Below are 72,089 nucleotides of genomic sequence, written 5' to 3'. Positions count from 1 at the left end.
ATTTATAACCATAAACAATATTAAACAATTAAATTCAAATGGATACTTATTGCATCATTCACTTATACAAACAATATTTAAACATTTATTGTCGCATCATTTATCATATTTTAAAATTGGACCATCATTTTTATCGTATCATTCACTTATACAAATAATATTTAAACATTAATTATCGCATCAATTATCATCTCATTGTAAATATACAAACTTGAATGATGGAGTGGATCCAAACTTGGATGATATACAAAAATATCAATGTTACAAGTATTCATGATCGGTCACTCATATTACAAATTGTCCAAGGAAGACTCAGTCATTTGCTAGTATAAGTCGTTGGTTTGGATTGAGTTGTATGCCACATCTAGGAGCAATGTCAAAACCCCCACAAAAGTCAGCAGTGCTTGGACGTCTATTCAATTGTGCTGACTTTCCTTGAACCGCAAATCATCATAAACGCTCGATTAAACCTTCTGCGAATCCAATACTTGGTGCACAAATGTATAAGATCTTCAAGATGTGATTAGACATAGCGTACACATCTTGTGCAACGTCGAAAGGTGGGGGATTAGTGCAGAGGCACTTTGGAGCAAGTGGTGAATCCTAGCAATGGAACTCCACACAATGTTGGGGCTGTCACTGGGTAATGCTGGATAGTGCTTCCTAGTGCTGCATGGAGTCATCATTCCCCAATCACAAATGCCCAGACACACTTCCTCGGATGACTCCGAGAAGTGCAAATCATTATGCAGGACATTGTGTTGGTGCATGTAATGAATAGTACGAACTAGTGCACTTAAAATATCAAATATATGCTGACAGACCTGTGGAGCTCTAGCAGGCATTTCTACATCATCTTTGTGAAACACTGGAGATGGTCGCTTTCCGACATGTCCAAGGTAGGTTAGCAATCTTTCCATATGATTTCCATTCTAGAACGAAAATAGTATCATTGGATTATCATCATGGCCTAGACCTATAGCTCGGATGATGCCCGAATGTACGACATCGCCCAAGCATGTGGCTTCTTCCAAGGCTCTGGCCTTCAATGCATCAGTGGGCGCAGAAAGCCTTAGCACCTTACATGCATAAATCTTGTGCAGATCAAATGGAATGACAAGAAGATTGCACATGTTGACTATTCCGCGTGTGCTTGTGCCCACAGTCGTACTAGGCGTGAATCAAATGTCTCATCACTGAGGCAGTATGGGCCACATGGGTCTTGCCATTGGTGCACGATCATGCAAGCCATGTGATGCGAGTAGTGCTTGTGCAGGAGAGAATGAAGGAGATGGGAATCTATCTGCTTGTGTAGGTAGATTGTGCATTCTTGGTGCAGGTGAGTAAGCGGGAGATGGAAACTGGTTTGCATGTGCAGTAGGAGACACAAATGAAGAAGCAAAAGATGTGGCGAAATGTGGCCGTGCATGTGGTGGGAGATGTGGACTGGGAGGAGGAACTGCTTCTGGGTATGGAAGAACTTGGGGAAAAGGGATACGGAGAAAGACATGCTGTGGTCGATGCACTGGTGCATATATGTGGCATGGTTGCAGTGGTGCTTATGGCTGCAATGGGTGCAATGCAGCATGTGACTGGGGGCATGGGTGCATTGGTGCTTGTGGTTGTGGTTGTGCTTGGGGACGTTGGTGCATTGATGGAAGGGAGGTCGAGGCAACTCCTTTGCCTTTGAAACCTCACCACGCATTCTTGATGTACGTGACCCTGGCACCTATAGCAAGACCCTCCCACTTTGTGTCATAGGAGTTTATGTCTCGATCTATTTGACCGAGGCATCGTCAACCCTCCAATGCGAAGTGGTGCAAATACTGATCTATAGACTCTACTATAAATACATCTAGAAATCGGTCACGCAAGGTCCTCCCTCCATGCTCTGCCATTGTCCTCACCAAATTCTGTACATCGCTTTCACCATTTTGGAAAGCTGTCTCAATGATGTCCTAATCGACATTCATTAAGAAGTGTACATTCTTGTTTTTTAGCACCTTCCTCTGAATCTTAGTGAGATCAAGTTGCTGAAACTTCCTCTTCTCACCTTCATGAGCCATCTCATATGCAGTAAGCTGAAGCATAGAATTCAAAAAAGAATTCAGTGCCAGGTGCAATAAGAAACTCATTAAGCCATAACAATTAACAATGCAAGCAGTCTAAAAAATTATCTACGTATAACCTCTCAACTCAAGCTCACATCATGTAACAGACTACAGAAAATCAAAACACAAAAAATAAGCGTGTAACCTGCACAAAAAATGACCTAGGTATAACCTTAACCATGGACTTCACCATCTAACACTAGGCTTCAACTGCAACACACAGCTATCAAGGGATAGTTGAGTGCCAGACTAAGTGTCTAAGAGCACACCACATGATATCTAACTTAGACTACAACACACAACTATCAGGGACAGTTGAGTGCCAGACTAAGTGTCTAAGAGCACATCGCATGATATCTAACTTAGACTACAACACACAACTATCAAAGGATACTTGAGTTCTAGACTAAGTGTCTAAGAGCACATTGCATGATATCTAACTTAGATTGCAACTCACAACTATCAAGGGACAATTGAGTGCCAGACTAAGTGTGCTTGAAAACATCTCTAAACTTAGACTACAACACACAACTCTCAAGGGAGAGATGAGTGCCAGAATAAGCATCTATGAAAACATCGCTAAGCTTGCACTACAACACACAACTCTCTTAGGAGAGATGAGTGCTAGCCCAAGATTTCCTACAAACAAACGTTTTTATACAAACTGAGACTGCGACACACAACTTTCTTAAGAGAGATAAGTGCCAGCCTCATGTAAAAAACAATCATTTATATTAAAATTGAAACTACAACACATGACAAAAACAGACTACAGCACACAACTCTCGCAAGAGAAATGAGTGCGTGTGAGCCTGTCTACACACTAAACTACAATACAAAACAAATATTAAATAATTTAAAAAGAATGCAGCACACAACTCTCCTAAGAGAGATGAGTGCAAGTCCTAAACAAAACAAAACAAAACAAAATAAACATTAATTACAAACGAAATACTACAACACAAACAAGGGTGCAATAAGGTACTTATGAAGAGAGCTGGTAGGTATCGCAAGCAAGCAAGAGGTAGCAGGTAAGCAAGCAGGAGGTAGTAGGGCTGGCAAGCAAGTGGTTGAGGTGGCACAGAAGACACGTGGATGTATTCATACGAATACCAAAAATGGTAGTGGCTGCATGTTTATACTACGTTTATTCGTACGAATAGCACGTTCTTCATACGAATAAGTTATCTGTACGAATAAAATAGCAAAAAATGTTTGAAACGTTTTAAATCATAAAAAATGCATATTTGAGCGTTTTTTTGAATTTAAAAAAAAAGCCCAAATTAATGCAACTTAGCTCATAACGAGTGTGTTTCTGCTCTAGGGACATTGAATTCCACCCAAACAATGTAAGATTTCTCGATGAAGCTTTTCCCTCTGAACACGCCATCGGCCCTGTTCATGATACCATCCTCGATATCTAGGTTTCCTAAACAAACTTCAACAATCATTCCCAATTTGAGTTGTAGTTGTTGATGAAGCCCACAAGTTTCTTTGTGATCTTTGGGGAGTGGCTGCAATTTTCGTGTCTAGCATTGATTACATTGAGTACCTGTGGTTCACCTTCAAGTGTATTGAACACATACTTGTTATGAATGTCTTTCTTGCTATTTGGGAAAACAAATGAGGTATGTTTTCTTTATTTGTAGAGTTTCTTAGGTGATATCATTGAGTATTTAAATGTCATCGTCCGATTGTGAGCTTGTGTGGATCTTGTTTAGGATTTGTAGAAACTGGGCGTTTTCTTGGTGCATGGGTTTTGTTAGTTTGTAGTATTGAACATGTGTTTGCCAAAAGGAACCTAACATTGATGTTGTGTTTGAGTAGTTTGCAAAAACCCAAGAATCTTTTCCAATTACAACTGGTTCCACCAGTACATCTGAGAAACCAAAATAGAAAAAGGGAGAGCAAATGAAGATCATACATCAGTTATAGATTGAGGGTCTATTGGTTTTTCTTTGAAGTCTTTGATCAATGCCTTGCCATCTCGGTAGACAACCCATTTGCCTTCCTTTCTAGCCCTCTTATTAGTCTCTTGAGACATAATATAAGAAACAACTACTTTTTTTTGCCCCAAAAAAAAAAAAACCAATAGTCTTTCACTGGGCTTGCTTGGCACAAGTCTCCACATATCAAAATATCTACCCCACCAAAAGGTTCGGTGTGGTTGTGTTTAATCTCACGCATATGCATATCTACTGGCGAGTATTGTATTTAGCCCAACAAGCGAGATTTCGTCAATGAGTAGTAGTTCTATGTTTTTGTATTGTGCCGAGAGGGTTTGTAGCTTTTTGGTGGCTGAGAGGCTTGTGTACGTGGACAACACCAATGGTAAGTGTAGAGCTACATGCAGAGTGTTCCTATCGATTGCTCGTGTAGCCTTCCCAGTGTATGCTAGTAGTAACAACCTTGAGAGCTCGATGGCTAATGTGTTGTGCGAGTAAGAGCACTGCAGGGCCTCTACAATGATAGACACGGCAAAAGTTTTCCCTAGTCCTGCGATTTCGAATATGAATAGGTGGATTGAGTGCTTGGGCTACATCCATTTTTAAAGCAAAATGTCGTCCAATATATGTCGTCAGTCGTTGTTCATTTTTTTAAATCATAGCGTAGTATGTTTCATTGGTTAAATTCTATTGCTGGAGTTGCTACGGGTGATTAGAGGGCCTTTTTGTTCACTGTATGATGGGCTCATTTGCGAGGTCAAATTCTTCAGACGATGCTCTTGGCCGCCCAAGTGTCGAAGATGTTTTTTACTATTGTTATTGGTGTCGGATATTATGGTCTGGGCCAACATTTGTTGGAACATGTGTTTGTTGTTTTCGATTGTGTACTAGCTTTTGTCGTAGATGTCTTTCCAAGTTTTGAAATGCTCACTTGTCGTGTGCTCAAACTGATTGAATGGGAGGTATAGCAAGCATTGTTCTCTGTAGTGGTTTTCTGGATCTTTTGATTCATTATAGTTGTTAAATTTTATTATTTTTTCATGCTTTCTTTTTTTTGCTATTCCTTTGTTTATTGTGTATTGGCTCGCAAATGTAGCAAGGCAGAGTCTCTTCAAGTTCTTCTTCTCGCAGTTTGTACTGGTGACCTAGCAACAATCCATCGTAGGTGAAGAGAGTAAAACACCATGCAGTTTCCTCGTGCAATTTGATGAGGCACCCGTGCAGTTCTAAGTAGTAAGAGGCAAAGCTTGTTTTTGTACCTTCGGTCTCAAAATTGAACTGGGAGCCACAATGACCTATGATCCCCCCACAAGTTTTCCTAAAAAAACTTTCTTGCACTACTCTAGCAATTAACACGTAATAACTAGTAGGATAGAAGCTATGTAGGCAGCCAAATGTGTCAGTGCTTTATGGGTTCTATGCTAGGAACTCTAGGTTCCAATCAATGTTCATAGGCCCAAGATCAATGTTTAAATCCATTAGTAACTATTAATTTCTTGCATGCAACGAGTCGACTATGCCTTTTTTTGCTTCCTGTATAAGATTTTCTTTTTTTTATTAAAGGAGGTAGAGGTTTGTACATAGAGCAGTCATTGCTGGCCTCTAGAAGAGGTTATGAACAAGGGCAAGCAAAAATCAAAGGCGAAGGAAACATGGAAACAAACAAAACTTGTGTATGTACAAGGAAAACCAAACCATGTAGTGCAACCTAACTATGTATCCTTTACAAAGTTTGTAACGAATCCGAAGTTGTTAACTATAAACTCTTTTTGTCAAGTAACATTGACCTTGTTGCAACAACGCTCCGATGATGAAATTCTAGAAATGGACAGCGGAGGTTGAGGACCTCGTCCACATGGGTGCCTTGAAGTTGTAGCGTGACTTGGTTCCCATTGCACAAGTTGACTCAACCTTTCAAATTAGGCACCTGCACAACTGTTTGGACACTGTCACAGCTGTAGCAGTATGGCCTTGCAAGGTCCCAGCTTACACGAGGTCCCCCGCAAGTGTTGAAATGGTATTCGATCAATGGATTATTCAAGTTGACAAAATGCAAGACACCAGCAACCTATGCAAAAGACCAACAAGCTAATTACTACCAGTTTGAGCGAAATAGCTTTGCAGTAAGGTTATATGCAAATTTTATACCTTCTTACTGTATCCTAATTGTGAGACTTGCTGGTCAAATGCATCTTCCAAACTCGTACGTAGGCTGCCTTATGGAACTGCTCCGAGAATCGTGAAGTTTAAAACTCCCAATGCGTGACGTGCCTGCATGTACGAAATGTTTTTGGCCACATACATCACAATCCCCTCATCCACAAACTCCTCCACAAGCTAGGCAAGTGTTTGCCTCCTGTCTGCTACAAATGATAATTGCAACGTGCATAGAACGAGTCATGCAATGGGCACAAACCCCAATTCACAAAGGGGTAGGCTATGGTGTAGTGAGTGTGTACCGTTGCACGGTCCTCAGGATTTGGTCCATCTGCCACGATAATTTGGTTTGTCGGTAGCCCATCCAAATCCACTTTCACAATGACGAACACAATTGTGTCAAATAATGAAGAGCCATTGCATAGACCGACATAGCTTAACAAAAGAATGGTAAGTCGATGAAAGAAAAATGCACATGAAATCTAAAATTCACTAAAACCATACAGCGTCAATGTGTAAATTTGATATAGAGTCACTAGTAGTATACAATGTTAAACATATTAGACAAAGTATTGATGGATATCCAAAAGAGATGGCCGTGTTGAAACCTAATATGACCAAGGATGTCCCGTGTTCAAACCTAATATGACCAAGGATGTCCTTCACCATCTTTGAAGCACAAACTGGGCAAACCTGCACGCGCCTTAAAATAAAGTTATGTATGCTCAACGTGGCAAAAGAAAAAGAGATCTTCCTGATGCAGTATGCCCTTAAGAGTTTCGCATTTGGGGATTTCCAAAACGATAACATTGATATGTATACATGCAATATCTTAGGTACACATGTCTTGATACAAACCATGAACGACAGGCTAAACGCAAAAACTACACATTTAAGACCCCAATTCTAATGAATTCAAGAAGACAACCATTAAACATGATCTTTTAGATTATACTCACCATGCCCTTGGATTTGAAGGGGTGTTCTTCCTCAACATGAGAGCAAAGGGTTGAAATGTCGAATTCCTCAAAACACTAGGGGCAACGAAACTCGCGGCACAAATCTTCATCAACGTCATACATTTACATGCTCAAGCTTCTTTGCAGCCAATGATAGAGAAGGTCGATGGAATGCGGTGCTCATCCGTTCAGTTTAGAACAGAAATGAATAGGTCAACTTGCCCTAAGAGTTGTATGGAGATGCAGGGTGTGGACAGTGCGAGGATATCGATACTTAGAATACCAACAAGAACAAAGATGTGCATGAGAAGGCATCAAAATTTGTGGAATGATGCGTGTAGCGATGCAAGAACCGCCCAATAGCATGGCCGATGGCCAAGAATGAACAAAGCATTACCACGCATCAACGTGAGTGAGCCATAAGCCAATTGAAAAATGACCTAATAAAGAACAAAAGATAATTTAGAAAAAGCCCAATTTCGCTTCTACGCAACACGTTCCTTCACTTAATCCTTCTAAGGCAGGCCAAAAAGTGGGTGTATGCTTTTTCACCCAAAAAAGTGCGCGCACTTCCAGTGATAAGCATATGTGAATGGTTATTGCACCTCTAGATCCCTCACCTGCCACTTTATGGATCTTTTGTGTGCTGTGCTAGACACCCCCCCCCCCGGCGACCACCGACAAGCCTCACATGCTTGTGCCCATTAGCATCCTGGTACCTTCTCCACTTTCTCTGAGTTTTATTTGGTTCAAGGGTCCCCCAGTTGAGGTGGCACCAAATAAATATGGCGAGGGGAAAGAGTTCTCCATGAGGTGTCTAGTGGTTATAAGTGCCTACATAGCAAAGCTGGATTCAAAACAAAACATAAGGGTCCCTTCCCACCCTTAGTAGTACTTAAAGCCTCTGTGTGCACGTACGCACACACACGCAGGTTGAAAGCCCCACTCACACCCTATCTAAAGCTCAAGCCTAGGGGTCGAATGCAAGTCCCGCATCAACGTCTTGGTATCGTCTCCACTCTCTGAGTTTCAATTGATACAGTGAGTCCACACTTGAGGTAGCACTGAATACATAAGGTGGGGGGAAAGAGTTCTCCATGATTTGGCTAGTGGGTGTTAGTGCCTCACACAAAAACAAGTTGAACGATGTTCAAGTGAACTAGTTGCTCCATATTTCGTGCTTGCATAAAATGTTGGAGCTTAGACATCGAAGGCCCTTTCTTTTAAAAGCAAATGTTGAAGTTGCCAATGATGTAAGAAGGGATGCAAGGTTTGATCTGCTGGTGTACTACATCAAGCACTACTAGTAGTGTGCTTGTGTTAGTTCTTGGGGACTTGTAGACATTGACAATGGCCACTGTACTGATGTGCGCGAACGTAAAGATAGTTAGTAAACACTCCATGCCATCTTTGTAATGAGCCCCACATATTCCCAACAATTGAGGCTTGGCACTAGGGTGTGGGTTTAAGACAAGCATATATAGATGGTGGTGCTTAGATTTGTGTAATCACATAGCCACATATGGAGAAGTTGAGATGAAGCTGAGATTGAAGATTTCAGCTCGATCTAAGTACAAAATCAAATTGGCCAATCATGGTAATGTTAAAAGTTTGGGTATTATAATGGATTTGGATGTGGAAGTTTTTAATGTACATTGCAAAGTTGATTGCCATGTTATGCTAGTAGGCCTAGGGGCTTATCCATTGATTCTAGGGAGGCCTTGACTACAAAAAGTGGGTGCTATTAAGAATTGGGAAAAGGGAGTGATAACAGTTTACACCAATACACGAAAGAAGATGAGTTTTGACATGGCCAACCAACCATGTGGAGCTGGATAAGGATGAAGAATTGGGATGATGAAGAGGAAGAGATATAAGTGAGCAAAATCACTTTTTACATTTGACCAAAAATGGAAAAGACATTATATCATGAATTTAATGAAAGACATCATGGCACCAAGCTACATGATACATAAGTTAATATATGAAGAATTATTTTAATAATACCATGATACTCTAATGATAGACATCATCATTAGCTTTTACTTTTTTTAAAGTCAACTTAAAAAAGGCATGATTTCTCGACCTAGAAGAGAGACATCAAAAGAACAATTTGGAAATCATGCTCATGCTACCATTTTGAAAGTAACGTAATCAAACATGATACATTGAGCAATGAAAGCAACAAATCAAAAGAGTGAAAATATGTAGAGATGATGTGATTAACATTCATAAATCAAACACTACAAATGAACTTAACAAATAGATCCCAAGGATTAACCCATACTAATCAAACTACCACACAAGAATGAGAATATATTAAAAACCATCACACATCATACCCAAGGAACCCTTTGAAATTATTTGAAATAACATTGACAAATAATATGACTTACAAAATTAAATATTATTGAATAAGAAACAAGTCAAATTAGCTTACTTTTGTGCATAATAAACTATCCATGCATGTCAAGTGATTGTTGTTTGATAGTATTATTTTTTTGTGAATCGTTTGTTGATTTTTTTAAATTTAGTGTCCATATCCTTATTTATTTCTTTAAAATTTTTAAAAATACTCAAATTTTATGTGTTTTTATAAAACTAATCCTCAGTATGTCACATAGTTTATGTGTTGAAAGTGCCAAGAGTTAATACCATATAAATTATTTATGAAAACACAAAGGGTTTTGTTATAAAATAGATTCTTATGAACTTAAGACTTAAATAATTATCATCTTGTAGATTGAATTATTGAATAAAGGCCTTGATGAGCACTTAATATATCCAACAAAAATATATATCTATTAGTTTCTCTTAAATAATATAAATTCCATTACTCTCCATTAAATTACAAAATATCAAATTTTAGTAATAACTATGAATATGTGAAACTAACAAAACAATACTAGTAACAAATGAAGCTAACATACAAATAGAAATTAATGTTTCCATTTTTGGATGTGCCTGTAATTTTGGTGCTTTTATGAACCTTTTAATGGATGTTGTCACAGTTAAATTTTTTATGCAACATTTTGGTTTGTTTGGAAAAAGACTTTAGGATGGTTTAGGGCATACACAATCCCTTATCCACCCTTTTTTTTGTTTGTATATATATATATATTTATTTATTTATTTATATATTTATATTTATATTTATATAAGGACCCAAAAGGGCCTTTGAAAGTAGCCAGAGGGATTACATAAAAAGTGAATCTATAAGTGCAAGGAGAGAGAGACTATAGAGGAGTCTACGATCATATTGCATCAAGAAGTGTACGTATGAGAGTGAAGAGGAAGAGTATAAAGAGGAGCCTACCATTGTAGTTATGCACTAGTCGTCCCTAAAAAATGGCTCTCATGTGAGGAGGACCTCCATACCTACTCACTACTAAATACATCTCTCTCTCACAAACCCTTGTCCTCTCCTTCACCTTCCTTATCCTCACCGCTGGTTGCTCATCTCATTTCAAGAATCCTCCCTCAACATCATATCAAATTCTCATTCCTGCTCAACATAAAAATGCAAGGTAAGTGCTCTCTATTATGAAATATGCATATCTCAAGCTAGTGCAAAGAGCTTTCATGAAAGGTTCACAAGTAGAAACATTGAATAAATTCAAAGTTTCACATCAAAAAATGATTTCCAATGCATCTACATCCTACATTACCAAGGTCCACATCTTAGCCAAATCCATTGCAGTAGCCATTGCCCTGATAGTGTTCTTGATGTCCTTCTCTCTCAATTCTGTTCCAATGGGGATGTGCCATAAATATTGAATAACTAAATCACTCAATACCTTCATCTTTGATAAAGGATAGTTGGACACATTAAGCTCATAAAGGTGGAGATGGGCATCCGGCTAACCATCTTAAGTCAAATTGTTGTTAGGGACATGTGGCACACACTAAGCTTTCTTAAACCAAGAAGAATCCCTTTCTTCAACATCAACATAGGCTAGATAATATTTCCGCAACAAAGCTTTGATACCATGTTAGATTTTGACACTCAACCTACCCTAAATGCACAACAAAAACTAAAACTTCTAGGGGCCTTGATCTTCAAAAAACTTCTCTCCAATTTCACATTAGATTAGTACCATGACCAAACTTTAAAGCACAATGCACACACTGAGACATAACAAATGTGAGCTTGAAAACACTATAAACTAATACTAGTGTGAGCTTCAAAATCCAAGTACACCAAATTGCGCCTTTTGAGTACACGTGGCTATCAAAGTGATTCACTTATTTTCAACTCGACTAGAAATGACAACAAACATGCGCTTGAAAACACTAGTACACTAATACTAGTGTGAGTTTCAAAACACAAGTACATCAAATCACACCTTTTGATTACACGTAGCTATAAAGTGATTCACTCATTTTCAACTTGGTTAGAATGCACATCAACTTTCGACCTGCAAGTGAGAAGAGATGATAGGGATGTTGGCCTCATAGGTCTTTGGTAGAATCTTATGTGTGCTCATTCAAGCTCCCTTATATAATCTCAACACCTTGGTTCAATGACTTTGGGAGATGGAATTGCAAATGCTCCATGCTACTATAAGTCTCATCATCCAAACATAGAGTTTAGTGATAGAGAGGCTGACAGCAACAACTAAGGGTCTTCCCTTAATTGCTATGAGTCTCCATCTTACTATAAGTCTCAATATCTAAACATAGAATCGAGTGACAGAGAGGTCGATAGGAGTACCCAGAGGTCTTCCCTTAATCTCTCTCTCTCTCTCTCTCTCTCTCTCTCTCTCTCTCCATCACAACTAAGCCATGAAACTACCTCTCTTGCCTATCAAAAACACCATAGAAGGTATGTTCAACCTTAATTGACTCTAGAATCAATATGTGATAGCTACGCCTAGAATCTACCCTAATGGTCATGGAGATTATCTTCTAATATTGAGCTAATTTGATCAACCCTTGAATTATTGCTTTGACTCATCTCAAGTTTTCAACAAGCTTCAAATCATCTAGGTTCTACCTAAGGTCCTATTGTCTTGGGCCCATTTTGAGAGACCTATAGACTTACATGTCAGTCCATGATTGTTGTCAAGAATTCACCATGATTGTTACAAAGAGTTGTGGAGTAGTTGGAGATTTTGGGAAAAGAGAGGAGTAATGCAAAAAGGGAAAGCACTCTTTGTTTCCTCTCTACAATATGTGGAAGGAACAAAAGAGGCTTAATTTAGGGACTTTTAAGGATTAATAGAAAAGGTTAGTGAGATAGGGGCAATGTAAGATCAAGAACAAGTGAAAGGGTTGGAGAAAGCATGGGCAAGTGAGCTCAACATAAGGAAGTGTGCATGAGGAAGGAGGAACGCTTGAGAGATGAACTTAAGGAGGAGGAAGAAAATTTTGTGAGGGAAACTAAGTTTGGGCTCTTATAGTGATGGGTCTATCCTCGGTTTAGGTGTAAGGTCCATGGGACACTTAACCTATTTAAGCCATGGAGTGTTGGTGGAAACTCACAAGAAAGCTTGCAAGTTTTTGGGATGGAATGAATTGCAAGTTCTCAAATAAACCTATTGATTTCTTGTGAGTGTATTCCTTTTGCACTTGTCAAAAAACTTGCAAAAAATATGTAAGAAACTCTTTGCTAAGAAATTTCCAAGAGTTTCTTAAGGTACTCCTAAAAACACTTGATAAGAAACTCACACAAACATTTGCTAATAAACTTGCAATAAAGTTTGTGAGTTTCCTTCCTTATGCAGATTACTTTTTTTTGAAGTTTCAACAGTCTTTCCATAGTTGTGTTCTTGGGCCTCCTATGTGTAGGATATGCCGGTCATGCCTCAACAATAACTCGCAAGGTTTTGTGTGAGATTTATTGAATGTTTCCACTGACATATTTTTGGGAGTTTTGAATTTTGGGTTGTGTAGTGCTAGCATGCAAGGCTATTATTGTGTGATGATGCAATGCATGAGTTTGAATTTGATCCATTGGATCAAATGCACCATTTTAAGTGTCATGTCTATTGATTACATTTTTGGGCATTCCATTAAATTGAAGAATGGATGTGGCAAGAGGTTAGATGGCCATATAGAAATATGAAGCAACGGAGTGATCATTTGACAACAGCAATAGTAGAAGAACCAAAGAATATACACAATAGAGAAGAATAAAAATTATGTATCACCAGATGGTGCTATCCACCCGTGTGCTCTCCCAGTAGAGCTTCAATGGCGATCTAGATAGACTCTGGATGGAGAAGGACTTGAGGTAGGGCTATTGGCATTCGATGTTGAGGCTTGAGAAGTGGCCTCCTTATTATAGATCGATTTCACCACACTGGTGGGATGGCGGTGGCACATGCATATTGACTTAGCACATTGCGTGACTAAGTGTGAGGGCAATGGAGGGCATACTATCATGAGCCGAGGCCTACTGACAAACCTCGGGCCTCACTGCTGGGGGAGTTACCCCTAGACCCCCATCGGGGGCACTGCCCCAAACCCCCGAGGAGTACGTTCTTCCTTCTACCCTCTCCTACCCATCAAACAGTCACCATGAGACCTCATCTAGTGTCAAAACTAGGATCCTACCAATGTCTACTGCTCACACCATGGCTTCTCCTCATAATGGGGGCCTTACAAAAGGGCACTATCAAATATTGGTGGTGGTTACATATGAGAGGTGGGCATTGCACATATAACAACACCCCCTCTCAATGTCCACTCGAAGCTCAACTAGGTTCTTGGCCCAGCTCATGAAGATGTTGAATAAGATGTTCCTTCCCCAGAGCTTTGGTGAAGATGCTAGCAAAGTTCTTCTCAATGGAGTAGTACTTCGGATCAATGATCTCATCCTAGATCAGCTTCCATACATAGTGGTACTGAAACTCGATGTGGTTTGTCTGAGCATGAAACATAGGGTTCCTAGAGATGGCCATGCAACTTTGGCTATCGCACCTTAGTGATGTAGGCTCTCTCACTGAAACTCCTGTGTCTGCCAAGATCTTTTGAAGTCAAACTGCCTCGCATGCAACAAAACAAGCTGCCTTATACTCCACTTCTGTAGAAGAGAGGGCAACTGTGGATTGCTTCTTGATTACCTAAGAATAAATCCCAGATCCAGTAAGAAGAAATATCCAAAAACTAAATTTTTAGAGTCAACGTCACCTGCCCAATTGAAATCATAGTAGCCAATCAAAAAATCTCTCAATTTATAAGTGATGCCATAGTCAAGAGTTCCTTCGAGGTATTTAAGAACTCGCATGCCTACATTTGAATGGTTCTCTCAGGGATGATTTGATAACCTGCTTAAGACACCAACTGCAAAACTAATGTCAGGCCTAGTATTGCAAAGAAAAATCATACTTCCCACCATCATTCTGTACTTCTTAATGTCAACCAATGGTGAGGCATCCTCTATAGAAAGCCTCACATTCACCTCCATGGGTATGACCACATGCTTGCACTCAATCATGCCAAATGCCTTCATAATATCTCGAGCATACGAGATGAAGATTTTACCCGGCTCTTACTAGATCTCAATCCCCAAAAAATAGTGCAGAAGCCCCAAATCTGTCATTTGATGAAGTGGTTGGAACTGTATCCACCCACTGACTGTGGTCGCTCAACAAACACCATATCTCAACTTACCATGATTTTCTTTGCCTCTACATCATAGAGTCGATAGGCCTTTGACTCCAAGCTATATCCCAAGAAGTTACATTTCCTGGTCTTGGCATCTAGTTTGGTTCTCACTGCATCCGGAATGTGTGCATAATAGTCACATCCAAATGTACGAAAATGAGAAATTGAAGGTTTCTTACCTAAGTAGGCCTCTTGTGGAGTCATCCCTTTGAGAACCTTTGTATAGCACCGATTGAGAATATAGACTACTGTATTTATTGCCTCAGCCCAAAATGTGTTGGGCAGCCCCTTTGACTTCACCATGCAGCGTCCCATGATTGTTCGATTCAAACGTTCTGCAATAGTATTTTGTTGAGGTATATGGGGAGCAGTAAGTTGCCACTTAATGCCATGCTCATTGTAATACTTGTCAAATTCCTTTGACATGAATTCTCCTTCTTAATCAGTGCGACACTTTTTGACCCTCTTTCCTGTTTCATTTTCCACAACCTTGTGCCACAATTTAAACTTTTCAAGAGCTTGAGCCTTATCCTAAAGGAAATACACCCACATCTTTCTAATATAATTGGCAACTATCAGCATAAAGTAGAGAGATCACCAAAAGTAGTAGTAGACATCTTACTGTAGAGATCAGCATGTACCAGCACTAGAGGTGCCTTTGCTTGATTTCTGGTCTCATGTGGAAATGGCTTCCTGGCTTGCTTGCCCATCAAACAAGCTTCACATGGCTCCCACTTATTTGTGAGTGTAGGAAAATGTGGGCCCATCCCTTTCTTTTGCATTTCCTTTAGCACAGCATAGCCTATGTGGCCAAACTGCTAGTGTCAAAGCCTTCCTGTCTCCAACTCTGAAGTGACTAAAAGTGTAGTGAGCTCATACAAGCTATTTTTCCTAGAACCTGTGCCCACAACATTGCCCTTTGCATCTAATATCTGGGCTTTAGATTTTCTTGAAGCAAACTTCATGATCTCAGTTATTGTAGCAACAAAACATAGATTTCTTTTGATTTGTGGAACCAAAAGTACATTAGACAGATTCTTAGACTCACCATTGGCTGCCGCAAGTGAGATGGTACCGATCCTTGAACTGTGTCATTCCCAACCATGACATCTGTGGGTTCTTGTAGAGGCTGAAGAGAGCTATACCATTCTTTCATGCATTCATGGGTCGTGTTGCAATGCTATCCAATACCCATGAAGTGTTGCTTGGTGAAGATTGAGCCGTAGAGCACATCTTCTCAATAGCCACAAATAGCTCGAGCTCAACTTCAGCATTGTTGACAGTGCCCTTGCCCTTCCATGAAGCTTTCAAGGTCCCGTTCTTCTCATTGTATTGCTTCTTTCTACAATCTTTTGCAGCATGACCTTTCTTGCAATAGTAAAGAAAGCTGCAATAGTAACACGACCTTGAAACTGCTTCTTTGGCTTCTTCTTTTCTGAAGAATTGACACTTCTCCCTTTGGTAATAGTAGTAAAAGTAGAATCGCTCTCACCATCACGACTCTTCAGCTGCATCTCCTCCTCAAGTAGTAATGCACAAAATTCTTCAAAATTAAGTGCAGGAGTTTGAACTTGAGTGTTTGCAGTCACCAGACCGTCAAACTTCCGTGGAAGAATTTGAATGCACCTCTGAGCTAGCTCTTCACTAGTCTTTGCAATGCCCACAGCAACCATTTGAGCATGCAGATTCTTGATCCTTGTGATGAATGTATCAACAGTCTCCCCTTCTGCAAAGCTTTTTGGCAACAAGTTGATTTTCCAGATTTTTAATCTGAGTTTGATTGCGGGTCTCATACTAACTCTTCAAGATGTTCCAAGCCTCAAATGCGTTGGATGTGTGTTGAATCAACGTGAGCACCGAATTAGATACACTGTGACGATGGCGCAAAGTGCATCAGCATTGCGCCACTTCCATGCTCAAAGAAGAGTAGCATCATGAGAGATTATGTTGCTAGGATTTGCAGGATTGACACTGACACGGATCACTCTCGAGAATGGTTTCCAGTAGCTCATATGAGTCTAGAATTGCACTTATCTTAAACTTCCAAAGAGTGTATTTTGTACCACCAAGTTTGCCTTCCGTGAAGGCGGGTGGTCGAATGTGAATCGTTGGAGTAGGAGCAGCCAGCAATAGCAGCAAATACTCCAGGAGTAGCCATCACACCAAGTGCTAAAGCTTTATTGTTGCAACTGAGTTTCTTGCACTATTGCTCCTCAAAGCACCTAGTGCTCTTATACCATATAGAAATGCGATGTAGCAGAGTGATCGTTTGACAACAATGATAGTACAATAACCAAAGAATAGACACAATAGAGCAGGAAAAAAAATAGTATCACCAAATGAGATACAACTGATGGTGTTGTCCCCCGTGCGCTCTCCAATAGAGCTTCGATGGTGATCTAGACAGGCTCTGGATGGAGAAGGACTTAAGGTAGGGGTATTGGCATTCGATGTTGAGGCTTGAGAAGTTGCCTCCTTATATAGCCCTTCGTAGTAGACCAATTCCACCACACTAGTGGGCTGGCGATGGTGCATGCATATTTACTTAGCACATTGCGTAACTAAGTGTGAGGACGGTGGGACATAGTATGAGGACAATGGCACATGTTTGCTTGAATTTCACCGCCGGCCAAAGAACATTGACCACCAACCATCGACCATGCGTGCGTAAGAAAATTCACATGCGCATGCTCGCGTGCATGCAAATTCACATGCAAATGCTCAACAGAGGGCATATCATCGCAAGTCAAGGCCTATCGGTAGACCTTGGACCCGATCGCTAGGAGCGCTGCCCTTGAAGCCCCGAGGAGTACATTCTTCCTTCTACCATCTCCTAGCCATCAAACGGTCACCATGAGACCTCCTCTAGCATCAAAACTAGGATCCTACCAATGTCTAGTGCTCACACCATGGCTTCTCCTCATAATGGGGGCCTTACAAAAGGGCACTATGGAACATTGGTGGCTACATATGAGAGGTGGGCATTGCACATATACTAATAGGCCAAACTTGAGTCACGTAGACTACATGATGCACTTAATATGGAGATAGTTCCTAACCTCCTTTGATAGAGGTAGCATTTATGATGGTGCACTTTTTCCATAGATTGCTTAGACCGTGTCAGAGGCATCATCACAATGGACACGTAGTACTAAGTGGCCCCATCCAAATTTTCTCCAATGTTAATTGCCTATTGATTTGTTAATGGCCTATTGATTTTCTTCAACGTTAATAGCCTACTATTTCATGGTGGGGGAAGATGCCTCCAGAGCTAGAAATCCATGGTCCTCGGGTCTTCTAGGGCTTTGTTTGGGTGATTGCCATTTATGAACTCATGGAATTCAATTCCATGTAGTGCTTCTAGTTTGATTGCTCCCTAGTGGGTGTTTTGCTTAATGTAAAGTGGTCCTAACCCCTGTATTTCAATATTACCTTATGCTTCCTAACACCATATAGTAGAACTAATTGCCATTTCTTGAATTAGATTTTGATCAACTACACCTTCCTTCACTTTCATGTAGTTAGTCATGTCATGGATGGCTAACAAATGGGTTTCAACCAAACCTTTTTAGCTACGAAATAACTATTGTTCCATGGCTTTATATTCCAATCTCTGTAAGACTACTATTGTTGAGGATGGTATAAATTGCACCATACCTTAAGGGCATTAGAGGCAAACCCTAACCCTATATTCATGATCGTGTTTAATACAACATTATGTACAAGTAGCTATATCGTGTGCAATCCTTTTGGCTAAGTCTCAACCCATGGCTCTGAGACCTTCCATCTCCTCCTTTCATTTTATTAACCTTCCATCTCCTCCTTCCTCCCGAAGGTGACCTTCCATCTCCTCCATTTCATTGACCTTCTATCTCCTCCTTGCCCCTAAAGCTGCCTCTTGTCTTTCCACCTCCTCCCCTTCCAAGCCTCCATCCAAGAGCTCCTTCTTTGTGGTACGTGGAAGGCTCTTCTCTCCAAGCTACACATGTCTCTTTTTTTTTGGGAGCGTTTTCCACTAAATGGAGCAAAACGCTTTGCTTGACATTAACAAGAATAAGGTCTTCTTCAAGGTGGAGAAGGCGAAGGCAACCCACACGCCCTACTACTCCAAATGCACGAACCTGAAGAAATCATACCCCAGCTTTACTAGTAGCAACCTTGCCCCACTAGATTCACGACACCCTCCCCTACACACCGCTTGTTGCTTGGCATTGATTCCTTCATCACTGGCAATTGGACCACGGTAGGCTCTACAACAGTGCCTTTGCTTTCTCTCCCGTGAACCTCCTCTCTCCCAAGACAAAACCACCCTTGGATCCGTCATCACCACCCTTGTATACCCCATAGATCTTCCTTCCTCACCTTGTATGCTACATCATGCGACTCCACGATCATGTCTTCCTTGGCTCACCCATCTACGACACCGTTGGATCGATCATACCTCGTACTTTGTTGTATGAACTCTCTTGCAATAGAAAGGTTTATTACGTAAAAAACACACTTTGCCAATTGGCACATGCTTAACTTCATCACCATCGTAAGAGATTCAGGAACTTCTTGAATAGAATACTCTTCGTGGTTCTGGTTGTAGTTTTGGGTTTGCTTATTGAGTTGCAACTTGCATTGAGGCAAACAGACATATATCAGGCCTTCAAAGTAAAAACCTTTCTTCTCAAATTGAGATTCTCACTGGGTTTTTGTTGCTCACAATCGCTATGCTCCCCATTAATCGGGTTTCTACTTCACAATCGACATGCTCCCTATTGATCAGAGCTAGTGGCTCCTTCTGAAAACTCATATCAACTATGCTCTCCATTGATCGCTATTGTGTGCCCTAGCACTTGTTAGAGCTAGTGCATCCTGAAAACCCATATAATTGTGCTGACGAGCTTGACCCACTGCAAACAAGATCATTTCTGCACAATCCCATTCCAAGCGCCTTAGGTTGTCTAATTAGCATTATCATGACGTGCTCCTTTTCTCTTATACCTCAAATGTGCTCGTCGATCATGGGGAATAGTGACTAGGATACTCGGTTCAACCTGTCAAGTCCACTATTGTCTTAATGCAAGATTCTGTATCTAAGTGATATGGTCAAACTTATCCATGGAATCATCAAGTGGGAAAGGATGTGAAAAAAGAAAGAGACAATGGAAGATAAAAAGAATCTCTGTGCTTTTAATCTTTTAGGTAAAGTGGCTCGCATTGCTTACTCTTTGCTCCCCTTAGCATCATGTTCTATTGGAAACCTCCAAGATTACTTCAAGTCAAAAGAGGCCGTGCTTTCATCCCGCACTTTTGAATCAAGGCAAGCCCTCCTATCTACTTCCCCAGGTGAAGTCTCTTTCCTAAAATAGACTTATTTGTAGATTCTGCAAGGTTTACAAACACCAAAAATATCAATGAAAGACTTGGAGAACCTACAACACAAGTACTACTTAGTATTCAAGGTAATGCAATATCACTATTAGTCAATATTCACAAAACTACGGTCATAGTTTTATTCACAATACTGCAGAGTGTACAAGTTTATGGAATGCCCTTTTCACAAAACAAGGTATAAAACCAGATCAGCCCACAACATTATCTCCTTAGACTTGGAGTGATACAATAACATTTCATCATTTCCCCAACAGTGCACTTGCTATGCTCTGCAAGCAAGGTCCGACAAGGGTACTTGGATCCTGTTGATTTGGTGGAGTGGATGCTATTCTTTGTCAACCATGGCGTGACTACCAATACAGCCAACACACGACTACTGCAAGAAGACTAGTACAAATCATTGCCACAACAAGAATAATATTTTACAGCCTAGAGTTTCAAAAAGTCGCACCTATGAGGTATTTAAGAATTCTCTCATGAGAGGAGAGCTGTTACAAGGGATTTCGTCGGTGTCTTTTCCAAGATTTGCCAAAGATCTTTCCACCACAAGGCTTGAAGATCTAACAATAGACCTTATTCCCAATAATACTCTAATAGAACTCCATACTATATAAATCCCAACAAGAAGAGATCCAAAAGCAAGTGCAAATATTATTTCAGAATGGATTGAGTTAGCCAAGTAGTTCACCCTAATGTTTGCAAGTTTTGGCCTTCTTTCAAGCATGGATGTTGCAGAGTTATAAGATGTCGAAAAAGATGTCTATCAAGAATAAATTCCCTATTCCACACAAAGATAGGATTTTTTAAAGCTCAAGAGAGAATAATTTTAGTTGTATTGAAGCAACACAGGGAAAGAATGGCATGCATCCTAAAAGCCTGCAAATCTAAACACTCAATTCAAATACACTGGATCAAGAAAAATTCCAATCATTATTGCTGAGAACATTAATATATTTCTAAACTCTTGTTTGATCAAGATTTTTCTTTGCATTATATGAAGTTTCTCCACCATAAGAATCAGAGACATCTATTGTGACTAGAATACACATATATGAGGTTGGACATTAACTTTGCATAAGACTGGAAGTTGCCAAGTTCCATATTTGAATGTCCTAGATCCATTCACAGTTAAAAGTTATAGCCCCATGACAATTTAAATAAGCACATGAAACTGTTGTCGTCCAATACAAGCAGAAAAGTGCTGTTTATTGCGTGTAAAAATTCCAAACAATATGGTCTGGACTTCAGACTATATGGTATAGCCTATTTCACAATAGAATTGGTACACAATGTAAGGTTCTAGATTCCTATGCTATCATCCTTTTAAATCTTGATTTGTGGAATTTAAAGCAGACCATGGGTTAAGGGACCTTCTGTGCTTCCTAAGAACAGCCGAAGAGATGGTCCCAAATTACATTCAGAGGTTTTTGGCTGACCATCTCTATTTGCACCTTAAGATAATTATCTTCAGCTCCATGTACGTGTATGTGCACTTCAGGCTTATAATGAGATGTAAAAGGGCAACCTATTTTATATACAAGAGAGAAACGAATACAGAAAGCTTTTAAAGAGCACCTTTTGCTTAAAAAAAGTATAGGCCTCTTGCTAAAAAGGACGTACTGTTGTACTTCCCTTATAATTTGCCTATCAATCATCATTTCTGCTCAGTTTCGAAAGAGCTGAGAATATAGAATTATAGACGTGAAGGTGAGTTTAGTGATATCACTCCAGAAAGCACTGCCCGAGATCTTTCCTTCACGCTGCACAGAAAATAGATCCTGAAAAGTGGGAAGAAAGGCAAGAAAATCTCTTAGTAATTCCAGGATGTTACAGATAATTGCTACCTCTCATCATACAAAGAAGATTTGCACCAACTTACAAAAATTTACAGGTGACAACACTCAAATTAGATTGCACAACTGTATTGCCTTGTATAATTTTTTGAACGCGTCAAATGTTACCTCATGGAAAGAATTGCTACTAACGTCCTAAAATATGACAATTTGTTATCTGATCTTTCTCAATTAGGCACAATCTGGAGAACCTCCATTCACAAGTGTGTGGGCAACCACATTACTGTGCCCTCAAATAAAAGTCATCCAGTAAACAGCGTACCTTTTTATTTAAAAAGGCTGATAAGAAAACCCACACTTCATATTTAAACAACAGCCTCAAAGATGTGTCTGACCTTGTAGATGTGTCACCTCTCCACATCTCTGTTCTCAATGTCTCCCCGGGGAAGACATGAAGCAAGAAGCGTCCCTGAACAGCTTGAACTGATGATGGTTCCCCTCCACAAAAGCATCGGATGACTGCCCGTACAGCAAAACCAAGGGTGCAAAGTCCATGCAGTATGGGGCGCGAGAAACTGAGCAGCCATAGATAATGGTGAGACATTATGTTCAGGGGGTATCTTTACCATTTTGTTGTGAAAGAAATGTCCAAACACAGTTCAAAATGAGCTGCTATGTTCTATTTACAAGATATTAATGCCATACTCGCAGCACATTACCCATGTCAATTCAAAAAGCCACGGGAAAACAGAATAAATACAAGTTTTAAATGTAAGGGATGGTAAACATTATACAAGACAGAAATCAGAGAGTGAGACACAATACTCTTTTCATAATAACAACATTTGCAATCCACTGAGAGACTACAGACCCTGCAATTGTAGCTACTTCTGGATCTGAATGCAATGGGTTGTAGTCTCCTGATAAGCGGTATAATAAAGCCTGGAAAAAGACCATAAGACTCAACTGAGCCGAAAATGAAATGCTAGTAATCACTATTGCACAATGAACCAAATATAGAAGGCAATAAGGTGTTGATTTTAGTATTTCCTAAAAAAGAGGACACCTGGTTTGCCTGAACGCAATCTTCATAAACACTAATAGCAGCAGACTTGGGAGGCAGTACTGGTAATTTGACTAGTGGAGTGATTGGTGGTGAGCGACTGTCATATGAATACAGCTGTGAAGCTGACTTCGAAAATCCTCCAGCTCCTCGCAAAAAGATAGTACTCCTGACAAAGAACCATGAAACACAGATGAATTAACTTTCCTTTACCCAAGGAGAATTAGCGGTTCAAAACATGACCCATCAGATGACAGGCAAAAACAGATCAGGGAGGTACAGCACATAGATTGAATAAGTAATGAACCATGAATACAACAGCAAAAATTTGCACTAGCACCAGACCCAATTTATTGGCCAAAATGAGGTGGGTGATAGTCCCATAGATGTTTGCGCTGTGTGAAGACAGGGTCATGTTCCCACATCCACACAAGCTGCAGTTGTGTGGTCAATTGCAATGCGAAAACCTTGTTTTCCCTCTCTACAGACAGGGATATGACCAAAATCTTGCTGAAATTATCATTTTCATGGGTAGGAAGGTGCAAGGTGCCAGCACATGTTACTGTTAAGGTCTCCAAACAAGCTAAGTGATACCTTTTTCTTTAAGAATTTCCAAGTGTTGTGACAACAATTAAATCCCTTGTAAAAACTTTACCATGACGGTAGCTACAAATTCACAGGCTAATGGACTGGCCAACCAGCAGAAGATGATGGTAATATTAGGACTAATGTGAATCTGTAAGATGTGCTCGTTATTGCCAGGGCAGATAGGAAGGCCTTCTACTAAAGGATGTTATGAAGTAAAATTCAGTTTCCCCCCCTCCCCCTCAATACTCACTGGAGTCTCTCGAAGTGTCCCAACTAGATTTAATTGCATATGAGTCCGCAAAATCAACTCATACAACTGTATCTGTATTAAGTTTGTGTTGTTTTAAAATAGTTTCACTTTGTGACTATTAGTGTATTCAAGTGTCTAATTAAGTATTTACTGGAAATCATGCTTCCACAAAGCATGCTTCTACCAAAAGTACTTGCCATCTGCCTATTTCCATAACCTATTGACCACTCTCCTTTTGTTTGGAATAATTGGGCTCTAAACTACGCAGGATGCAGAATTGATACAAGTGTAGCATGGATGAGGGCATAATCAAAATGAGATGAAGTGCCGGCATGTCCCCAGATTCAAAATGACTAAATGCTACAATTGTGCCCATTGCCCTACATATATAGGGCAAGGTAGCATAGTGGCCAGGGGCAACATCTCAGGGTAGTCCAACCACAAAAAGCACAGCCAACACATACTAGCATCCAGTTACACTGCTTTTATCCATTTTGATATTCTCATTTTGCCATACTCCAGGTGCTACTGGTATCCTTTATTTGTGTGCATATATTGCTTAATTGGGTGCAGACTTTGCACCGACCATGGTCATAAATTTGGAACTCCAATATTCAGTGCAGGCATCTATGCTTATCTTGATGTACATTACTGACACTAGGCTAATGCATGGGGTGAAGACTCCACTGAAGGGTTAGACGCATAAAGAGGCTCGAGAGTCGTATAGAGACTGGGGAGTCATACAAAATCTCATTCTCAGAGACCACACCAGGATCACCCTCCACCTAATCCATTTGTATCAACATGCACACTAGATTGAAAGCACCTACTCATGCCTTTTATTTTCCATCACTAAGCCTTGGCAATGATGGGGGAAATACAAAGCAATCGAAGCAAACTAGTAACGTTAATTGTGTTTTAAGGTTATAGAAGATGGTCTCTGGATCTTGATAAACCCTAGGGGAATTTGCCCACCATCACACTTTAGGAACCCACGGTAAGCCTAAAGCACCAGGATGTGTTTGGGAACATTTGGTTAAAGTCTATGTTTTCCCGATTTCCTACCTTGAGTTACAGCCTTAGGAGTCATTAAAATAGTACTAGACCCTTGGTGCCACTTTGGACTAAAGAGTGTGCATGGGTAGAGTGGTATGGAGCATAGTTGTTTTTAAATGGTTTTTGCTTTATTTAACCTGTGTGTTAACCCTCGTATCTGCAAGATATTAAATGCTTCTAAGCATAATATTTGTGGGACATATAGATGAACATTCATGCTCCACCTACACTCACCCTGCTTTTTCTTCACCCATACCACACAACACTTCCACACAATATTTTTGCAATATTTCACAGGAACTTCGTGATAGAAACTGGAGAACACAAACTGAAATCTGAAAATCAGAATTGCAGCACTTATCTCAAAGATTATTCGCGATATAATAGAGGGAGAGAAGAAGGAGACGCAGCACATGCAACACCAAGGCCCATAAATAAGGGCTGGACCCCCGCGAAGGTCTTTATTGCAATAGAAAATACTTTGTACAACTGGCTCTGAGAAGAGCATGAAGCTGAGTACAACTCTTCCATCCATCTAGGAGCCTTGAGGCCCTTCTTTTATAGAATTGGCCTAGCTTGTGCTTTTACAAAAGCTAAAGCTGCATTTTAGGCTACTTTTTACATAAAGCTAGCTTTAACTACTTTTCTCCATCATTGAAGTGTTTTTTTCCCATGTGGGGTGCCTTTAATGGACTTTCTAGCACTATTGGGGCCCCCACACAAGTAACGGCACCTTTTTTTTATTTTTGCCTTCTGGGACCTGCTTTTTTGACACTTGCCCCTTGAATTTAGGGCCTTTTTGCACCAACACTTTAACCCATTAGAGGTTACCTAAATGCATGCATTCTAATCTTGGACTAATCCAATGTTTTGAATGTTAGATTCTTGAAGAAAGGCTTCTTTGTCTTTCTTTTTGAGAAACCTGAGATGACTTCAGAGCTATGCAACATGGCCTATGGACAATTAGGAATCAGCCCCATTATTTGGAATGGTGCTCCAAATATTTTTTTCCTAATGCCCCTAGATCTACCAAAATCCATGTTTGGGTGGAACTCCCTGATTTACCTCTTTATCTGTGTAACCAACTTCCCTTTTTATGTTGTGGGCTGGGATAAGTATTGGGTGTAGAGTAAGAGAACTTCATTAATCCCAGAGGCAATCCTCAGATTTGCATTAAGATGGATATAGCTGAGGAGATGCCCAAGACTCTCACCTTTAATAGAAATGGTAGTGTCTATAGAGAACAGCCTCTGACTTATAAAAATCTTCCCCACTCTTGCTTTTTGTGTGGGCTGTCCACCCATGTGGTAAAAAACTGCCCTTTGAAGAGAGGCAAAGTTAAGGAAGCTGAACCCTTTGTTGCTAAACAAGCTACTCCTGCTGAAAGGTGGGTTCCCAAAGCTCAAAGCCCTCCGGTGAGCAACCATATTAATGTCCAAAATGTCACAAGAGTTAGTGATAAGGACAAGGATCACAGTCTACCAAAAACTGTAGACCAAAACTCCTTTGAACCTCTCAGGGATCAAGAGGAGAGCTTAGAGAATAGTCACAGGATCAGTCAAGAAGATAACATGGTGATAGAGACTAGATGGTTCAAAGAGTTTGAAGAGGATGCCATGGAAGAGGTAGAAGAGAGTGAGGAAGAATCAGGGTAAGATCAAGGGAAGGGTACTCCAGTCACCTCAACAAATCAAGAGAACACTAGTCAAGGTAAGGCCTTCACTATAGTTCAACACAAAAGGAGGCAATCTAAGGCTGCTACAGCCCAAGTGAATAGCCCCAACCCCAGGGCTAAAAAGGGACAGAAAAAGAGTGTTAGATAAAGTATTTACTTTGTTGACTATAAATATTAGAGGGTTGATGGACCCTAGCAAGAGTAAGGAGCTAGCTTTATGGTTGAGAGCTAACTCTTTATCACCTCTCTTTCTAGCATTGCAAGAGATCAAGGCTTGTAGGGATACTCTAGAAAATAGACTAAAAGTGATAAATAGAAGAAGAAGTTGTTACTACACTTCACATAAGGAGGGTAAAGGGGAAACAACCATTGAAATATTATCTCATTACAACGATGGTATCTCACAAGTCATAGTAGATGACCACAATTGATGGATAATGCTGAAATGTTGTATGACGGATATTAATTCTCAGTTATCTCTCTCTATGCCCCTAACTTAGCTTTGGAAAGGAAGGGATTATGGGAATCTTTACAATGTGCAAAAGGTAATTGCATTGCAATGGGGGATTTTAACATGGTGGAAAGCAAGGCAAACAGATGGATGGGAAAGGGAACATGCATCAGAGGCACTGAATTACTGTCTTGGGAAGAGTGCAAGGATCACTGGCAATTGGTGGATGTGGGATCATGTAGGGATTTCACTTGGTGCAACAGTCAAGTTAGGGACAATAGAAGGGAGGCTAGATTGGACACGTTCTATGTCTCTCAAGGTTTACTGAACAGTCAACCTTTCTTTGAAAATAGAAACTTTCTCTTCTTTAAGTTTATCAGATCATAAACTTGTCTCACTTAGATGTGATTTTGGTTCTGGTAAGAGAAGCTCTTCTTGGTTCAAAGCTGACCCTAAACTCTTCCTGTTAAAGAGTGTGCAAACTCTAATTGGCAAGGCTTGGCATAATGCTTTCTCTAAGCACACCTTAGCTTCAGAAGCTTGGACATATGCTATCAATGATACTCAAATCATTTTAAGAATAGCTAGAAAGAAAAGAGCTAGGATTAGAGCTCAAAGAATGGATAGAATTCAAAATAACATCAGTACCTTAGAACAAAAAGCCAAAACTAGAGATGTAGAGGCCCAAGCAAAATTGATGTGGAGGCCCAAGCAGAATTGCAAAGTGCTAAAAAAGATCTCAGGAAACAAGAACAAATTAGATTAAATGATTCTAAAATATACTTCAGAGACTGGTGGGCAGGCAAGATTGATAGACCCACCAAAGAAACATTTAGAATAATAAGAAGAAAGAGATTGCAGGAGGAGATTCCCCTTCTTAAAAGAACAAATGGCTCCCACTCTACAAATACAGAGGAAAACATTGAATTCATCTAGCAATATTTTCAGAAATTACTGTCGAGTACAATTTCTCTTAATGAGGATACTCAGAGAGCTAGACAATTATGTCAAATCATAAGAGAGAAGGCTGTCAAACAATTTGATCTACTCTACTTGGAGAGACCTTTCACTTTGGAAGAGTTGAAGGAAGCTATGTCAGTCATGGCAGATGGTAAGACACCCGGTGAAGATGGGTTACCTATTGAGTTCTATAAGTCTTTCTCGGAACTAGTTGGCCCTTATCTATTATTGCTATGGCAAGAAAGCTTAATGAAAGATGCTCTCCCCCTTCACATGAATGGGGGCATTATCAAACTGATTCCTAAAGAGGACCCCAAAGATGAGCTTAAGAACTGGAGACCCTATTATAGTTATAAGATTTTTGCAAAAGCTTTAGCACTTAGGATACAAGGCAAAATAAAAGAGTAGATTCTCTCAGAGCAAAAGGGATTTATCAAAGGACGTCACCTTCTTGAAGCCATTATTAATATCTGGGAAGGATGTGAGTATGCTAAAGAAACTCAACAAGATATATGCTTTCTTAAAGTTGACTTTGACAAGGCTTACGACAAGCTAATTCAATCTTTACAAGATACGGGTCTGGGTCCTTCTTTTGTGTCAAGTGTCAAACTTCTTCTCACTAATGCTACAGCCAAGGTTAATGTCAATGGGAAGATGAGTGACTCCTTTTTTCTGAAGAGATCAATCACATAAGGATGTCCCTTAGCTCCTCTTTTGTTTGCTATAGCAGCAGATTTCCTTGGGTGGCTCCTTCGAAGTCAAATCCAAGAGGGAAGCCTTAAAGGTATTGAATTGATGAATGGTAAACAATTGGTCTGTTAGCAGTTTGCTGATGATACCACCTTGACCCCTAGAAATACTGATCAAGATATTAGGTGTGTGATGGATTGCCTTGAGGTTTTTTGTCAAGCATCAAGATCCTCTATCAACCACTCCAAACAGGGTATGACACTCTCAATGGCAAGGATCAAGGGATCGGGCTCAGCTACTAATGAGAAACATGAGACACATTAGACCCTGTAGGGCTCCAAATTGAAAGAATTATCATTTTATCTATGCTTTCTTTAACCCTGAACCCTATAAGACCAAGGGGAGTCCTCTTTGGAAGTCTATCTGGAATGCATTTGAAGAAACAAAAGCTTTCCTACAATTCTCTGGCAAGGGATTTATGGCCATTGACTCAGTTTGGGTGTCTTCAATATTCAGAAGATGTACATTGACAGATGAACAGTTTACAGTGGCAGCCATCTTATTCAAGAAGGGTATCCAATCTTGGGGTCAGCTGTGGAATAAAGAACTTTTCAGATGGAAGACGTGGCATGAAATCAAAAGGGAATCTTCCCTAACTAACCAACATCAGGGACTGGTCATGGAGAGATTGGATCTATGAAAGGGAGAGATAAGTTGAAAGGGAGGTTCGGTCCTTTGCCTACACAAAGAATTCAGCTGCGTAGGGTGCTCCTCTTTACTGCCTATACCAACACCTACTGCAGACATGGAGGATCTATTAAGATTCCTCAATGCTAGATGCAAACTGAAAGATGATAGATCAAAATGGTATGCCAGGTTCCACAAAATTCGGGCTAGGAATGTACCTAAGAAAACGTATTGCCTTGCTTGGCTTATTCTTCACAAAGCAGTGTGGTCTAATTCTAGAGGACTCAGAATTGGTAAGGGAGATGGCAAATTTATGAGATGCCTAGACTCTTTGGAGGATGTTTTTCACTTATTTGTTGCTTGCCCTCGTGCCAAAAGAGTATGGAAGTTTATTCAGATTGAGTGTGGAGAACCTGTAAATTGGAAAGCTATCTTACTAGGTGATGCATGCAAAGTAAGGTATGAGCCTTGGTTCCAAATAAGGGCCCATGCTCTATGGTTCATATGGGTCTCTAGAAATAATTTTCAATTTAATCATAAAGATTTATGTACTACTGCTCTGTTTGCTTCATCGTGGGACAGGAAAAGAGAAGACTTGACTTCTTCATTAGTGCCTACAACCTTGAACATCAGAGGTTAAATGCAGACATTTCCAGATATAAACGTCATTGTTTTATCTCATATGAACATTCCAAGCTGCCCAATTTCTTGCAAAGGAAAGCCAAAAACTTACCGTGCTGGTTAGACATAAACTTGGAGGATCCTCAAACTTTCCAAAAGGACATATAACTGACAAATGAACTGAAAAACTATGTTGCTTTGGCCATTATAATCCATGAGAAACCATAAGAGTTCTGATGGAAACTATTGAATGATAGAATCCTAAAGAAAATACTGGGCCAATAGTGACCAAATAAAATCCTGTCATCATTTAAAAAAACTGGTTCTTTAATGTATCATACGCCCTTATAAGAACTTCTGTTTATTCAATACACAATTCCCAATAAGGGAACTATGGAATGATAAAAATCCTGACTTGGTCAATGATGACCATATTCAATACTGTTATATAGAGAGTTGGTACTTGAGCATGTCATGCTCCACAAGAAAACAACAAAACTGAATTTCATAACTGAAACTCCTCTGGAATTGAGATAATATAACTTGAAACTGAAATACTTGGTCAATATGACCACAAGTTCCACCATAAAGGATCTGATACTTGATCATCTCATCCTCCATTAGAACATAACTGATTATCATGATTACTCATCATAACTCAATTCCCTAATTGAAGATCGTAAAATCAGGTGCATGACTATCAGCTTGCCAACTTTGAACATACTACCCTCAAATAGGGTCTGATCTTGAATCTGTCATTGATGTAACTCTTCAATTCATAAAAGATATATACAAGTAGTCTCTGATACTTCTCCTCTTTGGCATAAGCTGCTCAAACCCACAAACTGGATATAATAACTTCAAGATTTTTTTGTCTTGGTACTATGTATACAAAAGTTTGATGAGACCAAACAAATAGTCCATAGCCTTGACCACATAGGTCACAGAAAAAAGGTTCCATAATAGAGACTATATCAATCGTGTACAATAACTTGGAATCCTCAAAAACTGAAAAATAACTTGGAATAGCTAGCTTGTCCCATCAAGGAATACTTTAGGACCACATATGTGCTTCTTTTGCAATATTTCACAAGAACTTCATGATAGAAACTGGAGAACACAGACTGAAATCTGAAAATCAGAATTGAAGCACTTATCTCAAAGATCTTCGCGATATAATAGAGGGAGAGAAGAAGGAGACGCAGCACGTGCAACACTAGGGCCCAGAAATAAGAGTTGGACCCCCGCGAAGGTCTTTATTGCAATAGAAAATACTTTGTACAACTGGCTCTGAGAAGAGCATGAAGCTTCTTCCATCCATCTACGAACCTTCAGGCCCTTCTTTTATAGACTTGACCTAGCTTGTGCTTTTACAAAAGCCAAACCTGCTTTTGTTATGCTCTAGCCGAGATAGCATGACCTTGGATAGATCGGTGGGCATTTTCTCTTAGATGACCAACTTTTGTAATAGTTAATGTGCGTAATTGAAATGGTCAAGAGAAGTAACTGCCAAGGTCCTAGGTGAGGGTGGAATGGCATTGACTAGGTAGTTCTGAGTGCTAAGGCCTAGGTGCACCTAAATGTGCAATAATGCCAAGGGGCAAGTGGTTTTTAATGTGCCCCAAGAGAGGGGTAAAAAGGTGCACCAAGTGGAGAGGCTATAATGATGACATTTGGCAAGGAGAACTATCTAGGGAAATGAGGGTCTCATGGATAAGTATGAAAGGAATAACGAATAGATGTGACGATCTGCTATCCATGAGAATTTGGCTGGGTGGAACAACCGAATGCCATCGCCCGTGATTGATCTAACGAGATAGCGGGGAAAGAGATTCATGCTATAGATAAAGTTGTTAACAGCTTTTTAGGCTACTTTTTAAATAAAGCTAGCTTTAACTGCTTTTCTCCATCATTAAAGTGCTCTTCCCCCATGTGGGGTGCCTTTAAAGGACATTAAAGGTCCCCCCATACAAGTAGGGGCACCTTTTAAAAATTTTTGCCTTGTAGGACCTGCTTTTTGGCACTTGTCCCTTGAATTTAGGGCCTTTTTGTACCAAAAATTTAACCCATTAGAGGTTAGCCAAATGTATGCATTCTAATCTTGGACTAATCCTAGTCCCTTGTGGGCATTCCCACAGTTCTCTTTTACCAATGCAAAGCAAAAGTAAAACAAAGCTTATTCTAGTTAACCAAAGTCAACTTTCTTGACCATTGTCAATGCAATAAAGATTCCTCTTTATGCCTTGGGAGAAGTACCAATTTGGTGACATAATGTGAAAGGTCATCACTCCAAGCAACAAGCAGATTGTGCAGATTTTAGTATGAATAACCGATGATCTATCCTGTGTACTGCATATAGGCCACTGAGGGAGTAAATTGACATATCTGCGTCTTTCTCACACTCCATCTTCATAACTCCACACCCTCTTTTTGTGTGGGGGGAGTATAATTGTTTGGAGGACCACCCCTTGGTATTTACATGACTTTGTAAAGCTGCTATTTCAGTTTTCCTAGAGTTACCTACATCAGTTTTATTGGCTCCAATTTTGCACTTGCACTCTTGCAGTGGTTTTTGTCACTACATCCAAGGTTTTTCCATCATCAATTCCACCCAAAGAACTGGAGGATCGTCCAACATTGAATCTATGCCTCTCTCAAAGTCAAGATTTCTAAGGAGCACTTTATCTCTTGGGGGGCGAACATTATCATTCCTCCACAATCAGGAGTTTTGTTCTCACTTAAAAGTCATGCTCTGCTATGATGGCTTCTCTTTAATTCCTTGACAACGGCATAGCTCTTTGACTGCTAAAGAAAAAAGCTAGACTATTCATGTAGATTCTCATGAATTCCCAGAAAACAGCCTTTCCCTAGACATGATCTCGTATCCTAAAGAATTCTACTCTCTACAAGGATGTCCTTCAGGAATTAGCAAGGACTAGGCTACACAAAAGCATACAAAATGTGAGATATTTAAGTACACAGGAAGCTGTATATACCAATGCGGGTGTCCACATTTCAGACAATGTTTATGGTTTCACCCGCAATGCAGAAACAAGCAAGGGTAGGCATGCTAAATCAAGAACGACATTCCTCAATAGTGTTACTCACAAATAACAGAACCTCAATTCACAAATGATATACACAGTTTGCATCAAAACCAAAATTCATAAGCAAATACTTTATCTGAAGTGTTTCAGCTTTCTATTTCATCTCCACAGAATTTTTGGTAACAAAATGCAAATACTTGCGCGTACCAACAAAGTTATCCATGCAACAAGGAAATGGGGATCGATGGCACAATCCTACAAAACAGCCCTTACTGAAGAATTTTCCCTTTCTTTGAATTGTGAATACCTGCTCATGCAAATAGCTTCGCCGCTCTCAGTGTCCCTGCAAATACTTTCTGTCTCAAGAATAGCTGCTTTTTCTGCCAGCAAGCAAAACCCACGTTATGTTACCTGTACTACCTGTTCTAGTTTCTCTGTATATATATGTTGCATACCCACGAAGTTCCCCCTCCCTTATCCTGACTAAACAAAGATACGAACTAAATTTCCAGCAAATAATACCTTTATCAAGAAGCTGTGAAATTCGACTATTGTACGTCACCTAACAAGTCACAATCCTTTTTGGTGAGAATAAACTTATGAATTTGGCAAAAGCATGACCATAAACATAGATTCCAATCCAAGTCCAGCATGCCTTTTGCTTCTTTTTTGTACGAACTCTAAGATAGCATGCAAGTGACTACAATATACCTTTGTAAGACTAGAATAAGTCCAATCATACAAATTTAGATTTTTTGTTGTTCTAAAGATAAAAAATCTACAAAGAATATAAAAGAGAAAATGAAAGAGAAGAAAAAAGAGGTAAACAAAAACTTTTATGAAAAACAAAAGGAAGACATACTTAGCAAGCAAAGCAACACTTATGTCGTCGTTAGTGCCCAAGCATAAGCAGCTATACTGGGTTTCTAAAGACCCGTGGAGTCTCTTGCAAGTGACTACAACATCAAATCAATCACCAAACACATGCTGATGAAAGATACCATGTAACCAATCAAGGCAGGTGTCAACTGATAGGTACACCATATCATATCCTGCTATGGATGTTGGCAAGACTCTACAAAGGGTGCCCCCTTTTCTCGATTCCAAGTTACACATGGCCAGTCAAATGATACACAAAACACTATACAATTTCTATAATCCCGTTCCTCTTTCAAACTTCTATACTCTCTTAATCACTTCTAGCCTTATGAATTATGCTCTATTGGTGATATGAAAAATAGTTCCTCACATGGTAGATGATGTGGCTAATGTAGACAATAATGTGGGAACCCACTTATTGATTGCGACTTGGCCACAGCAGTATCAAAATATTCTTCGACTCCCTTCATTCCTTTGGTAACATTTTGCTCTCTCTTATTACCGAATGGTCTCTAAAAACTACATATTTACAATAGAAAAGGTCATAAATTTTATGTTCAATGCTTCACCTTCTAAACATCTATCTAGATTTAAGATGATCATGTGTAAGGCCCCATATGAGGAGAGGCCAACGAGCAATCACTAGGGCAATGCCATGGGGGCCCATGATTGTCCCAATATCTACATGGTCAAAGTACACCTACTTCGCAGCCACATGCCATCCACGTGTCTACTGCTAGGTCAGTATATTCAAGTTGACTGCTGGCATGGAGCCAATGTGGCACATCAGCTAATCAGTCGGCTTATCTGGGGCTGTTGCTGGTGGGCCCACTCCTAGACAGGGAAATTTGGAGTTGGTTGCCACAACCTGACTCTTGAAAGTAGGAGGGGACTTCCATATGGTAGAGCAACCTACTGATGAGGGGGAGGAAAAGGAAGGCGGCCTCCTCTCTTCTACAAAGCTACATGGGAAGAATTCGTATCAAGGATCAAAGGCAAAGACAGCCGGTTTAAAGATCAGTGATGTCAGTCTTTCATACTCCTGGTCTAGCACGAGACTAAGGGGATTACCCATGCCAAGAATGATTATTTCTGTATTAGGAAGGGGGATTGAAGAGTAGAACAGAGTGAGACAAAGGGGGGCAAGAGAGAGAGAGAGAGAGAGAGAGAGAGAGAGAGAGAGAGTTGAAGGAGGTGAAGGAAGCAGGAGGGATAAGAGAGTTCCACATCAAAAACCTACCCACCAAGAGGGAGATAGGGCCTACAAGACATGACCAATGAACTGCTAGGCAGCCTGAGATGCTGATTACCGTGTCTTGATAGGGATAAAGTGGGCTTGCTTCATGAGCATGCTAAGCACCACATAGATGTTGTCCCATCCTCTGTCTGCAGAATGAAACCTAGTGATGAAGTCCATAGCTAGAGCTGTTATAGCCCCTTCTTTCATGCAACTCAAGCATTCTACTTTTGTTTTCAGACTCTAACGCATTCCCATAAGCGCTGCCCACAGTCTGCTTGTCTGCTTGTGTTCATTAGCATACTGTGGCTCAAAAAAAAGCTTGTTAGCTTGCTCGATGTTTTGGGCTCATAGGCCCTTACATCAGATGCCAAGAAGGATGCAGACCCTGCATAAATTGCAGCAACTTTCTCCTCTCTGGTGCTACCAATAGACTGGGTCTACTATGTCAAATACATTTACTAGATTCCTTTGGCTATCATGCTAAAAGTTCTGTGGCCTACATCACTCTTTTGGGGGGGGGGGGGGGGTGAGTGGGGTTGAGGAGGGGGTTGTGTTTGTTTTACTAATGGGAAGTTAGGCTAGGGTGTCTTTAGTTCGCCTGTAATGTACACTCAGCATGATTAAGCTGGGAATGCTACAAGGTTAAAGTATTCTCCCTTCTAGTTAGGGTTCAGCTCTAAGCCTCCCTTGCTAAAGGAAGGGTACATCCACTTCATTTGTGTTTCATTATGTTTAGAAGTGCATCTACATAAAAGAAATCACAAGGATCTTAAAGAAAATATACCTTTGTAAGACTAGAATAAGTCCAATCATACAAATTTAGAGTTTTTGTTGTTCTAAAGACCAAAAATCTACACAGAAAATAATAGGGAAAATGAAAGAGAATAAAAAAGAGGTAAACAAAAAATTTTATGAAAAACAAGAGGAAAACATACTTAGCAAGCAAAGCAACACTTATGTCGTCATCAGTGCCCAAGCATAAGCAGCTATACTGGGTTTCTAAAGACCCGCGGAGTCTCTTGGGCAAACCCAGTGCTTACTAAAATACGTCAAATAAACAAAAGAGAAAGAAAACAAGAAACAAAGAAGAAAGGGAGAAGGTGACTAATAAAAAATAAACAAGCAAGTCAAGAAACAAAAAACAAAATCTTCCAAAAAATTGGAATTAACGCTCTCTCTCTCTCTCTCTCTCTCTCTTATTTAAAACATAAAAAGCTCAAAGGACCCTTTACCTTATGTATCGCTTCCTACAAAGAGGCAAAATTACATTCCTAACTTAGAAAGCACAAGCATACTCAATCAAACTCTCTTTTGAAACTAAAAGAAAAATGGGCTATTCAGCTCCTCGCTTTTTGTTTTCAGCTTATGTTCAATCATTCTAAACATAACTAAGGCCGATACACCATACATAAAAGACTTCATATCTAAGATTGTGCATACTTTTTTCATTATTTTCCTTAGATTATACCTCTTGTGTAATAGTAAAGTGATCAAATTACTAATTGAGTGATAAAAGACTCCTTAGTTGTACAAAGGCGGGAAAATCTATGGAATTGGGAAGAAATGACTCCATATTTTGCCGAATCAGAAATGTTTGAGTCAATGTGAGGCATTTTTATAATGTGTAAACCACTATATTCAGGTTGTTCACGTTTTAAATATCAACCTCTAATCCTCTAATCCTATGGTAGATTGAGAAAGTCTAAGATCTAAGAAAAAACAAGAATCCCCCCTTGAAGTGCAGTTCAGTTCACAAGAATCACGAGGATAGATTCCTTCTCCAAAAGCACAACCGTTTTTGGATCTTAAAGGAAAGGCTAAATTGCTTCATGACACAAATCAATGAACATGAGTACATGAATACAAATCTACATTGGTCTTCTAAAATATTAAGATGACAAGAATTTCAATCGAACATTAAAGGCAATGTCAAAATGCAAAACTGGGAAAAAACTTGAAGAGGCATATGACTGCTTCAAGAAACAATATTATCCAAAAGCCATAATAACGTTTGAACCTCTACGATGCCAAGAGAACACTCAACTAGCACAACACAATCGGCATGAAAGATTTGAGGTTTGAACACACTCATGACACACATTACACAATTGAGAAGACAATATGAATGTAAAGTGGAAAAGGTCTTGAAGAGGCATACGAATGCTTCAGGAAACAAATAGCCATAATAACATGCATATCTCTCTGATAGCCATGATAATTCAGCTCACATGACCAAACGACAAAACTGACCCGGAAGTTTGGATTGAAACGCCAATCACTCTACCATAAGAGATTCCCCCGCTTTTTCTTACTTATATAGAGGGAAGGAGCTCATATAAATATTTAAAACAACATAAAGATGATACCCTTTCAGATTTGGTGGATGTATTTGAATTCCGAACTATAGTTCATACTTTGCAGCTTGCATATTCTTTCATCGCGTAAGAAGGATAAAATACTAGCATTTTCATCATGTAGGACAGCACTATTGAATTAAGGCATTAACAAGCTCCCAATTACTTGCTTAAGGCTTCTTACTTGGCCACTTGTAGAAAGAGGCTTGTAGATCTCCAGGTATTGCTCGCCATGTAATAGAAGATTTGGCAGAAAACTGCATGAGAAATGAGACCTCATTTAGAAACATTTCATGAGTAGATGCACATTACAGATCCAAAAAAGGGGATAAGGAAAAGTATATACTTGAGCCCAGGGATTGTGTCAAGATTATCAAGCAATCGGAATGCAAACAAGATTGCAAATGTTGGTAAGACCTACAAAGCAAAAAATAAAATCAACGAAATTGGACACAGCTTTCAAGACAGAGATCTGATAGAAAAGGTTATACAACATACAAGGATAAAGCAAATACAAGTTTACAAGTGACCATACAAGGTCACCTATATCATTTTTACATCTATAATTTAAATGACTTCCACATCTCTTTCGACTGTCAAGGCATTGAGCAATTCCAACATCAGCCTAAAAATTTTAACAGACGTTAATCTAGGTTCCATAAACAATCAGATAAGGTTATTAGTGTACCTTGATCGCATCTTGACCATCACGATTATAGACATAAGCAAGATCTATTGGATCACATGTATCATTTCCACATGCACCAACACCCAATGCATATAATGCAACATCCCTAAAATTCATTCAAAGATTTGATTAACTCTCCCTCCCTCTCTCTCTCTCTCTCTCTCTCTCTCTCGCTCTCTCTCTCACACACACACACACACACACACTATGAGCGGTGACTTCCTGTAGTGGTTCCTAGGTTCACCAATATTTTTTTATTTTTTTGTCTTTTGGGGGTGTGATAGACACCTCCAGTTCCTCCACAGGGGGCCTACTTTCACATTGACTTCAATCTCTGGTCTCGTAGGCTTTTGTGGGCTTTCATAGACGTTAATAAACCTTTCTTTTTTTCTTTTAGTTCTAGATCCCCCCACAGTCTCTCTCTCTCTCTCTCTCTCTCTCTCTCTCTCTCCGCCCCCCCTCCCTCTCCTAACACTAGCTCCCTTAGCTTAACTTGGATGGCGATTTGGACTGCACCAACAGCTCCGCATGGGGGGGTAAAACCCAAACGCGGTTGACCGTCAGGATCCTTTTGCGCCAGTAATCTACATCCATGTTCGGGACACCTGCTCCTCTTATTGTCTGTCGCGCGTGGCAATCGCTACTCGCGATTTAAGTTTGAGACATCTCTTCAACTCAGGTCGCAAATCTGAGGCCACCATCAGCTTCGAAAGGGGGGTAAAACACAAACGCAGTTGGCCGTCAGGATCTTTTTGCACCCCCTCATCCCTCCTGGTACTTTCATACCTGTTGTACCTGTTTTTTATCGTGCGTGCGCTGTCAATCGCCAGTTTCTTGATGCGCCACAGGCTCAACCATGGCTTCCACCAGTCTCAACAAAAGAATCAATAGGAGTGGTATATCAGCACATTCCACTCCCTTGGCAAAGAGCTCTGGAGGCAGTATGAAAAACTCTCTATCTATAACGCCAACTAGAACAAGTGCTTTGCAAATGACAGCAATTTCTGAGCCACCCACCATCATTTTAGATGGACAGGCAGCCCCATTCATTCCTGCACAAGGGAACATTCTAACAGCTCCATTCATGTCAGTTCAAGGTGACACAGTAGACACTTTCTCTAATGAAACTGGAATCTGGACATTTTTAACAGCTTTGCAAGGCACAATGGACCGCCAACAGCAGGAGATACATCAGCTTTCACTGAAATGCCAACATCTAGAATACAAAAATGCAGATTTGGAGCAAAGGGTGGCCATGCAAGAGAGCTCCATAGCCAGCTTGGAGCAAAAGACTGTTATCCAAGAGGAGAAAGTTGCTGAAATGGAACAGATCTTGGAAAATATGAGGGCAAATATGACGCAACAGCCTCAATTAGATTGCAAGCAAGATATAGGCACCTCGGGGACATGGGCAAGTAAGGTAGTAAATGGGCATGCTCAGACAAATGCACACATAGAAAAGGGAAAAAAAATAGAAGAAGGGATAGATGCCAATGAGTACAAAGAGAGAGAAAAAAGGTCACAAAATATTGTCCTACGGGGTCTATCTGAAAAAGAAAAAGAAACACCTCTCTCACTTGCAAAGGACATAGAAGACTTTTTTGCTGAGCACTTTGCCATGCAAGAGGTTGTGGTCTTTCGGGCACACCGGGTAGGAAGAAAGAGGGATGAAAATTCAAGTCATCGGGCAATTGTTTGCACAATGCTTGACACACGTAAGAGAGAAATCATCCTGGACAGCAGCAGGATTTATTTAAAAGGAACACCTTTCTACGTGACATAAGACCGCACCCCTATGCAACAAGAAGAAAGGAGACGTATGTATGAGACCCGAGTCAAAGAAAGAGAGCAAGGAGCTGAACAAGCTCAATAGGAACGCGAAGCCTATGGGACCCAAAAGAAGCTGAAAGTCATGTTTTGGAATTGTAGAGGCTTTCCTTGGCATAAAGGAGCTGGTCTGAATGAAGTGTTACATGATGCAGACATTATCTTTCTTGCAGAGACTTGGGAAAGGGATATACGCAGGATTCCTAAAATGGATGGCTATTTGGTGCACTCCGTCTGGCAAAAGCAATCAGGCCTACGAGGGCAAGGAGGGGTAGCATGCATATACAAAGACCATATACACGACAAGATCTCTATGGTCAAAGATGACATCCATAAGCGCTACATATGGGTTATGGTAAAAGGAAGCCCTTTGCCATTGTATATTGCAGGATGCTACATTCCTCATAAAGAATCCCCCTTCTACCAGAGGCATGAGATTGACCCATCCCAGCCATTTGGGGACCTATGCTTAGATATTGCAATGTTCAGCAAACAAGGAAATGTTATGCTTATTGGGGACCTAAATGCACGCATAGGAGACTCACAATTTCAATATCCCACACAGCAAGAATACATAAAGGAGCATGAGATAGACACTGACCCCAGCTGGTGTAGATGCTCGAAGGATAAAGTGGTGAATGCACATGGTACAGCATTGGAGCATTTGATGAATGGTATGCACATGTTGGTGGTAAATGGCACAGCCCTTTTCCCAAAATCTAATTCCCCTACTTGTTTCCCTGCCAGTGGGGGGGCTAGTGTAATTGACTATGCATTGATTCATCTGGAAGCTTGCAATCTTATACACAATTTCTCACTTGGCCCGAAGTCTCTTGATTCGGATCACATACCACTCTATGTAGAGCTTAATATATTGCTGGCCAAGGCAACTTTGGAGGAGCATAAGGCAGCTGAGTGTGGCTATTAGGTGAACGAGGCAAAAAAGATGGAATATGCTGAAAGTTTAGAAGCATGTCTGCTGGGAAAACAGAAATTTGGCTGGGCACAATTGAAGAATACCATTCTCACCACAGCTAAGACAGTTTTAGGGTGCAAAAAGAGCAGTAAAGAGCGTAAGAAAGGGCTGCCATGTAATGACTGGTTTGATGCTGAATGCAAGGCAGTTAGGAGTGCACTAAAGGGGATTCCAATGGGAGATGAAAGAAGAGCAGCCGAGAAGCAGTTCCATGCTCTCACACGTAAAAAGAGGCGTGTTTATATTGAAAAAAAGGAATGGTCAGATGCAATTGATTTTGTCAAGAACCCTAGAAGAGCATGGAAAGGAGTTAAACAAAGGCCAAATGACATCATGGGATATTTTACAGAAATAGAGATGCTTGAGTGTGTTCAACAACTCTACATGCATCCCAAGGCTCGGCCCATGGCGAGCATGTCTCTCAGTGGTAATACTCAAGGTATTTTCTCATTGGAAGATGTGCAAGATGGCCTAAAGAAAATGGCAAATGGGAAGGCAGCAGACACTATACACCTCACAGCAGAACTCATTAAGTGGTCCAATGAACACACGCAAAGGCACATAGTAATGGCACTAAACCAAGCATTCGTGTATGGTTTCCCAACCGATTGGCAAGAGAACTAGATCAAGCCAATTTACAAGGGAGGTGACCGCAATCAAGTGTCAAACTACAGAACCATTATGGTATGCTCTACTCTAGCCAAGCTATATAGTACAATAGTAGAGGCAAAGCTGAGTGCTTGGGCAGAGAAAGAAAGGAAGAGGGCAATGGGACAAGCAAGTTTCAGGCCCAAACACTCCACTGTGGATCATCTAGTTACTCTCCGAGTGTTGATGGAGGACAGCCGCCTTAAGGGGAAGGCACTCTGTTGTTGCTTCATTGGTTTTAAGAAGGCATTCGATACGGTGCCTAGGGATGTGCTATGGGAGAGAATGGAATGCATAGAAGTGCCTCAGGAAATAAGGTTTGCTGTCTTTAGACTTTATGAGAAAGTAAAATGTCAATTAAAATGTAAGGATGGGATGTCACAAGAATTTTATAGCAATATGGGGGTCAAACAAGGATGCCCACTCTCACCCACCTTGTTTGGTTTATGCATTGATAGACTTGAGGAACTGATGCACACAGAAGCAGGTAAAAGAGGGTTGTCCAGCCTCTACCTAGCAGATTTTGAGATTCACTTGCTTCTTTATGCGGATGATGTGGTTGTTTTCACTAATAGTGAGGGTAAGATGCAACAAATGATGGATATCCTCAGCATGTTTTGTTCGGAAAGTGGGCTGGCTGTGAATGTTTCCAAAACTAAACTCATGATAGTCAAGACTATACAGCCAAGTAATCCCCCTTCAATCTCATATATGGGTCAACTTGTTGATACAGTGCACTCATTCAAATACTTAGGCATTGAAATTCCAGCCAATAACAAATGGAACAGCTGTGTGCAACGGAGAATTGATGCAGGATGGGGAAAGTATTATCAATTTGAAAATGACTGCAGCAATACCAACACAAGAAGGTGGCAAGTACGAAACATGATTTTTGGGGCATATGTGGTACAAACAGTGCTCTATGGGGTAGAGGTGTGGGGGGGGAGTATACCATCATCAAAATGGAATGATGTAGAAAAAATGCAGAAATCTTTCATTAGAAGACACCTTGGCATCAAGGCTACCACACCCTACTCTCTCCTACTCCTAGAGACAGGATGCATACCCATAGAGTTGCATGCCTTGAAGAGAGTACTCAGATACATCACAAAGGTCAAGCGCATGAATAATGAAAGGCTGCCAAAGAGGGCATGGGTAGAAAGTCAAAAGTCCCAAAAGACGAATAAGGGTAAGATTTTAGCATCTGGATGGGCACTAGATTTAAAAAAATGGTTCCAAAAATGGGAGGTAGAGAGGTACTTGGACTACTCTCCAGAGGAGGTAGATGAGGATGCCTTTCATCATGACCTGCTGAATGCACTACACAGGAAATGGCAAACAGCTGAAAACAGAGATAAGTTTGAGTACTACCGTACATTTATCAACCCCGAATATTGGGCTACTTATACAGGAAGAGAAACAGCCACGCAGAAGTACATTTGCACACCTATGGCAATACATAAGCGAAGAGCTTTGGCCTCACTTCGCACCCGATCACACCAGCTGCAGATTGAAATAGGAGGATGGAAAGATATGCCAAAAGAGAGCAGAATATGCCAATTATGTGACCAGGGAATGGCAGAAACTGAAGAACACATGGTAATGATATGCCCTTACTATACTCACATCCGGAAAGCATTTAGCTCTCTTCTCGAGGGACATAACAGACTGGCTGATATGCTACATAGCGGGTCACCCCCACCTTTAGGAACGTTTGTCTATAAGCTTTTCAAGCGCAGGATCTCACCTAAGACATAAAGGTAGTTTCTCTTAATACCCTCCCCTCCAAGGGAGGAGTGTCACGATCTGTGACGTATTCCTTTCTCTATTTCTAGACTTATGGATGGTTTGATGAATGGACACTTGTGGAAGGGTATGCCCTTTCGACGGGACACTTGCCCTTTCGACGGGACACTTCCTAATGAGGCATAACCCTTCACAAGAGACACTCTATTGAAGAGACATTCCTATTGTAATGAACCCTCTCATCAAGAGTCACACCCTTCACAAGGGGTACACACCTCTTCATGCACATACCCTTTGGAGTACACACCTTTTCATGTGTGACTCTTCACTCTCTATATAAGAGAGGCCCAATTGTATGGATGACACACAACATCTACACTACAGACATTCAAGCAATACAATTATTCCTTGTTCTCTGCTATCTCAGTCTCCTTTCTGTTCCTTAGCACATTTCTAAATATAGTAAATCTAGGATTTCTTACAGTGGTATCAGAGCAAAATTCGCTCCTGCCTGTAGGAAATGACCCCACCTTCTAGCGCCGATCTGATACATCTCTTCCGCTAGAAGGATATTCCGTGCACATTGTGCATGGAAGAGATGGAGAGGATGAGCGTAAAAATTTTAAGCGCCAACCCTGCCTAAAGTCATCTATGGCCTCTCCATCTCCCTCACATCACAAGTTGATGTGAATGGACACGACAAAAATCGTGTCTTTTCAGGTGCTTGGGCTGTCCCAAAACCAAGGGACGCACCTTTTCCACCATGGGACACACCTTTTGATGAACAGTCTCGACTCCTCACTCAAGGGACACACCCCATCGTGGACAAAAGGACATACCTATTCATGTAGGGACACCCCTTTTAAAAACAGGGACACACCCCTTCATGAAAAGGTGCAACTATTCCAAGGGTCACACCCCTTCGAATAGGCACACCTTTTAGGCCCCAAGTACCTACAAAAGGGTACCTAGAGGGGTAAAAAGGAAAAAAATTAACCCATCCCCTACCCTTAGGATTACCCTAGCTACCTAGGGTTAACTAAACCCCCAATTTAATTTTTGGGGCAACTAACCACCTAGGCAGCCTCCACGAAAAGTCGCCAGCCCTTCCTTTTCTATCCCGTACGGCCTGCACCGTACGGAATCCCTGGCAGCCCTGCGCAACACCAGCCCTGCACCGTACGGACTTACGTGCAGCCTGCGCCAGCCATCGCCCTGTGCCGTACAGTCCGCCAGCCCTGCATCATACGGTCCGCCAGCCCTGCGCCGTACAGTCCGCCAGCCCTACGCCGTACTGCCCGTAGCCCTGCGCTGTACTGCACGCCAGCCCCTTGCGCAGCCTCGCCTCTCCAGCACGACCAGCCTCTGCGCATTTCATTGGCCTCGCCAGCCCCCCCGCCCTGCGATATCATTTGGCCTCTCCAGCACACAGCAATTTTTCAGTGGCTTCCCGAAACAGAGTATAGTTTCCAACAACTCAAGCAAGCACTCACTACCACACCAGTTATGGCTATTGCTGACCCAAACCTTCCATTTGAGGTCATGACCGACGCTTCCGACATCGCTACAAGAGCAGTCTTGATGCAAGAAGGCAGAGTTATTGCTTTTGACAGCCATAAACATTCTGATATCCAAACCCGATATCCGGTTTATGATAAGGAGTTTCTTGCCGTTGTACATGCTTATCGCTCTTGGAAACATTATCTCATGGGAGCCGACCCTGTGGTCAAAACAGACCATCACTCTTTAAAGTACATCTTTACTCAGCCAGTCATGAACGCTCGACAAGCACGCTGGGTTGAGTTTCTGGCCAACGTTCACATGACCATTGAGTACATTCCAAGACTACGCAATGTGGTTGCAGATGCTCTCAGCACATTACCTCTAGCATCAGCCATGGTAATCTCTACATTATCTGTGGATGTTCCGAATTCATTCAAAGGAAAGTATTTCAATAATAAAGACTTCGGCACAACAGTACAGGTTCTTTCAAAAGATCACCCTTCGACTTCCGAACAGAAGATTTTCTCATCCTATTCTTATACGGACGACCTTCTGTATTATCAAGATCGCGTCTGTGTACCACATGACAAGGATGTTCGACGTCTTTTGTTAAAAGAGCATCATCTAGTTCTTTATGCTGCCCATCCAGGCATCAATAAGACTTGTCGGTTACTCAATGCAACATACTACTGGCCTCATATGAAAAGCGACATCATCAAATTGCTTATCTTGTCAACAAATGAAAGCAAGCCGACGACTTCCAACAGGACTTCTTCAGCCTCTTCCAGTTCCAACTGAAAGGTGGGAAAGTATTTCCATGGATTTCATCACAACACTACCATGATCCTCCAGAGGTAACACTCAGATTATGGTAATTGTTGATCGATTGTCCAAAATGGCACACTTTGTTGCTTGCAAAAGCAGTGCACAGGCTCCGGACATAGCCAAACTTTTCATACAACACATCTTCCGACACCATGGATTGCCCAAGAATATCATATCCGACAGAGATCCTAAGTTTACCAGTCACTTTTGGATTTCACTGTTCGAATCTTTGGGTACAACTCTACTGTTCAGTTCAGCCTACCACCCAGAATCAGATGGCCAGACTGAAAGAGTCAACCAAGTTCTGGAAGAAATGCTTCGACATTATGTTCAGTCATGCCTAGCAGCTTGGGAAGAGTATCTACCACTCCTTGAGTTTGCTTATAATAACTCTTTCCATAGCGCCATCAGCATGACTCCATTCCAAGCAGCTTATGGACACACTCCGATTGTACCAACGAATTTTGTACTTCAACATCGCGTGGCCCTAGCTGATCAACTGGTTCAAGAAATGCAAGATATTCTACTCCAAGTCACGGATCATATGCGAAAAGCGCAAGAGCGGTATCAACGGTCTGCCAACAAACATAGACGTCACCTGGAATTTAACACTGGTGACATGGTGCTATTATTTGTAGCCCCACATCGCTCTAAGACGGTTAAGTCTGTGTTTCCTGAGTTGCGACCACGATACTATGGACCTTTCCGGATCGTCAAGAAAAATTCACCTTTAAGTTACAAATTGGAATTACCACCATCATGGGGTAAAATCCATCCGGCATTTCATATTTCTTGGCTAAAGACGTACATTCCTGGCGATGAAGCAGTTCCTCCTGCAGGTGATTATGTCCCAGAAATCGAAGACGATTATGTTCTCCTTATTCCTGAGCATATTCTGGACCATCGACAGCGAGAGATTCGACATCAACTTATCACGGAATTCCTTGTTCTTTGGCGAGATCTAGATGACTCCGACGCTACTTGGCAATCTGATGAACACTTACAGCTATACCCTGACATTTTACAGCAGTATTTTCAAAATTTACAGTGATATTTTCTACATCAGTTCATTATCTCCACCAAGGTCTTCTTTTGAGTGGGAGGGGATGTCACAATCTGTGACGTATTCCTTTCTCTATTTCTAGACTTATGGATGGTTTGATGAATGGACACTTGTGGAAGGGTATGTCCTTTCGACGAGACACTTGCCCTTTCGACGGGACACTTCCTAATGAGGCATAACCCTTCACAAGAGACACTCTATTGAAGAGACATTCCTATTGTAATGAACCCTCTCATCAAGGGTCACACCCTTCACAAGGGGTACACACCTCTTCATGCACATACCCTTTGGAGTACACACCTTTTCATGTGTGACTCTTCACTCTCTATATAAGAGAGATCCAATTGTATGGATGACACACAACATCTACACTACGGACATTCAAGCAATACAAGTATTCCTTCTTCTCTGCTATCTCAGTCTCCTTTCTGTTCCTTAGCACATTTCTAAATATAGTAAATCTAGGATTTCTTACAAGGAGTCTTTGTGTACGAGGATTTTGTATTGCTCAGGTCCCATAGGCCGATTTTTGGTCTTCAGAGGATGATAATATATTCTTCTTCTTCTTCTTCTTCTCTGTGAAACACACACAAGCATACGTTCACGTTTGCACATCATGACCTATGGCCATCATGAAGGTTGTCATCCCTTCAAGGAGTCAATGGTGCCTGGATAGAACATGTGAGATGTTCCTAGAGCTAAGGTCACTATTTGAAAGTCTTGTCACATCACTTGTAATGATAGAGATGTTAGTGGCTAAGTTTTGGCATCCATCCATCGACTATCTATGGTTCTACTTGTTTCATGAGATATTTGGCAGAGAGAAATATTTTTAGATTATCCAAGGGTTTCATATTTGGTTCCATCCAAGAGTTTTGGAATACTATTGTATTCAAAAACCAGCCGTGGCATGGACAGGGTGATTCCTCATTCACACCCCACGGAGTGTCAACTTTTCTATGTCCTAAATCCCTCTTTATTTTATGCTTTAAACATGTGCAAATGATGGAAGTATTGTTGTTATAATTTTCCATCTTATGGCTACTTATTTCAAGTGTTAGTTGAATTAATCTCATGAAACATGCACCTAGGTGAGGGATAGCTAAGCCCGAACCAGGGTGATAACCAAGATCAATCTCTAAAGCTCCTGATTGCAATACCACCAAGCAGTAATGAGGACCATTTTGGGGGAGCCAGGAAGCTCTTCACCCATCCATAGATCCAATATAAAGGATCACCATCCGGCCTAAGAATAGCTAAGCATCGACGGCCACAACCCCTGCATCCCATACAATAGGATTCCACCAAACTGAGTATTAGGCCAAACTTGGCATAGGCTTGTTGTAGGCCCAAATATCCCACGGAGTCCACCCTGTGGGATCCCCACAAATGAGCCCTCGTTCATCTATATAGACCTTCCCAAGAGTGTCCCTAACTCAAGGGCACCCGTACATTGGGTAAATACTAAAGCAACCCTTCTAAGGCTGAGCTCATTTGATTCATAATGAAATTTTAAGAGCTCTGACAAACTTATGAAAGAATACATGAAGTTGCAAAACATAGCAGAGAAATACGAAGATAGAGATAATAGTCACATGCATGAAGCCCAAAGAGAATTAGAAAGACAGCAATAACTGCAGGTGTATGCAATACATGCCTCTCAATGTAGAAAGCTCAAAGAGAAAACATGCAATTAGAAATCTCAAGATCCCTGGACCTTTTCGCAAGAGAAACGATAACACATGGAGGCTGCAAATGCAAGGATCTGGAAGTGCCTTTCTCCTTGCCGTAGAAGAAGAAATTGTAGGGTAACCAAGGAGGTCTCATATGCAAGGGAACTCTGTGTATGAGGTAATCTCAGCGCTATTCCTAAATAAAGGATAGCAAGACCTAGTTGTAGCACCCCTCAAATAAAGGATAGCAAATCCTAGTTGTAGCACCTGTGGAGGCTATAAGTGGTGTATCTAGAAAGAGTATTCATCTCTAGATAGAAGGGAAGATAGAAACAGCGAATAGAAGGCTGATGGACAGCCTGAACTGAATATAGGTATGGAAGGTGGTTTCAACCAGCTGTAGGAGAAGACAAGCTGCCTAGCACAATAAATAGATAGAATCAAGAACATAGCATGTCCTCCAAGTCGGTGCACAAGCTAGGGGGCAGTAACCTCATGCAGTGGTCGCATGCACTCCAAATCAGTTCGCATGCAGTGGAGAGCACTCCACAGGGTTTGCATGTGAGCTCAAGTAACAGAAAGTTGCTTCATACATAGACAGCATATACCTTTGTAAGACTAGAAGATATCCAATCATACAAATTTAGATTTTTTGTAGTTCTAAAGTCCAAAAATCTACACAGAAAATAAAAGAGAAAACTAAAGAGAATAAAAAAGAGGTAACAAAAACTTTTTGAAAAACAAAAGGAAGACATACTTAGCAAGCAAAGCAACAATTATGTTGTCAGCCCAAACTGAGGTCAAGAAGTGGTTAAAGGGTTGCGTTGAACTCAAGCAAGCATATGTAATCATGCAGACTCAAACAAGTTATGCAAAACGTGCATGCACCAACATCCAGCCCAAACTCCAATACATAACTCACATAGCACTTTAGATGCATTCAATGCATATAATATATGCATGCATGCACATGCACATGCATACATAGAGAAAGTTGAGGGCCTTCAACTGTACCAAAAGATACATGAAGTCGCTACAACACCTTGCCATCTGGGATTTGCAGCACAGCCACCTTCACTTGACCCAGCTTTGATCAAATTCTTCAACCCAATTATTAGAAGCAAGTCACCCACCACATTGCCATATGCACCTATCTTCCTAGCGCTTTACTACTTCCATCAGTAAAGCACGTATGGGCCAATCTACTCACAACAGATAGCTCCTAGCAAAATTGTGTTTCTATGTCTTTAGGGAGACAAGGCTTGTGCGGGTTCCATCCTAGCTGGGTATCTAGATCACACCTAGCTGGGTATCTAGATCACACCCTTAAACTCTAAGGCGTCATTGAGGACGCTAGAGCACAGAGACAGAAGGTTTACTGCTGCTTTGCAAAAATTTTCCAAAACGCTTTTTGACATGGTACCAAGAGCTCGCCTCACCAAACACTTGCAAGATCTGCGTTACACTTAGAACATCATTCGGGCAGTCATGGCATGTTATGAGAGGGTCTCAGGTAGGGTACGAATGGCTACAAGGTGGACAAAGGAGATTAGGAGCACTATCAAGGTCAAATGTACAGTATCGCCAACTCTATTTGGCATTTACATGGATGAGCTTGAGACCTTCATCCGAACTCTAGGAGAGGCAGGCTCCTTGATTCAAATTCTCCTCTACGCAAATGATGTGGTCTTACTCTCCTCTTCAGCTAAGGGCACTTGGATGCACTCCATACTTTCTACGAGACACATGAAATGAAGGTCAATCCTGGTAAAGCCAAGGTTATGATCTTCAACATCAAGGGCAGTCATGCATAGAGAGCAATTCACCCTGACAGATTACCAATGGATGTCCTCGCATCCTACAATTCTTTCCTCTAGCCGGATTTTCACAAGAAGACTAGGGATGCAAGCTGGACTGAGGAGGGAATGCGTCGTCCTTGCTATGGCTTGAGTGGTGGTGCTTTCACTATCATTTAAAACATCCCGAGCCAAGTCTCTTCTCTTTGACTCTTTGGTCTGTCCAACGGGCATGTATGGCAGTCCTTGTTGGGGCCTTATACGTCCGAGGTAGATTAGGCTCAAATGGAGAGGCTCCAAGTCCTCTTATTGTCACGGATGGTCTGCAGCAGCAAGCCATCAATTCCACACCAAATCGTTTTAGTAGAGTTGGGGATCCCCCACTCCAGCTTGATGCATCATTCCAAGTGATACATACCTTCACTGATCAAGGATTTTGGTTCCTTAACCTCCAACTAACGCAGGGTACCATGGCTTGCCCTATCCGCATCCACGACATTAGTACCTGAGGGGGATCAAAGGCGTTGATATGCCCGTATATGCAAACTGCTCGAGAGCCTAGGACTTCGCGTGGACAGATTGCCCCCCTTTCTGTATAGCCTAGCGGCCCCCCTTTTTTTACGCTCACTTATCTCACGAGGCTAATCAGGTTAGCCAAGAGAATCTTATACAGCTATGCACCTACAGGACTTGGTTACCCCTAGCGAGCTTCTGGTGAAGCTTAGTTTCTACAAAGATCGTTGCTCAAAGGAGAGCTTCATGGACCCGCCAGGCTACACACGGATCCACCCCTCGATCTCAATCAGGCAATTCTCTGTCTCCTCACACCGATTAAGCATTGAGACTAACGAGTTAAGGGAATATCTAGAGAGCGCCGCATATGTGATCTACAAGAGATTTAGTCAAAGGAGCACTTAGCTTTCGCTGAGTGAGGGAAAAGGGGGGGCTGAATGCCGCTTCTATAGGGCTGGGAACCAGCCAACCTTGGGCCAACAAAACCGACTGACTGGCCGATTTCGGCCAACCAAGCTGCTAGTCCTTGCCTATAAAACCAGGCCCTTTTGGGCCATTTCAGAAGGTGCCTATGCAGGGTGCCCCTCTTGCCCCAATGTGCTCCCCTTGGGAACGCCCAAAACTTGCCAAATATGCTGGATTTTCTGACCAAGCAGCCAGTTGTCAATGCCACCTGGGCTTTGACCCTAGTGCATGTGACTATGACATGGCCGAGGCCCTGAGCGAGTGACATGGCAGATCCATCAACATGTTGACACATAAATTAGGCTCAAGATCTTTCCTCCATGTTTGCGAGACCAGGAGCTCAGCCAATGGGTGTGATAGTGGCACTTGTCCAACAGAAAGCCATGGCTAGGAGACCACAGTGGACCACGCAGATTTGACCGATGTCAACATTCTATCACGAGTTACATGCCATCACAGTACAGACGATCACCGAAACCTCTCTGTGTTGAGACCCTCATCTCCATTCTCAACGGCTCGGTGGCCTACAGAGGACCACCACAATGATACCATACCGTAGTTTCCATCCTCTTCATGGACTCCAATATTTTATACTAGTGTTTTAGGGTTTTTATTTTTATTTAACGTGGGTGCAAAGGCCCACTCTACCCATTCAGCACATTGTATAGTCTCATAAACCCATTTGTCTTTCAAAGACTTTAATTAACTTTCTTTCTTTCTCGACCGCAGCACAGATCCCTGATGGGTGAAGTTGCAATAGCTGATGGGTACAAAGGATCTAGAACCCTTTCTTTATCAGCAACCATCACCAAAGCCGTTCTTTGCAAAGACCTTATTCTCTTGGACTTAATTTCTCAGATAGCATAGAGAGGACGACCACAATGATACCACACCATAGTTCCCATCCTCTCCATGTCATGACAAGAGAAATGATTATTTAGTTAATTAATAGTCATTAGAACCTTATTATTGTTAGGAGCCAATTTGATGGTGTGGTTATATGTTTGTATTTATGATCGATCAAGCAGTGGAAATAGTACCGCCAAACTATGTAACGTTGGCCAATAATTAGTAATAAAGATGTGCACACACGTGTCTAGGTCCTAGGGGCAATAGGAAAGGGAAGGGTGCCTTAGAGTGCATTGAATGGTAGGTGCATGGGTCATAGGATAAGGGTAGGTGTAAATGGGAAGATGGAACTTAAGTGATCTCAAGGGACATTAATGAAAGGTAATCACCCTTTCATTGTAAATCTCACGTAGCATTCTCTCTCCCACATTGCATTCATCCGCTATCTCTCTCTCCCACCTTGCATGTAGGTCGAAATAGAAACAAATACTCTCACAAGGGCGCTCTTCCCCATTAAAGGGCCAATTGGCATTCAAATTCTACATGCATTGCACACATTTGCATTCTCGAAAAGTCTGGTTCTTTACACTCCATGGGCTCAAATACTTTGTAATAGTGTTTTTGTGTTTGTGTTTGTATTTGCCTTGGGTGCAGATGTTTGCTTAGATGCTAGTCCCATTGAGCTCATTGTATTTGGTTTTGTTAGTCTCATAGACCCTTCAGTCTTTCAAAGACTTTAACTCTCTCTCTCTCTCTCTCTCTCTCTCTCTCTCTCTCTCTCTCGCGCGCGATTACCAAGAGAGGACTACAGAGGCCACCCACGACACGGAGACCGCCCAGAGCACACTCGATTGAGGTTCGCCCTATCACAGCTTTCCTCAGAGGGGACCGCCCAAGACAAGGGGACCGCCCGAGACAAGGGGACCGCCCGAGACGAGGGGTCACTCTGAACATAGCTCAACGGGTTCAGAGATCGAGGAGACCACGCCCCCCTCCCATGCCATAGTATGAGACAGCCAGACAAACTCAAATTCGAGACATTTTCACCGCTCATAGACGAGCCACCACAGTGCCTGGTTTCGGTTTCTGAGTTTCCAGTCCAGTTCCAATTCTCAGCGTACTCCCGATAGCAGATAGCACATGATATGATATGATATATTTATTTATTTTTGTACTTGTATTTGTTTGAGCCAGTGAGCTCTTTTTATTTCAGCACAGTACTCAGCAAAGGGTCTTAGCACACCCTTTGCCTCAGCCCCTTGTGGCTTGTATGAGTTTTTCTCTTTGGTGTCACTTTGTCCCATAGGCCCGCGAGGCCTTCTGTGGACGTTAACATTTCTTTCTTTCTTTCTTATCTCTCTCTCTCTCTCTCTCTCTCTCTCTCTCTCTCTCTCTCTCTCTCTCTCTCTCTCTCTCTGTGTCTCTCTCTCTGCGTCCGTACGTAAGCCTCTCCGTCCGTACAGCTCGTACAGTCCCGTCAGCCTCTCCGTAAACCCCGTAAGCCTTCCATACAGCCCCGGCAACCTCTCTGTACAGCCCCGTAGTATCTGTCATACAGCCTTGTATAGTCCCGTACACTCCGTCGTACCTACCTCTCTGTTAGTCGTCGTTGTACCACTCTCTCCCCATAGTACCTCCCCGTACAGTCCTTTCCCTCTCCTTCACCCCAGGCTAAGCTGAGCCCTTTGGCTTAGCTTGGGGGTTAGCGTCAACAAAAGGGCACATCTAAGTTTGCACAGGCCACTATGGAACTCCCGAAGATGAAGACTTTTGCCTCTACACCAATTAGAAAGCCCTCCTACTCTGATGTTGCGGCTTCCATATCGACACCCAGCCCCTAGGCATTGCACTACAAGCAAAGGATTGGATCTGATCCAGAAGAGCAAATATACTTTCTACAGCAAGAAGCGAGAGAGCTCAGGCTTATGGTTGCAGCTCTTGGAAGAAAGGTGAAGGAGATGGAGAGCAAAGGCAATCAAGAAATTATTGCAGAGGTTATGGAAAAATACAACACATCTTCAGTAGCGCCACACTTGTCTCCACGGTTGAAGAGATGATCACCACTCAGGTAAGCTCAGCCAAGAAAGAGATGGCTATTCTAGCCAACAACAAAATCAACAAAGCAGATCTATATACGGAGGTAAAAGAGCAGGAAGTCATAGCAAAAAACAAGAAGAGATTGCGCATAGGGTGGCTGCCAGAGGATAGTATGGGCTGTCCTGCAGATGATTTTACGGAGGGATACAGAGTAGGAGAGAAGATCACAAGTCTCAAGAAGGAGATACCATAGATAGAATGGGATGAAACTGATATCAATTGAATCTCTCAGAAGGGAACACAAGTACAAGTTGAGTTTACAGAGAGGGCAGGTAGAGTCAAGATTCTCCGACAGACAATCAAACTGAAAGGCACACGGGTATCGATATATGAGGAGCTTACCCCGAATCAGCTCAAACAAAGGAATGTTGAACTTACTAAAGTAAAGGATGCACGCAAAGATGGAAAATGGGCAGTATATAGGAATAGAAAAGCCTTGATCCGTGATTTCAAATCTAAACCCAAAGACTCTCAGTCTTAAACTGATGTTGCTCAAGCCATTTTTTTTCTAAGATAAAATTAGTAGCTAGTTACACATCTAAATAAACCGGGGCTGAGCTGATATACTCCCCCAAAGACTCTCAGTCTCTAACTGATGTTGATGTTTTTGGTGTGTGTTTTTTTTGTCCCTTAGACCCGTGAGGTCTCCTGTGATCATTTGTACAGGGTGGGCAACAGACATAAGGAAATGGTTCAGCCGATGGAAAGTAGATGCATACTTGACCATGCCGCCTGAAAAGGTCACCATGCAAGAATTTCAAATGTCCCTACTGAGCACTTTGCAGACCCACTGGTTGACAAATGAAAAGAGGACAAAGCTGGAGTATTATCAAGACAACATAAACCCTTCATGTTGGTCTACATACATGTCCATGGAGGCCTCTTCTCAGCCCTACATTAGCACACCTATTCCCCTTCTCTATCACAGAGATAGGTTTCACACCAGATCTCATACACTTGCTATAGAGAAGGGAGCTTGGATGCATCAGCCCAGACACACCAGAGTTTGTACTCTCTGCGACTTGCAGTCAGTTGAGACGGAGGCACATGTAGCTTTACTGTGCCCTCGATATGCACATATCAGGGAGGACTACCAGCAAATACTGGAGGACTCCACTCAGTTGACATCAGTTCTCTCTACTGCCTCTCCGACAGCATTGGGATATTTTGTCACCCGTCTTTTTACATGTCGTCAGGAACTCATAGATTCCTGACCCCTCTTTTTGAGGAGACTTTCTTTACATTGTATTGAGATGGTCCCATGGGTCATTTTTGGCCCCCGTGGACGTTAATAAATTCTATTTCTACTTCTCTCCCTCTCTCTCTCTCTCTCTCTCTCTCTCTCTCTCTCTCCCCTTTTTGTTTCCCCTAGATTCATCAGTTTCTAGCTTCAGTTTCAGGGCTTGAACTCTTCTGAGCTGTTCCTTGTGGAAGGTCCTTTGCTTTGGATGTGGCCTCATCATACCTACGGTGAGCTCTTCTAGCTGATACCATAAACCCTTCAGCCTTGGTCACATGCTCAAATTCATCATCAGAATCAGGACTTGTTTCAAGGGTAGCCTCCATAGGTCTCTTTCCATCCTGGATTTGGCTCCTTTTGAGTTGGCCAAACCTTCTATTCATGGTTAATAGATAAATTCTGCACCCTCTGGTCCAGCCTTTAGTTGTTCATCCTGATTTCATTAGTCAAGTATTTGAATATCTGCAGCATAGGGGCCATACATCTTTTTACAACCTGCTCCTGACTGAGAGACATTTGCACATGAGGAGAGGCTTCCAAGATCCTCTATGTATCATCATGAGCATCATTGAAATCAACTCCTTCACCCTGATCGCCATCAATGTGGCCAATGTCAAGAATGGCCATTCCTCCTGACCTTATAGCATCACCAACAGCTTTAGTATCAGTGTTAGGATCAGGGTCACCCACGGGATGCTTCCTGCCTTAACTTCCAGTCCTCTTGTTAGGCATTTTAATATGCCGAACCAGTGAAAATGTACTGAGAAGTGTCTAATGTCAGTGTAGTGTACACATACACTATTTTGGGTGTCAAATAACAGTATGCAGAATATAATGCCAAATTTAATGCCAATGCTAGCAGTAGATTCATTGCTGACTTGGCAGATTCACAGTTTGCCCTAATTATGAGTTTTGGGGCTCAATTTATACCAATGATTGCTGCAATTTGGGGATAGCCAGAGTAGAATAGAGCTGAATAACCAGTAAAACTGAAAAGCCCCAAATTAGATGATCTGTAGACTGAGAAAACCTTACATTGTACCTGCTGAAACAAATTTCGAGGCAATTTCAAGAGTAGATGAACTCTGATCAATGTGAAACTTGGTACAGGAGTGTAATCAGATGCGGTGACTCCATATATGCAGGAAAAACATGAAAGCCCCAAATTTTAGGGAGACTATAACTGCTGATATTGTGAGAGTTAAAATAATGATGTCAATCTAATGTGCAAGGGGGCAGCAAATAAATGTAAGGGTAGTACAATAAATGTGTACCAATTGTTAAGGTACAAAGAGTGGTATGAATAAGCGAAGATATGAAGATTTTGCGTGTTCAGCCTGTTATTTGATCAGAAAATTCAGTTTACAAGTAAGGAAAGGAGGAGCCCAAGTGAAGCGATGCAAGGGAAGAACACGTGCAGAAATTTTGCACCCAAAAAGTGACGAAAATTAGGGTTTCGAGCCCTAAAACCAAGCGTTTTGAAATCGCATTGTAGCTGCCCTGTAGGAGAGGTCTTCAGCATCAGCATTCACCAAAAACAGTATGAAAAAGTCAGAAAAAAAATTTGGGCGAAATCTGAAAAATCTCGAAATTAGGGTTTTTTGTCATTTTGAGCTTAAAAATGGAGGCGTTTTTAGGTCGCCCTTGTTCAGCAGCAGTCTATGAGGCAAAACGACCAACATTGAAGAAGAAATTCTGAAAAAAAAGTTTCAAAAACTTTGAAGAAAATCTCGAAATTAGGGTTTCTGCAATAAAATTGATGAAAATAAGCCCCAAATCAGAGGGGTTTTGCTTCAGCAACAAAGGAGAAGGTCCTTGCTATGAAATAGATTTGAAATCAACCCTAAAAGTGGAGAGAATCAACCCAAGGAGGTAAAAGATCCCGGAATTAGGGTTTCTGCGCAGTTTCCAACCCTAAAAGTGATGAAAAATCAGGCCCCAAGTGGAAGAAATCAGTAAATGGATCTGAACTATCTCGAAATTAGGGTTTCAGCCCTGGTTATGCCCTGCTTTTGTGATGAAATCAGCCCTGTTTGTGAAGAATTTTGAAGCCACAAGTTTTGTGGAACAGCGTGGGCATGTTGGATTGAATTTCCAGCCCATGAACGAAGTGCGAATCAGCCCCAAGAAGGTGAGAAAGCAATCAGCCCTGTTATGGCGAGAAAGTGCCCAAGTTTGATGGGTAGAAACGCCACACAAGTGACGAAGAATGAAGCCCTTGACTCCAGGGAAGAGATGCAACAGCCCGCATGGCTTGATTGAAGATCAAGCAAGAAACAAGTACATAAGAAAAGGGGCAGCCCTATGGTAGGTGAAGCCACGAAGAGAGGGCAGCCCATATGTGTTTGCAACACGTGTCAATGAATGAAGAAAAAGACCAGCCAAGAACAGCCCAAGATTGAGTGCCATGAAGGCATGAAAGTGAAGAAGATTTGCAGCCCAAAAGACCAGCCAAAGACCTCTAAAATTGAGGATTTAAAGACCCCAAAACAATAAGGTATCCACTGCGTGTTTGAAGTATATTTTGGGGTGATTATTCTAATTTGTTGCTTGCTGTAATTCAGTCAAAATGGCGGACAGCAAGGTTGATTTTGTGCTCCCAGAAAGTGGGAAGCTTGATGGCAAAAACTATCCAATTTGGAAGTTTAAGATGAAGAATCTCTTAAAGTTGAAAGACTTGTGGGAGATTGTAGAAGGCAAAGATGAAAGGCCTGATGTGATGAAGCCAGTAATGGTGCCCAATATGACACCTCAAGAAAAGAGGGCTGAGGATAAAAGGTATGAAGAAGAACTTGAAGTTCAAGCAAAATTTGATAAAAGAGCTCAAAAAGCTCTTTGTTACATCAACATGCATGTGAAGGACAGCATCATTCCTCAAATAAGTGGTGCTACAGCTCCAGATGAAGCATGGACAACTCTTCAAACTCTATTTAAATCAGTAAATACAACAAGGTTGTTGTTCCTTAAACAAAAGTTGCATGCTTTTAAGAAGGAACCAAATGAGCAAATCACTGCCTATTTGACTCGTTTGAAAGATATCACTGACCAATTGCTCTCAGTGGATGAGGTTGTAACAGATGTGGATATGGTAAGCATAACCATGAATGGGCTTACTATGAATGAAAGCAATTCACCATGACAACATTTGGTGACTTCCCTAATGGTGAGGGAGACCACTCCTAACTTTGAGGAGTTGAGTGCTCTCTTGCTACAAGAAGAGTTAAGAAGACAAGGAAGCGGGACGAAGAGTTCCAAGAACAAAGATGAAGCATTCACCGTGAGAGGAAGACCATGGCGTGGCCGTGGAAGAGGTGGATGGAATCGAAACAATGAAAGGCAAAATCAGGGCAGGCATGAAGAAGGGGGAGATTCGAACTCCTCCTATCAAGAAAGAAGGCAATTTACCCCTCGAGGAAGAGGAGGATATAGAGGCAACTTTCGTGGAAGAGGACGCAGCTCCTACACTTCAAGAAGAGGCCCGTGTTACTATTGTGGGAAGGATGGTCATGTGGAGAGTGAATGTCGCATAAAACAGCATACACAACAATCAAGAGGGAGAGGCAGAGGCTTCTCAAATTGGCAAAGGCAAAATAGCAACAACTTTGCGGGAGAAGGAAATCAGAATAATGAAAGAAATAGCAAGGATGAGTTTTTGTTGATGGCTGATCATACAAAACAGTCCCACTATCGTGGGGAATGGTATGTCGATTCGGGTGCCACAGCGCACATGACCGGCAATGGTGATTGGTTTTCTCAGTATGTTGATGAAGAAGGCAGTAACAAAGTGTTTTTGGGTGATAATTCCACACAAAACATTCACGGATATGGCGACATACCTATCAAGCTCAAAAATGGTGAGATTGGTACTCTTAAAAATGTATTGTGGATTCCTAATTTGGCAAGAAATTTGCTTTCTGTGGGCTGCATAACAGATCAGCACATGAGTGTTGAGTTTTTCAAGGAGTACTTCATCATAAAAGACCTCAAGAATGAGGGAAAAGAAGTTGCTCGTGGCATACGCAGCAATGACAGGTTGTACAAGCTAATTACTATGAGTGACCAGCAAGTATTGATGTCTCAAACGGAACAAACCTCTCAGCTTTGGCATAGGAGGTATGGTCATTTAAATATGAAAGCACTTAAGTATTTATTTGACAATGGCATGGTCACAGGAATCCCAAAGATTGGTGAGATACCGGGTGTATGTGAGCCTTGTGCCTTGGGCAAGCATGCAAGGACTCCATTTCCAAAAGCAAGCTCATGGAGAGCAACGCAAAAACTTGAATTGATACACTGTGATTTGTGGGGACCGGCTCAAGTGAATTCACTTGGTGGATCACGTTATTTTATGTCCCTTATTGATGATTATTCACGCAAGTGCTGGCTGTATTTTCTCAAAAGTAAGGGTGAAACTCTTGATGTGTTCAAGCAATGGAAATCTTATGTGGAAAATGAAACAAGTATGAAAGTGAAGACTCTCCGCACAGACAGAGGAGGTGAGTTCATGTCAAATGAGTTTGATTTGTTATGCAATGAAAGTGGTATGTTTCATCAACTTACTACAGCTTATAGCTCTCAACAAAATGGAGTAGCGGAAAGAAAGAATCGCACTGGGGTGGAAGGAGCACGATGCATGCTCAAAGATTCAAGATTGGGACGTAAGTTTTGGGCAGAGGCTGTCCACACAGCCATATATTTGCAGAATAGATCTCCAACAAAAGCGCTTGATGGTATGACTCCTGAGGAAGTCTATTATGGTAAGAAACCAAATGTGTCTCATCTTCGTGTGTTTGGATGCTTGGCATATGCTCATGTGCACAAGCAAAACAGGCAAAAATTGGATGATAAATCAATTAAGTGTATCTTTATTGGATATGCAACATGTTCAAAGGCTTACAAACTTTATGACCCTGTGAGTCAGAAAGTTATAATCACACGTGATGTGTTGTTTGATGAGACAAAGAACAGCGCTGATTTTCATTTGGTGGAAGAAGATGAAGATCCCCTCATTTTCTTTGAGGTTGATGAAGAGACGGGCGACAAGAAAGATGAAGGATTCAAGGCAGCTCAAAACAGGCCAGCAAGTATCAATGAAGGCATTCCGCCTCAAGATGTGCATGAAACAGTCCCAAATATTCCAAATGTGGTTCCCATGGATGGTGTTGATGCAGACAATCCACAAAGTGTGAAGAAATTGCCCAGATGGTATATTAAAACTATTGAAGATAGTAGTACTTTGGAGCAGGCTGAAAGTACAAAGAATCAAGGACAAAGGTACGTCACATGTGAACTTTGCTTTGATGGCAAAAGTTCTTTCTAATGATGAACCCACTTCATTTTCTGAAGCAATCAAAAACAGCAAATGGAAAGAAGCAATGGAAGAAGAATACTCTTCTATCATGAAGAATAACACTTGGACACTTGTTGAGTTACCTCATGGGAAGCAGGCCATTGGTACTAAGTGGGTTTTCAGGATCAAGTACAAGGCAGATGGCACCTTGGACAAGTACAAGGCAAGGCTGGTTGCTAAAGGTTATGTGCAAAAAGAAGGGATTGATTATGAGGAGACATTTGCTCCAGTTGCAAAAATGACAACCATACGATTGGTTTTGGCAGTGGCCACTCATCATGGGTGGTCTGTCGCACAAATGGATGTCAAGTCTGCCTTTCTCAATGGCATTCTTGAAGAGGAGGTATATGTGCAACAGCCCCAAGGCTTTGAAATAGATTTATTGTTGATCATTGTCTATGTGGATGATTTGGTAATCACAGGAAGCAGCACCTCATTGATTAAGCGCAGAAAGAAGAGCTTGTCAATTGAATTTGACATGAAGGATTTGGGACAGCTTCATTACTGTCTTGCTATTGAAGTTTGGAGGCAGGAAAACAGTATGTTTCTTACCCAATCCAAGTATGTGAAAGATGTACTTGAAAGATTTGAAATGACTGATTCAAAAATAATGCACATCCCCATGGAATTGAATGAGAAGCTAACCTCACGTGTAGATGAAAAGAAAGTGGATGGCACAGGTTATAGGAAACTGGTTGGCAGTCTCATTTATGCTACTATCACGAGGCCGGATATTTCATATGCAGTGAGTGCTCTAAGTCAGTATATGGCAGATCCAAAGGAAAGCCACATGAAGGCAGCAAAGCGGTTGTTGAGATACATGAAGGGCACTTATAATTATGGTCTCGAATTTGTTGCATCTTGTGATTTATTGCTGGCTGGTTATTGTGATTCTGATTGGGCCAGCAGTGTTGATGACAGAAGATCTACCTCAGGATATTGTTTCTCACTTGGCTCTGGAGTTATTTCATGGAAGAGTAAGAAGCAGCCCACGGTTGCTTTATCCTCTACTGAAGCTGAGTATATTGCCGCAAAAAGTGCTGTTTGTGAAGCAGTGTGGCTGAGGTGCTTATTGGCTGAAATACATGAAGTACAGGCAGGTGCAACAGTGATTTATTGTGACAATCAAAGCTGTATTCAGATTGCTAAAAATCCAGTATTCCATGCAAGGACGAAGCAGATTGAAATTCATTATCATTATGTTCGTGAGAAGGTGCAAGCAAAGGAGATAGAGCTGGTTTATTGCTCTACTGAAGATCAAGCAGCAGACATGCTTACTAAAGCATTGTCTCGAGATAAGTTGGAAAAATTCAGAAACATGATGAATGTAAAAGAGAACAGATTGATCATTAAGGGGGAGTGTGAGAGTTAAAATAATGATGTCAATCTAATGTGCAAGGGGGCAGCAAATAAATGAAGGGTAGTACAATAAATGTGTACCAATTGTTAAGGTACAAAGAGTGGTATGAATAAATGAGGCCCTAACATTAGGCGCCCTATGTATGTATGCAGTTTTCAGTTTTAATGTAAGTTACTCTTTTGGCTTCTCAACGTGTCTCTTCGCTCCTCTCCTTCTCTCTCTCTTTGATCTCATTTTTCAGCAAGCTTCCTCGCACTTTAACAGATATTCAGAAAAGCTTCTGCTGGAACCAATTTTGGTAGAAATTAAGACAAATGATCTCATCTCGCAATGAAACTTAGTACAGGCCTTGGAGTACCTGGGGCAAAATCATATATGCAGCAAAATCCAGATTTGGAGCCGTATCCTGGAAAATCGCAGTCATTATGCCATGCTGCTAGTGCTCATACAATCTGAGGAAAATCTCAGCCAAATTTGAAATTTCTCTTCAGTAGCTTAGGGCTATTGATCAGCAGGCCATTACAAGCAGATTGATGTAGAAAATGTGCAATTCTGAGCACTTGAATTCTGAGCCAATCAGAGGCTGCCACGTGTCTTTCTGAAGATCAAGGCACTTGGCTGCGACAGAATAATGCAAGCAGGTAGGCCCTGGTCTCAAGATAATGTGCTCCAAGTTTCAGATCAACTTGATATGATTTACCCCACAAAATTCCCTAAAAGTGCTCTGATACCACTGAAACAAGGCTGCTACTAACTAGAGCTATTTTTCAGCCTGTTTAGCTCAAATGACAGCTCTAGGCTAGCCTAATCACCTTTAGAACAGTTATGGATATGGAATAGGAAATGGACTAGATCCATTCATTAGGGACAGAAATACACTTGCCAGAATGTACATTGCAGAAAGTACAATGCTGGAGTGAACATAGAAGTACCTTTTAGAACTGAGAAAGAGAGGATGGGAGAGTAAGTCAGGGGCTGGACTTACAACAAGTCTTGTGAGGGGTTGCACAAGGACAGAAAATGGTTAATTCCATCTTAGAATTCAGCTTGAGCTTAGAAGCCCTGGTAGAATTCCATTTTGGCATTATAACAGTATGGAAATCAAGCTTCGTACAAATGGGGGGGGCATGCCTCTCATAGGAACTAGGGCAGGCCAAATTACAACTTTATTTATGGAATGGTAACCCCACACTGTCACATGGCATCAATCTAGAGCCTAAAGTACAAAGTACAAAGTACAAGGCTAATGAAAAGGCTACTAAAATACCACTTTAGTTCCACAGAATCTTGCAAACACTTCCATGTCTGCCATGACAGCCATGTTGCAGGGTATGATGCAGATGCAACAACAGTCTGAGGCTCTCTTCACCCGCATGATCCAGCTTCAGGAACTGTGGGAAGATCGTGAGCAGGCCACCAAAGAGCTCGAGAGGCTAGCTCGGGAAGCAAAAGAAGAACGCGATCGGGAGGCTCGAGAAGCCGAGCGGGCGGCTCGGGAAGCAAAAGAAGAACGCGAGCGAGAGGAACAAGAAGCCGAGCGGGCAGCTCAGGAAGCAAAAGCAAAACGCGATCAAGAGGCTCAGGAAGCCAAGGAACTCCAGGACCACGAGGCTCAGGAGGCCAGGGAGCTCCGAGAATGTACCACTCTCGAGAAGAGAAGAAAGAACATGAACGGCAGCTTCTCATTTCTCTACTCTGACCAACGGGGGGAGAAAAGGAGAGATTTCCACCTCCACTCAATCCTTCCTTTCCAGGGAAGCTCAACTTCACAAGGTACGATGGTAAGTAGGAACCCTTAGGGTTGACTTCGTTGCTCAATCAGTTCGAAAGTTATTTTTCAATGATGCCTACAAATGACAACGAGAGGTACATCCTAGTATCCATGCACCTTATAGGCGAGGCGGTCACCTGGTGGCTCAAGTGGCAAAGAGACCAATATGATGCAAATGAGGAGACACCTCTTTACACCTAGACGGAATTCATGAAAGATCTTCAATCACAGTTCCTGCCACCCCAATACCTAGACAGGCTCCAAAGTCAGTTCTACGAGCTACGCCAAGGAGACACCGAGTCGGTGAATCATTATGCCAACAAATTCACCCGAGTGTTTATACAGTTGCAACTGGAGGATAATCAAAAGCTGAGCTAATTTCTCAGTGGGCTGCGTACAGACATCTAGTGATATGTCAGAAGTTTCAGGCCACGCGATTATGAGTTTGCATACGAGCTTGCTTAGAACTTTGAGCGGATGCACATGGGTCAAGGATCCAAGCAGGTCAACAGTAAGAAGTCCCAGGATTCTACGCCAGGTGATGGTGGGAATGGGCAGCAGAAGAAGAGCTAGATGGCGGAGGACTACAATGGCTATGGCGGGTACTTGGATGCAACGACACGAGCACTCTATGCCAAGGAGAACGGATGCTTCCATTGTCATGTGCCGGGCCAAATTAAGAGAGATTGCCTGCATTGCTAGAAGCTTCTAGCAACAGGAGCCGCATCAACTGGTTCAGCAACAACTTCAAAAACCTGAGTAGTCATTGAGGAGCTTGACGATCAGCAAACTACAGGGACAATCTCAATAGTCAAGGAACTTGAAGATCAGCAAAAGGGGGAGCCTCGTCAGTTTCCCAATATGTTTCATTTTACGGACAGGTTGGTGGTCAGAATCCTTATCCTGGCAGATTCAAGTAGTTCCAAGGACATCATTTCAATCAAAGCAGCTAAACAGGATGAATTGCCTCTTACGCCCACAAAACCAATGGCCTTGAATGGGGCATTTCCAGGGCGATAGATAGAGAGCAACATACAGGTAGCTTCAGCCACTCTAAAGATCTCAAGGTGACACAGGCAACAGACATCATCTTAGGAGCCCGATGGTGGCACCAATTCAAAGTCCGACCTGATTATCAGAACCAAGGCTTGGATGACCATGGGGTCAAAGTTCATTTCTTGGCTTAAAGGTGTTCCGCCTCAACCTTTGATTTCAATAATTTAGAGGGCTGGAGTCAAGACTCAACAGGACACAAAACTACAGTAGGACTAGGATGTCTCTCAAAACAAATCTTCCTCCGTCCCTGGTACTTATATGAACTAAGGAAAACCAAATGGAGCATCATCTTGGAGCACCAACCCAAGCCAATATCCTTACCATAAGTTCGCACCAGACCCAGCAATTCAGTTCCTATAGATCAAGCTTCATGAACTATGCAATCACCTCTGAATTCATGAACCAGGCGTTCAGATCAACCAGATATACCAAATACACCACCTCCGTTAGCACGATGGGAGGCCCCTTTCGTACCCTAGTTCGAGTTTCAGCAAAAGGGGATGTCACCGGCATCTTTATAACGTAGACATTCTACAATCAACACAAACCACCACGCAGGCAGCCCGATCAACTGCCACGCAGGCATCCATACAGCCACGCAGGCAACCTTGCGCAGTTAGCAACACACAGTCAACAGAAATCCAACACCATGTCATCGCAAGTCAAAAAACACAAAGTTGACTTTTTGGTCAAAAGTCAATGTGAGTACAAGCAGAATCCAACTCCACATCATGAAGGACCTAGCGCCCGATGGGACAATGGTAGCATAAAATCGGAAATGGAGTGTTGTCAACTATCTGTGGGCTCCACTCGGCGTGGTCTCCTGGCAGAAGCTCTAGTTCGGACCAGGGCTACAGTAATCCTAGTCGGTCGTATCCCTACCTTGAAGGTGGAGGGGATGTCTCCAAGTGTAATATGCGTGTCCATCCTCTATCGGATATGATGTGTCACTAGAACCTGGTCTCACTGGTGGTAAACTGTCCAGTCTGGCTGGAAGAACTCTGTGATCATGCTCTAATAGGGCCTCTGCCAGTGTGTCTCGTCGTAGTCTCTGTGATCTGAGCAAGCGATCTTGACCTCTTACTGCCTCATGGATGAAGGCAGCCAAGCATCTCTGGTCTGGAAAGGCGAGGAAGTGGGAAAGTAGCCCAAAGCTGTCTTTGAAGAGGCAGTAAAAGCGACCACGGATCTCATAGCACCCTCAGCCCACCCACTCTCAATGCGAAGTCAATGTGAGGAAACCCAGAACTGCCCCATAGAGATCCTCAATTAATGGGGGAGATGAATCCTTGTATATCCAGGAGGATCAATAAAACTCTCGTGAGAGAGAGAGAGAGAGAGAGAGAGAGAGAGAGAGAGAGAGATTCTTAGCACCCACTAGAGACTCAACAAGGTCTATGGGACAAAGGATGGTCTCGTATCACAAATTACCAGCTATAGACCTACAAGTAATTGTCAACCGCCTATTTTGCACACATTTGTGGTAATTACTAATCTTGCAAAACTTTGTACCTTGTCACTCAACTTTAGTCCTACATGGGCATGAGAGAGAGAGAGAGAGCGAGAGAGAGAGAGAGAGAGAGAGAGAGGCTTAAAATGTCTCCAAAAGACCAAAAAGGTCTAGAGGACCGTACTATATGATGAGTGAGCCGATGTGTTTCTCCCAAAGAGCTGAATCATGGTGTTATCCAATGCAATGTACAATGTCAATCATACTAATTTCATCTCTTTCACCAATCATGCTTGTAGAGAGCTTGCAAGCCGCAAATCTTTTGGTGGACTAAGCAATATTCCAAGAAAGAGTATATCCCTAATGAGACTCCATGTTTCCTACTTATTAAACCATTCAAAATTCCTGTAACGAGCTACTTGGCATGCCATTTCGTCAATCATTGCTAAAAAGTCACATTCGTGTTATTTCTTATCCTCAAGACTTTGTACACATACGACATCACAAATACCATTTTCAGATTTTTTTTCTTCAAGAATCACCTTACGAGTCGGTTCTCACCTTTCTGTATAGCTGCAACTTCCCTGCATTGACATCAAGATCAATGTTAGACTAGTGGAATCGTACACCAATATTTTAGATCTTTCCAGATATATTCAAATGTCTCTTCATTCAGAACTTTACAAAAAGCATCTTTTTCTATTTTCATGAAAAATGTCAGATTCAATGCCAACATCTTTCTACAAAGCTAAATAAAAAGCGGACGCTTGCCACTAATGCCACATAATCACTACAACTTCTACCAAAGCCAACAAATAACCACAATATGCACACCCGCTTTACAAAAGAAGCACAAATATGTAGAAATTTGCTAGGTAGCAAAACGTGAAAGAGACTCAGGGGGGCCTATCAAGCAAAACGGTGGGGCCCTGTAGCTTGAGAAAGGCTTAGCTTGCAAGAGAGCAAGCAAGGGATAACATCCACAAAAAGACGAGCACTAAAATAGGCACCGTTATCAGAGAGTATATGGTTACTACATCAATTTTCGGAAGGCTGTTGATTCTGTACTACAAGCTTAACTTATATCATGGCTTTGATACCAAGGTACGCGACGACACGAGCATGTGGCTGGTCATGGATTTGATCTTTTAGTCTAGAAACAAAAAAACTCAAGCGTGCTGATGAGTTTCGTGTATAGCAAAAGTTGCCATCAGAGAGCAAAAAGCAAAGCCGCTTATTACACAAGGCACGTTTGGGAAGATTGTTAGCACGATCTAGTGAACAATAGTTGTCCATTGTCCCCACTTTTAGGCTCTACATTGATGAATTCACATCCTTATCAAGACTTTTCACGGGGAGGGGTGTCCTAGCCACCCCTCTGCTGTGATCCAGATGAATGTTCTGTGATTTGCACATAGCGTAAGAGAGGGATAGTTGCGCGAGTGGTTCTTCTTCAAATCCTTCTGAAAAGTCTTCTTTGGATTACGCTCGTGTGAAAAGAGTTGCTTCTTTTTTATCTTTACTCCCGTGTCCGTTTACTTTTTGAATCCCAGCAGCACCAAAATGTTTTTAAGAGAGAATTTCATGGGAGAGAAAAGGTGCGACAAGCTACGGGGCTATTCTTGCCTCGGAGGGATGAAGGAAAAATGCGCGGCTAACTTCTAAATGCGTTTGATTCTGTTAGTCCACAGGACACAGAAATTATGCCAGGACAGCACGAAAGAAACTCCGGCGATAGCGCTCCCGATCGAGAAACGAAAGGAAAATCACTCCGAACAATCTTTCATTGACTGTCTTGATAGATAAACGGAACTGCAGCAAGGAGTGAAAGCAAAGGGCAGAAAACCTCGGGAATCTGGTGAGACAAAACAGCGTCGGGATCGATACGAGGGATGGTGCGTTCCATGCTTCAAAGCTCACGTACAACAATACTTTGACGGAAGGAAGAAAGACTAAGGAATTTGTACAAGCCAATGAATTAATCTGTCTCAGGTTGGAGGCTTGGCTGACATTAAACCACACCCTGACTAGAGGAAAATGGTACATCAAAACCCACCTCTCACGCGGTCTGGGTATTTGCCTCCTTGAGCTAGGCTGTCCCTGTGGAATGTCAATGTAGGCCCCCGCCGTGGCACACGTGTCCCTCTCAAACGGCCCCGTGTGAGTGGGAACCAAAAAATAAAAACCAAGAAATTAGTACTAAAGAGCCATAACCTCCATCTTAGACATGGAGGAAGAAAGATGGCTCTAAAAGAGACCACATTCTATGTATTAGCAAAGTTATGTGTATGTGGAAGAGAATGCAATAAGAGCCTCCAAGTGTCGAAAGGCTTCCTAATAGCAAACCCTAAAGAGATTTGAGTTCTGAGAGACTAAGTTTAGAGAGACTTAAAACCAAGCTTTGAACACCATCGTGATCCAATAGACCCTTAGGAGAGTCAACAACATAAAATATAAATAACTTTTGCTAAATTATCAATGCTTACCAATATTATTACCCTTGGATATTCATGAACTATGATAATTCAGTGCAAGAGATCAATAACTACAAAATTTGTCTCTATTGTTGTTAACTGAAGCGGGTGACAAATTTGACATTTGGTAAAACACATATCATATATGAAAATTTATATTTATTTTGTATGCAAAGTAGCTATAGTTTATATATCATTGTAATTTTTTTGGCTCTTTGGTAATAAGAGTGGTAATACTATTATAGTTTGTGACTAATCCTTGTTTTTCATTTAATGTCACCTATTGTGTTGGAAATAAAGGTATGAGTAATTGCAGGTTATGCTTCTAAACTAAACTCTCAAAAATCAAGAGGTTATAAGGCAACTTGTAAACTACGACAAAGCGTTACTAATTTTGGTAGTTCCTACTTCAAAAATATAAAATGTCACTAATCTTTTAGTTTTGCATGCATCGAAATAAGCAACGATATTTTTGGCAACATAAACATCCACATAAAGGTCAAAAGTCTTGTTGGAATAAACCTTTCGAAAAAAACATAAATAATAGTGATGATATAGGGGGTAGAATTTGTAAACATGATGTATAGAAGATAAATTGTGGCTCATGGTATAATAAGGGTGTGCTAACCATTCAATCCAAAAAAGCATGAGAGGTTTCTCTTTCATTTGTGACCAAGTCTAGTCCATCTTTGCAGATCTTCAAAGTCACGATCATTCGAGAAATCCTCGGATGAGCTCAAAGTATACACATTCTCAAAATATGGTATTTCTGAGGTGCAACTTGAAGCACATGCCAGCACTTTTCGCCGACACAACAGTGGGTTGAAAAACAAGCTAAGAGTTAAAGAGAACAAACCATGATAAGTTCATGGCTCACATGGTCACAATGCTTGCATAAAACAAATGCATCTGTATAATAGAAAATGCTAACTTGCTCACAATGCATGGGTAGAACGAATCTCTGCATAAGAGAGTCCCAAAGTTTGTTGAGTTAATGGCAAAAAAAGATTCAGATCTTTGCTCACTTTAGCATGAGCCCCTCTACACATGGCCTTAAACCATTTGACATCAAAGATTAATAGTTTCAATTCTTTAAAAGATGGAGCTTGGCATCCCGACTCCTCCACCTGGCAAAGCCGAATTCTCCATATTTTTTAGTCTTCCTTACTAGACAAATTTGAAATAGGGAAAAATTAAGGACCCATTCATACCTTGGAAGTGTCAACCATTGAGATATGTTCTTTATAGTTTACAATAACAGATTTTGCAAGTATCAAACTTTGGCTATTTTCTTTGTAGTTTACTATAACAGATTTTGGAAGTGTCATTCATTGGCTATTTTCTTTGATTTGGAAAGTATCAAACTTGGGCTAATATGTCTTGTTGCAAATGCCCGTAGGAATACTCTTAAAAGAATGTAAATATACATTAAAGTAACAGGGTTGTGGAGCTACTTACAAAGACATCCAAAGTTTGAGGAGTCTCTTCAATTTTCTCATTATGTCTATGAAGCACACATGCACGGTTGCACATAGACATGCACACTTCCCACATGAGATGTTTGTCCTATCTTATGTGCATATATATATATGCTATAATCTAGAAATAACCAACAAAATATCATCTTATTGGATTCCTCTTAAATAATTCCAACCTTCCTCTTCATTATAAGAAGGATCACGTGGGCCTTAGTCACTCAACTTGCATTGAGATAAAAGTGTATACACTCATCCTTAAGGAAAGCTATACCATACGTCCTTAAATCACAACTCGAGCATTAATGTTTTCACCCATCCAAAGGATATTATGTATTTAACCATCATAACAAAACTACTAGATCATGCCTATATCATGTGCGTGCGTGCGCGCACATGTGTGTGTGTGTGTACTATAGAGAGAGACAGAGACAGAGAGAGAGAGAGAGAGAGAGAGGAGGGGGGGGGAGTGTCCATGAGGGCCCACCTACCTTCTCATTTAAAAGATGCCATGAGTGATGATGGAAAGAAGTGGTTCATATATATTAGGATCAAATCGTACCTCAACTACTAACATAATGATGCTCAACCCACTTCTCTTGTAAAGATTATATGGAGTGCATGCTTGACTATTTGAACCACCCTCATTTAGTAATTAGTGGCATAGCTATGAAAAGAGCTATAATATAGCCCTCATTCCAAAACTGACCAATCACAATTAAGCATGGTGCAATGCATGCTAATCAAGATAGAAAGCACTACTTCTAAGAAAATTACCACATTAGAAGAGAAGAGACAACAAGCAAATATAAAAAGTCTTCTTACTCTAAGCAAAGATTAAAAATTATGCTTATGATTTGCTTTGTTTAATATATTGCAATACTTAGTTGGTGTATCTGGCTTGTGAGAAAAGGTTCAAATGTTCAAAGAGAAAAGAATATAATACTCCTCACCTTTTCTTTGTTTGCCTCACTAAAGATATGGGATATTCTGACAAACTAATAGAGAAAATATGAGTACTAGAGGCGATTATCTAATGTTACAATTACTCAAACAAAGCATGCAAAGGAGGCCCTTCTTTACAAAGAAGCTTGGATCTCATTTAACAAACTGTAAAATTTCTTAAGAAAGCATGTAATCTAGAGAAGCAAAGGGCTCAATTAGCTATCCTCTACATGCAGTCCCATAGAAATAACTATGTATCCTCTCCACACTTGGTCACATCCAATCACGTACAATGTGTGTGCTGCAACTTTAGTCTACAGTAATTTAAAAAATCAAAATAGCTAGTATCAAATAATAATATAGACCATGAGTAAGGTGTCACACAATCACATAACATACCTAGACAAAAGGTACTTGGCTTAAAACACACACCTTGAATAGATTTCATTGGCGATGGCAAGTAAGCACGTACTTTACTCATAAAGCTGAGCATTTATATTACTCTTCACATTTTTGGAACCTCAATAGAGGAAACACATGGCCCAAGGCTCAGCCAAACAAAAAGAGATTGCCTACATCCCTACAAAGTTTTCCGTGTTGTCTACACATTTAGCCATCTATTGTCTACAATTTTTTCCCTATTATCTACTTATTCAAACATCTAGCGGGATATAAAAAAATAACTAAATACACATCAGCCCTGTCCCGCAGTTTATCTAGCTCATTTCTAAGGCTCCCTTTAGTGTTGGAGTGACTTAATGAGTTCGAGACAAATTTCC

At 41.3% G+C, this 72,089-nt stretch overlaps 1 protein-coding gene across 2 annotated transcripts; it reads right to left on the bottom strand.

The window, feature by feature from the left end:
* Positions 1-21,346: 21,346 nt before the first annotated feature.
* Positions 21,347-68,436, bottom strand: ECH2 (enoyl-CoA hydratase 2). Of its 2 annotated transcripts, none has more exons than XM_087374121.1 (11): positions 68,263-68,436; positions 66,978-67,000; positions 38,209-38,314; positions 37,867-37,937; positions 37,705-37,777; positions 33,570-33,609; positions 33,355-33,427; positions 23,086-23,191; positions 22,831-22,901; positions 22,355-22,534; positions 21,347-21,944 (listed from the first exon to the last, which is right to left on the bottom strand). In XM_087374121.1, exons 1-11 carry the CDS (start codon positions 68,320-68,322, stop codon positions 21,860-21,862), a joined length of 888 nt encoding a protein of 295 aa, XP_087230247.1. In that variant the 5' UTR covers positions 68,323-68,436; the 3' UTR covers positions 21,347-21,859. The 2 variants fall into 2 exon arrangements, with proteins under 2 accessions (XP_087230247.1, XP_087230246.1); XM_087374120.1 differs by having other exon boundaries at positions 21,348-21,944; positions 23,026-23,191.
* Between the last annotated feature and the right edge of the window lie 3,653 nt (positions 68,437-72,089).

Source organism: Dipteris shenzhenensis, chromosome 4, assembly GCF_047967505.1.
Source record: "Dipteris shenzhenensis isolate YYH24624 ecotype China chromosome 4, Dip_SZ_1.0, whole genome shotgun sequence".
NCBI classification, from domain to species: Eukaryota; Viridiplantae; Streptophyta; class Polypodiopsida; order Gleicheniales; family Dipteridaceae; genus Dipteris; species Dipteris shenzhenensis.
This window is presented reverse-complemented; position numbering and strand designations above follow the sequence as displayed.

Bases quoted from the DNA above. Each gene is read 5' to 3' on its own strand.
- ECH2 (XM_087374120.1), bottom strand. From the start codon at position 68,322: ATGGAACGCACCATCCCTCGTATCGATCCCGACGCTGTTTTGTCTCAC. The intron at 33,610-37,704 runs GTAAGAAGCCTT...GTGACTTGTTAG, and splicing joins CTCTTTCTACAAGTGGCCAA to GTGACGTACAATAGTCGAAT. The intron at 21,945-22,354 runs GTCAGACACATC...CCCACTTTTCAG, and splicing joins AGAGGTGACACATCTACAAG to GATCTATTTTCTGTGCAGCG.